At 35.6% G+C, this 72089-nt stretch overlaps 1 protein-coding gene across 1 annotated transcript; it reads left to right on the top strand.

Moving 5' to 3' along the window:
• Positions 1-17584: 17584 nt before the first annotated feature.
• On the top strand, positions 17585-64072 carry LOC149552009 (Phototropic-responsive NPH3 family protein). The gene is made up of 4 exons (XM_089787489.1): positions 17585-19027; positions 45738-45804; positions 61867-63048; positions 63201-64072. Exons 1-4 carry the CDS (start codon positions 18942-18944, stop codon positions 63732-63734), a joined length of 1869 nt encoding a protein of 622 aa, XP_089643615.1. The 5' UTR covers positions 17585-18941; the 3' UTR covers positions 63735-64072.
• The last annotated feature ends 8017 nt before the right edge of the window (positions 64073-72089 follow it).

The raw sequence follows: 72089 nt of genomic DNA, 5'->3' as shown, positions 1-72089 counted from the left end.
CTAGCAGAGATTGGGTCCCACCAGATTGTAAAGATTGCAAATTCTGAAAATTGAAATAACATGTTTTCATAAATAAATAATAAATTAAATAAATGCAAAGGGGTCGAGCGTGACTGACCTGAGGTGCGATAGGAAGAATGAACCGAGAAGTGCCTTATTAGAGAAAGAAAGTGAGATGAAATGATGATGGAAAGACAAGAAGATGGGATGGAATGAGGTGGAAAAGGAATGAATTTGTGCATGAGCACAAAATTTTTATTATGAAGGCCTTGAAAATAAATTCAAGGGGCTATAGGCGTCTGAGTGGAAGCCTCAGATGAAGTGGTTGCAGGAAGAGATGTTTCTGTTGTTGTGAACTGTTGAAGAAATTCTTCTCTGGTTGTTGGTTTATGATATAACTTCAGGCGATGCCCATTAACCAGGAGCTTGAATTTGACTGGATCAATCATTGATAGTTGAACTGCTCCATTGTTAAAAATTGTAATGATTTCATAGGGACCAAGCCATCGAGTTTGAAATTTTCCTTGGTGATGTTGATATCGTGAATCATACAAGAGTGCCCAATCACCAACAGAGAATTCTCTGTCTTTAATGAATTTATCATGTCATTTCTTTCTTTGACTTTGAATTAATTTTGTGTTATGAAGAGCTAATTTTCGCCATTCATCCAACTCATTGAGATGCAAAATGCGATTCTATTGTGCTACAGGAAGGGTAATATCAAGTTCTAAAGCTGTCCGCAGAGTTTTATGTTCAAATTCAATAGGCATGACAGTTATCTTCCCATATAGGAGTTGGAAAGGCGTAAACCCAATAGTGGATTTCCATGTTGTTCTGTACGCCCATAAGGCTTCAGGAAGTTTAGCTGCCCAATCTCTACGATGCAAAGACACTGTTTTAGTGAGAATATGTTCCAACTCTCTATTTGTTACCTCTACCTATCCATTGGCTTGTGGATGATACGGAGATGATTTTCCATGTCGAATTTTATATTCCTCCATGAGTGCTACTATCAGGTTGGATGTGAACTGAGGCCCTTGATCTGATTGTAATTCTCTTGGAACACCAAATCTGGTAAAGATACATTTGTACAAAAACTTTGCAACATTATTGTCACGGGGATGCTTCATGGGTTTTGCTTCAGCCCACTTAGTAACATAATCAGTACAAACCAATATGTAATTTTTCCCTTCTAATGGTGGTTCAATAGGGCCAACAAAATCAATTCCCCATTTATCAAATGGTTCTACTACTATATGTGGCTGCAGGGGCATTTCACCTATTTTTGTCAGTCTACCCATTCTTTGACATTTATCACATTTTTTTGTATACTGAGCCGCATCTTTGTGAAGTGTAGGCCAATAATAACCTGTATTCAGAATCTTTAATGCAGTCTTTTTGTTAGCAAAGTGTCCACCACAGGGCTCATCATGACAAGCACGAAGAACATCATATGTTTCATCCTCTCTGAGACATCGTCGTATTACTTGATCTGGTCTAATATAAAACATGAATCCTGAGATCCATGAGAAATTAAAACTCTTTTCTGCTAGCAATCGTTTTTCTTTTGCAGAAAAATTTGAAGGAGTTTTGCCAATAGTTAGATAGTTGGCAATGTCAGCATACCAAGGATTTTGCGTTGACAAAAGGAAGAGATGTTCATCAGGAAAGCTATCTTCTATGACTGTAGGATCATTAGGTGTTTGAAGATGAGACAAGAAATCATCCACAACATTTGCTTTACCTGGCTTGTAAATAATGGTGATGTCAAATTCTTGCATTAGTAACAACCATCGAGCTAATCGCCCAGAGATTGCTGGCTTGTTCATTAGATATTTGATAGCAGAGTGATCTATATGTACAAATATTTGGTATCCTGTAATGTAATGTCTAAATTTATTCAGAGCATAAATTATAGCAAGTAGTTCTTTCTCTGTCACCATGTAGTTATACTCAGCTCCTTGAAGATTTTTGCTGATATAGTAAATTGCATGTTCTACTAAATCTATCTTTTGGCCAAGTACCGCTCCAATGGCATGATCTCAAGTGTCTGTGTGTATATGAAAAGGTAACTCCCAATTTGGTCCTCGAAGCACTGGTGCTGTTGAGAGGACTTCCTTAAGTTGCAGGAAAACTTTTGTACACTCTGAATCCCATACAAACCTGCATCTTTTTGAAGCAATTTGTATAAGGGTTCTGCAATTTGACTGAAATCTTTGATAAAATGCCGATAATATCCCACATGTCCTAAAAAACTCCTAACTTCTTTCAATTTGGCTGGTACAACTAATGTATGTATGACTTTTATTTTTGTCAGATCTACTTCAATTCCTTTAGGAGAAATAAAGTGCCCCAAGACCACTCCTTCTTGCATCATCATAAAGCACTTTTCACTGTTTAAAGACAAATTGTAGTCTTTGCATCTTTGTAAAACCTTGTCCAAGTTTTCCTTGGCTTCTTCAAATGTTTTCCCGTATGTGGTGAAGTCATCCATATACACTTCCAAACAATCTGCAGATATGTCAGAAAAAATACTAATAACAACTCTTTAGAAGGTTGCGGGTGCATTGCACAAACCAAATGGTAGGACAGAATAAGAAAATGTTCCCCATGGACATGTGAATGTTGTCTTGTCCTGATCTTCTGATGCTATCTGGATTTGATTGTAACCACTAAACCCGTCTAAGAATGAAAAGTATTTCTTTCCTGCAAGATTGTCAAGCACTTGATTGACAAAAGGTAATGGAAAATGATCCTTCTTGGTAGCTGAATTAAGTTCTCTATAATCTATGCAGACTCACCATTTCCCCCCCTTTTTGGGAACAATAACTAATGGTGACACCCATTGGCTATCGGAAATAGGATATATGAAGCCAGCATTGAGTAACTTTTGCAATTCATTTTTGACAATATCCCTTAATGCTGGGTTTATCCTACGCTGACGTTGTCTCACAGGTTTATAATTCGGACTGATATAAATTCTATTGGTATAGGGTGCAGGATACAAACCTTTCATATCTGTATACTCCCAAGCAAAAGCATCCTGATGCTTTTGTAACAGCTGCAGGGTATCATGATGTTGTGCCTGAGATAAGGATTTGCTTATATTTAATTCTCTTCCTGGAAGGATTGTTGTTTTGACTACTTTTTCAGCCATTGAAATTTATGCAATTGGTTGTGAATCTATCTCATGTGGCAGGAGTGAATGCAGTTCATCAAATAAAGGCAGAATGCTTTCTAAGACATACTCTTGTGTAGAAGATGTCTCAAGTTGTGTTCCATACTCATTCAGTATAATAGAAGAAATGACATCATCTTCTTCTTTAATGTTTACAAATGAGTCCTATGAGATCATCATCAATTGTTGAATAAAATCTATGTCCATATCAGAGTCATCCATATTTGGCCAGACAACTTGATCATCCTGCAGCAAAGGTTGAGCAGGAGAATACAAGGTCAAATTTTTAGTGTTTGTTCCATCTGAAATAGTCATTTTCCCTGATTGACATGCAATATAAGCATCTGTTGTTGCTAACCATGGTCATCCTAAAATGATAGGGTAGCCTCCAGTACTTGTTTTTGGAGAGAGTACAACAAAATCAACTGGATACTCCCATGAATGTAATATGATAGTGACATCTTCTAGCATATCATCAGGAATGATGGTAGAACTATCTACTAATTGCAAGATTGTTGGCGTCTGCCTGAGACCAATGATACTTAATTTGGACACTACTTCCTTGGTCATTACATTGATGGATGCTCCTAGGTCTATTAAGACATTATGTACTTGTACTCCTTGAATGGTGAGGGTTACTACTGGGCTACCAGGGTTTGCATACTTAGGCATTTTGTAGTTATCAAGCATAAGCTCATAAAGTTGTCCAAGGACATGGATAGTCTTTGGGTCTTTCTTTTTCCTTCTTGGCTTTTTAACATAGGCTTCTCTAACCGCTTTTGAATATATAGGTACTTCCTTGATTGCATCAAGTAAGAGAATTTTTACCATCATTTGCTTGAGTTGCTCAAGCAAATCTAGTGCAGCTTGATTTTCACTTGGTAGTATTTTCTCTGTTAACCTACTAGGAAATGGTGGTGTTTTGGCTACAGGAGAAATAGTGGTGGCAGGTTCTTGAACTGACTCAGCACTTGTATCATCTATTTCTGTTATAATGGGCTGCTGAGGTGAGGCAAGCGTTGTTCCAGATCTTAGATGAATATCATTTAGGGTGATGGAATAACTTTGTTGCTGGGCTAAAGGTTTTGCACTATTAGGGTTAGGTGCAGATTGTGCAGGTAACTGTGGCTGTTTTGGAAGGGTTGTATTGGCTACAGGAGGCATTAAGGCTTGCTGTTGAGGAGGTTGAGTCAAAGCCGACTGTTGTTGATGCTACTGCCAATTCTGGGTTTGCTGCCAACCCTGTTGAGGTTGGTGCCAACCTTGGTTAAGCTGCTACCACCCTTGGTTGGTCTGCGGCCAACCTTGGTTAGGCTGCTGCCACCCTTGGTTCGTCTGCGGCCAACCTTGGTTAGGCTACTGCCAACCTTGGTTAGGCTACTGCCAACCTTGGTAAGGCTATTGCCAACCTTGGTAAAGTCGCTGCCAATGATTATAATTACCATGTTGTTGTTGCCATTGGCTATTACTACCGTAATTATGGAGTGGGTCTTGAGGAATACCTAATCTTGGAGCCCATGGCCTTCATTGAGCAACATAAAAGACTTCCCCATCTTCATCAATTGCCTTGAACTCAGTAGGCACATGCTGTGATTCTACGCTAGCAATAAGCTTACATCGGCAGTTGTGTTTCTTTTCTCTGCAATGGGGGCAATATTCTGCCAACATACTATCAACATCTTCCTTCTTCCTGTGTGCTTGCATGGTATCCAATTATGTAGCAACATCATTAATATTGTCTTGCTTGAAATCCGACAAGAGGTTTGACAATTCTGTCTTAGATACTTCTGCCCTAAGAGTCTTTTGGAGTAAATCCCTCAAACCTCATCCTTTTTTTGTTGTTGCTCTGGAATAGTTTAAACAAATATTTTGAATTTCAGCCCACGTCTTTTGTGTAATGTCACCTCCAGCCATTAAATCTAAAGCTTCCATACTCCTGTCATGTACTCCTTTCAGAAAGAGATGCTTTTGAGACTCCTTGTTCAGCTGATGTTGTGTGTTGCGTTGTAGGTTAAACATGAACCAAGCAACATAGTCCTCCAAAGTCTCATCTTTCTTTTGTGACATTTTAAAAATGTCATCTCCTTTCAAATCATGACCTCTGCAATATTCCTTATATTTATTAAGGAACAGGTTACTCATAGTTGGCCAATCTGTCACAACATTGGCACCTAAACTCATGAACCATCTCAAAGCGGCTTCTTTGAGAGTTGATGGAAACAATTTCAGCTTATGGGCATCAGTTGTGTAGTCATAACTTCGACAAAGGATGTCAAACTCAAAGAGAAAAGTTTCTGGATCTTCAGTAATAAGGCCATAGAATTTAGGTAGGGCGGCTGAGGGTATATTTTTCAAATTTTGATTACCCTGCTGAGGAGGAATTGGAAAGGGAAAGGTAGGTTGAGCTGCTGCCATTTGTAGATGTCCTAGTGGTGGCTGATAAATGACTAGAGCTAATGGATTATCTTGATATTCTGGCTCAGCAAAAAGATTATTCAAATGAAAAGATTCTTCAGATGTGGTTGGTGATTGTACTTGTTCTGGTACTTTTGCCAATATGTTCTCAAACAGTTCTTCTTCTCTTTCTTCTCTTTCTTCAGAGTCAGGATAAAAAGGATCTTCCTGATTGAAGTTGGGAAGAAATCTTCCAAGGTGATCTCTTCTTCTATGCATGCAAGAATGCTGAAAATGAAACTAAATGACTCAATAGTAAATACTAGACTGACACCATCCCCAGCAACGACGCCAAAAATATGTCTAATCAATATAACACCCTTTTAGTTGTAGGATTGGACATCCCTTACCACCAAAGTACTATGCTGATTTTCATTAAATGTCAATCCGGAAGCGTGAACTTGAGATGATGTCTGCAAAGTATATGCTCTAGTTTTCACTAAAAGTCACTACTACTTTGAATGCAATAACCGTTAAGGAAATCTAGTTTATCCAAAGGAAAGATGACTATCAAATACTTGGAAGCAAATTTTAATTATTTAGCCATACATCTATGCACCTACTGCTGCAGGAACAGTGATTGGTTCTATTTCCAGTGGCTGCAGAAACAACAGTTTTAACTTTAACTTAGAAAACTGAGTCTAACTCCTACTTACTAAAGTAAAATTCCACCTTCCACGTGGGCCCCCATGGAAGAATGAAGGAAAGACAAACTCAGATAAAAGTGTAGAAACTCAACAAAGGCATGTATTCATCAAATATGTAGTATTACAATAACTTAGGAAAAACAGTAAGATGTCTATCAACTGTCTGTCTGTTCACTACTTTACCTCATAGATATAGACGAGGTCTTATTTATAGGGAAGAACAACAAACTCCTAAAACTATGACTTCCTCATGAAGGAAAGTCAGTTACAACTTTAAGACTGCAAACATGCAATTGGAAAGACATTAATTCTCCCTTAAATTCCCCACAAATATAGAGATCATAAAAAATGCTAGATTTTCTCATTTATCTGTCTTCAAATAGCTTTCCATGAATCCAGGTATCGTGCTTTGCATGTTTAACTGATTACTTTGATACTTACTTCCTTCCTCGACTACTTTATCAGGTCTCGCTTGGTTATTCATTAAAACAGGTCCCCTCTAACTTTGTCGCCAAGTCTTCTAGCTGCAACGGTGTCATAACGCTTCTCCTTAATGTCATCAATGCCTTAACGCTATTCCTTCGTAGTTTGTTTAACTCCCACTCAGCTTATATCTTGCGATCAACATTTAATACACACAAGACTTCCCGCAAACATTTATTTTCATTTATTAGTTTATAAAGAAAAGGCATTAATTATTCAACTAACAGTTTTTGCAATCTCTTCAGCTGCAGGAAGATCTACCCATATCAAACATTCATGAAGAAAGACTTTTACCACAAAATGAACCCCTATTTAAATATAATTTTGATTATCATTTTATGCCCTATGTCCATACTTTATACATCAAAAATTCAAAACATTTATACTAAAGGATGATAAAGTTTAGTATGTTATAGACAAATGTTCACAAAAAGGGCTAATAAAACTTCTATTTCTTCATGTCATCAGTTTTTTTGATTGGCAGTTATTGCTCCTCTATAATTCTAACTCTACTTGGTTAGAGTTTGAACTCAATGTAGTTTCTCAGTTATGCTTAAACCATAAAAGCAAGTTTTGTAACCCTCTAAGGGTTAGTCTTTTATTTGATTCTATAGCATCGTGTTCTATGCTCTGCTACTGTAATTCCCCTTTGCCTGTGAATGAATATTTTTCTCTATTGTATCTTCTTCTTTTATTAATATATCTTGCAACATCTTTGGCCTTATATTGATGTATTGCTTTCATTTTTTAGTTATATCTTGTGTCTATTTGTCTTTGAATGATATAGAGTGAAGTTTATTCCTTATATCATTTCATTTATTTATGATCTATGCATGATTGTTGAGTCAAGGCTAAGATAGAATTTGTGTATCTGAGGATTATAGTGATGAACTATGCTTCCTTGGGTAGGGATAATATTGAACAATACTATTTGGTGTATCACCCCTCTTGGATTAGAATAGGTAGTTTTCTTTCACACATTCCTTCTCCCTTTTCCTCTCAAGAAATAGTTAGGTGCATTCTGATAGTAAGGAAGTCGACCTTCTCTAGAGACTCAATCTCTAATTGCAAAGTCCCACACTTTCGAAATTGTTTCCATGTTACACAAGGTTTCCTTTAGGTAAAAACTTTAGGCAAGGGTATAAACTTTTGTGTCAACAGTGACCTTATAGATTTTTTGCTATTTTGAGCTTAAGGTAGGTTATCATTATGCATGTTGGGAAGTGGCTTGCAATGGAGGCCAGAGCACTAAAGTGGATGCTTGGGTAACCCATTGTAGGTTGTTTTAATAAGTGATAATATTTCATTAAATGGGTTTAAAATGAACTTTAATGTAATATATTAATGAGGTCCTATATAATTAATTGTAAATTGGGAAAGCCTGTAAAGGCCTACCTAATTAATTGTTAGAATTGGGTATAAAGAAAAGATGCTTTCCTTGGCTATATAAGGTATCTTGAGTGGTGTGATTTTGATGTAATGTTCAGATGTTAAGGATGTAAACTTAATCAGAGGTGAGTAGAAGATTGAGTTGACACTAGTTTGGGAAATTCAAAGGAGCTATATTGGAGATTGAGTTGCAGTTTTGGTCATTTCACTCTTTAAATTTGTTACCATGAAGACTTGTTGCATATAGTTGCTAAAGCAATTTGAATAGTGGGTTCAATTGTCTTCCTTCACGCGCCTAACATGGCTAGAAGCTTATGACAAGGGTTAAAAGTCTCCTAGCAGGTACTAATAATGATTGTATTATAATTGGCTCCTAATAGGGTCACATCCTTTCACAAGGAACTTTAATATTAGTACATCATTTTGTGGGTTCCATCCCCACTAGGGTTTTCTCTTTGATCAAGGATTTCCCTTGTCAACAAATCTTTGTGTTATTGTGCATGTTTTATATCTTAGCATTTCTCACTTTTTTCATTATTGAAGTTGGATTTAAGTTTTAATTTAATCACAACTAATTCACCTCCCCTCTAAGTTGTGTTGGTGGACTTCACTTTCTAACAGGTAACTCTATTTAGTGTGAAACATATGGTGGAATATTTATTTTGGTTTGGTCTTATTTGGAATATGCTAAGTAGGTGTTGGTTCTAGTAGTTACTGTGTAATGCATTTCTCATATCCATTGGTACCAAAAGTCTCAAAGATGGTGTAGTGTGTAGGAATATGTGATGTGTATTGTATTGAGCGAGGTGGTCCATGGATCATTTCTTATCACCATGGAATGCTTCATTGTCACCTATTTCAAATCAGTTTAGGCTGATTTGATTGGTGATATCAAGCAACATAAGAGAGTGATGGTTTCTTTCATTGGAAAGTACACATGATACTTGTATGCAACTAATATGTGAATTGAATACAGATGTGTCAAAGGAAAATATATGTGTTGATGATTATGAGAGTTGATGAAATCAATAGAAAACTACTATACCATTTATGTATTATATTATTTTGGCGGTAGTAACTTTAATGGTGGATTTGATTTTCATTTCTTATTTTCCTTCTATAAGCATAGTTGTATTGTTGGTGTGCCTATTTGTATTATCAATCAATGATTTTTGTATTTATGGATAGTTAGCCTAATTAATGATGAGCCAATTAGTAGTACGTCAACACAAAGTGAGCCAAACTACAATGAGGAAATTATAAGTGAACCATTTGTATAAATCACCTTAATTGGTGTTCATTTCATGAGAATTATCTTCTCTGTATTTTTTTCCAATTTGGGGTTGCATATAAATTATGGTGCTTATTGTGTTGATGGTTTTGTGCTTTCACATTCATAATTGTTATAAGTTTATGAATGCTTTAAGTATTTACTAACCTAGTAAAAGTTAACAAAAGTGTTTTTGAATAATTAAGTCACCTTGTCTCTTAGTTATTTAACCTTTTCAACAAGGAATTGAGAAGAGAGCATATCCCCCTCCCCCCCCCAAAAATCACAACATGGACACTTGAGCCAAATTTGGGTCCCATTCTCCTAGGGCATGTCTCTGTATATGAGCAATGTTAGTATGCTAATAGAAACCAAATTTAAATAAAGCTTCTACAAACTAAACAAAATTCATAAACTTCAAGATAGACTAAGATGAGCTCTTAATTGAGAATATGAGCCATTAATGGACTCTCTCAATAAGAAGCTCTCTTGTTGAGTAGCTTTATCTAAATGGATAGGATGTATGCTCAATATGCTTTCAAAGGCTTCAATGGATGATTGTGGATTTTTGGTGTGGATAGATGGATTTAGTATGGATTTGGCTCTCAAAATAGCATTATAACTTTACTTCATGGATTGTGTTATTTTGCAAAGGGGAGGGATCCAATTTATAGGCAAGAGGCTTGAGGGATTGAGGGCTAAGATGCAAGGATGGGAAAAAGCTTATGGAAGGCTCAGATTGCATGAGAGGAGAGCACATGGATTGTGCTTCCTTATAGCCAATCAAGGAGTGACACATGTCACATGGTGAGAGGATGGAGGAAAGGGCAAGGATGAGTCAACAAAGGAGGCTCAAGAGATAAAATCTTCATAAAGACCCTCATAATGACTTGTAAGAGCAATAAAAGGGCTTGTAAGAGTCATTTATGACCTAGTGGACTTCATAAAGTTTTATGGTTGAGATATTTTGAGGGTGATGAGAGCAAATTCGACTTGGACTTGATTAGAAATGTTTTAAGCTTGTTTAGGCTTGTGCAAATGATTAGAGGATGGATTAGGATGGTTTAGGATTAGCTTAAGGATAGGCAAGTGGATGGCATTTGATGAGGGTGGGTGAAGGAAGAGATATTTGTTAACTTTGGCTTGGGTTAGTAAGTTTTAACCCATGTTTAGGGAATGTGACAAGGTTAGGAGGGGATTAGGATTAGGTTTAAAGACATCTTCTAGAAGAGTCTAGATTTTGGATGAGGATAAAGACTTTCTAGAATAGTCTAGAATTTCCTAGGATGAGGATGAAGACTTTCTAGAAGAGTCTAGAACTTCTTAAGGTGAGGATAAATTAGATTTTTAGGAAATAAATAAAGTTTTATTTATTTCAAGGGTTTGGGTTGAGGAGATATTTATTAAAACTTTTTTAATAAACATGAGGATTAATATTTAATTTTAATTAAATATTTTGAGTTGGGGTTAGGGGTAGGAAATGATGAGATTAGCCTTTAATCGAAATTAAAGAAGGATTAGAAGATTTTGGAAGAGGTTATTGGTCATAAGGAAATTGGCCAATTTTTGGGCAAAAAAATTTTTTTTTATTTATTTTAGGATTTTTGGTCAATTTATTAATTAAATAATTAATAAATAAGGAAATAATGTTTAAATAAGATTTAAACATTTTTGGGAGGGATTCCTTAATTAAATATTTTTAATTAAGATAAAGGGATTTAATGGCATAAAAATTAATTAATTAATTAAATAATTAATTAATTAATAAATGATGATGTCATCAGGACTTTTTCAGAAAATAAAAATACTTTATTTTTTAAAGGTTTTTAGGTGTCTACATTTTGCCCCTCTTTGATGTGATGCCGCAAGTGGCATGGCATCAAAGATAAGAAAATAAGATGCCCAAGGCTAGAGCAGAAGAGGAGAGAATGGACTGTGAGATGCCCCCCTCAAGAAGGCAGCGGGGAGAGAAAGCGAGGCTCGGTGGCTTCTTGAAAAACACAAGAATCTGGGATGAGCAAGGAGACTCAGATTGGCAAAGAGAAGGGGCTGAATTAGCTCAAACTCTCACTATGGGAGAATGATAAAGGAGAATCAGATGCACAAGAGGAAGCAAGCTTAAGACCTTAGGGAAGGTGGAGGATGAAGGAGCAAAGCGCTATAAAAAGGAATCCAGGATAGGGAGATGGATGAGGGGATTATAAAGCTGATGGAACAGGATTTCAAAGAGTTAGATTGGCGGAAGATGGGTTTCGGAGATCCCTAGGACTAGGATTGTGGATCTCGAAAGATGAGGCTTGGTGGGTTGATTTGGATTGGTGGATCCCTAAGACTAGGATTGTGGATCCCGAAAGCTAAGAGTGATGAGTGATTCAAAGAGATACTGATGCATCAGCTAGGGTAGGAGAGACAGATGCTGGATATGGGTGGGGGATAATGGAGATGAAGGAAAACCATTGAAGCTTTTTGAGCGGGGGGATACTTCAAAGAGAAGTACCACCATGTAGTTGAGCACTAGATTTGCTATAGGACTATTGGTTAATTGCCAAGGTTACCAAGAACATCAAGGCCTTTTCACCAACCGTCCAAAGGACTAACAAACTAACTCAAAACAAACACACAAGGATTGCCCCAGCATCACACATGAATCCTAGAGGAAGCAGCGTGGAAACGACACTGGAGAACCCACAAGCAGAAAAGAAAAACAAACGAAAGACCTGATCAAGACCTTACACTCTAATTGCCCCATTCGCAGCATACCATGATATGGAAGATCGTGGCAACCTTGAGGAGGGAACAAGGAGATTGCTTGGAAAAGATACTTCAAGACCCAAAAGGGGAGATTCCAAATCAAAAGAAAGTGAAAATCCAAAAGAGAGTTGTTTGCCAACGAGATGGGTAGGACGAGGTACTAACGGACCAAGATTAGACTTGAGGAAAGCTATATCCTGCAAGGACCTATCGGAGAGCACCTAAGTTGGTGGATCGGGATGAGTGGTGCGTCTGGCAAGCTGAACTAAGAAAGATAACACTTTGGTGACAGGAAATCTAGCTAAAAGATGCATTGGAATAGCTAACCAAGATGTGTGATGGGTGCAAGATGCTGATCAAGGACAAACTGACATGAACGCTGGATAGATACAATGGTACTAAGTTAAAGAGGATGTACAAGCTGATGGACCAAGATATGTTACAAATGTACAAGTTTGTTCATGTTTTGGTTTTTGTGAGATGGAAATGTTTGTGAAGGATGGGATGTCTATAATAGGTGATAGGTGGATAGGTAGATGGTTTGCGAAAAGCTTAAGGAAAATGGAATTTTGTGTGTGCACGTGATAGTATACAAGCTAGGATACAGGATTATTTATAGGCTAGAATATGGTACAAACCTTGGACAAGATTTGGATAGACAAGGTATGGTACAAGATTTACAAGGTATAATACAAGCTTTGGTACAAGATTTACAAGCTGTACAGGAGGTATTTACAAGCTTCATCAGATTTTGGATATTTGGTTGGAACACCAAGGGAACAAGCAAGTGTGTCTTATGGGATGGTGGGTAAATGGATGAGGGATAGGATAGTGATAGATAATGGATTAGTCTTTAGTACACAAGGCGCCTGAATTACCAGGTTTTCACCAAGGTACCTATCCAAGGTGCTTGAATTGCCAAGTTTTCACCATTGGACGCTTATTTCTCTTTACTATTTTTTTCTTTTGTATTTTTCCAAAGCTAGGTATACCAAGGATCTTCAAGCATAGAACTTCTTGAGATGAATGATGTTAGTAGGATCATTCAAGAGTTCTCCTTCTGGTGTAGATAGCTGATAAGCTCCAGAGCCAAAGGAAGCAGTGACAACATAAGGACCAAGCCATGTAGGTTCAAACTTGCCTTTCTTTTCTCGATCTACTTGGACTTTCATGTTTTCTTTGAGGACCATGTCACCTGGCTGAAAGTGTCGTGGAAGCACCTTCTTGTTGAAATTTCTTTTGAGACGAGTTTGATAGACTGTGAGATGATCATAGGCTTGTTGCCGCTTCTTGTCTAAGAGATCTAGCTGGGTGAGTCGAGCTACTCTATATTCTTCATCTGATATTTGCCCTTGCAAAGATATGCGCAAGGAGGGAAGTTCAACCTCTATAGGTAGTACCGCTTCGGCACCATAGACTAGGGAGTATGGAGTTGTGCCTGTGGATGTACGGAAGGAAGTTCGATAGGCCCATAAGGCTGGATTTATTTGTAGGTGCCAATCACGGCCGGAATCATTGACAACTTTCTTTAGAATTTTGAGGAGGGTTTTGTTAGTTGCCTCTGCCTGGCCGTTACCTTGTGGGAAATATGGGCTAGAAAAGCGGTGATGGATGCGGAGGGAAGTGCATAATTCTTCCATGTTGAGATTTTCAAAGTTACCTCCGTGGTCGGTGAAGATGGTGGATGGGATGCCGAAGCGGCAAACAATGTGGTACAAGATGAACTTGGAGACCTGAACTCCTGTAGCTGAGACTAGGGGGACTGCTTCCACCCATTTAGTGAAATAGTCTGTAGCTGTTATTATCCATTTATGTCCATCAGATGAGAGGGGTGTGATAGTTCCAACTATGTCAAGGCCCCAACAAGCGAAAGGCCAAGGTGGTGCAATAGGCTGTAGATCCTGTGCCGGAGCGTGCACAAGATTTGCATGCTGCTGACATGGGAGACACTTTCTGACAAAGTCACAAGAGTCTTCTTCAATGGTAGGCCAATAGTAGCCTGCTCTAAGGATTTGTCGCGCTAGGACAATACCACTCGTGTGGGCACCGCAAAGTCCAGAGTGTACTTCCTTTAACACCGTCGCGGCCTCATTTTGGTCTAAACATCGAGAGAGAGTATCGTGATAACCCCGACGATATAGGGTATTGGCTATGATAACATAGCGGGATGATTTTCGGATGAGGTTCTGGCGTTGGGTACGTGTGAGGTGAGGGGATATGATACCATCGTTAAGGTAAGCATGAATCTCATGGTACCAAGGGGATTGGGGACCAACCAAGATACAAACACGGTTTGAATCCTCATTCGCATAAGCGGGTGTGAGGAGCTGCTCCACTAAAAACTCATATTGTGTAGCTGCTTGGGGAATTTCCAAGAGCGAGCCTATAGTAGCCATAGCATCTGCTGCTTTGTTCTGTATTCGAGGCACTTGTGTAAACTGAAGCTTTGTAAATTGTTGGGTTAGCTGATCAACTAGCTCTTTGTAGGGTAATAGCTTTTCATCTTTGGTTTGATATTCATTTAGGGCTTGCTTGATGATGAGCTGAGAATCGCCAAAGATTTGTAGCTCAACAATGTTCAATTCTACAGCTATCTTTAATCCTGCTATGAGGGCCTCATATTCAGCTATATTGTTGGTGCTAGGGAATTGTAGCTTGAAGGCTTTTGGAATGTAATCTCCTTGAGGTGTGACCAACAATATTCCTGCCCCTGATCCATGAGATGTGTATGAGCCATCAAAATAAAGTTTCCATGGGGGTTGTTCTTCAATTAGACAGATATGCTCATCTGGAAATTCTGTGATCAATTTTTGGGCAAAAAAATTTTTTATTATTTATTTTAGGATTTTTGGTCAATTTATTAATTAAATAATTAATAAATAAGGAAATAATGTTTAAATAAGATTTAAACATTTTTGGGAGGGATTCCTTAATTAAATATTTTTAATTAAGATAAAGGGATTTAATGGCATAAAAATTAATTAATTAATTAAATAATTAATTAATTAATAAATGATGATGTCATCAGGACTTTTTCAGAAAATAAAAATACTTTATTTTTTAAAGGTTTTTAGGTGTCTACAGTCTCCAATGGCAACATGTATCAAGGATAAGTAGTCAATGATGACAAGTCATTGGGAGAATGAGCCCAAATTTGATATGAGTGCCAAGGATATAAGGTATCTGCAAGATTTTTTATTACAACTCATTTTAAGGTAAGCGCAGAACACAAGGGCCAAAAATAAGTATATAGGGTCTGAGTGAGGAAATAACCAATACGATTAGATTAAAAAGAGAGGAACACACTAGAAATAAGGGCTAACTCTAAGATGAAGCAAGATTGGAAGGAATGGAGGACCCATGTTTGAATTTAGATATCCTTTAAGTGTTATATGAGGTCCTACCATAGAAAATACAATTAAGTACATACAAAATGGTCCTCAAACTGAGCACAAGCTAGGTGCTTATAATTGAGGGGATTGGAACATCCAATGTATTAAAGTTCTATATATTTTTTCCCTAATCCAAAATAATATTAATTCCATCCAAACCCATCTCTCGTGAATATCTCTAAATAAGATTAGTTTGATTAGGGTCGAACACATTGGGTCTATTTGATTAAAAATGGAATATGTCACCTTTACTAGATGATATAAATATCACACTCATTTAAATTACCTAGTGCACCTTTGTCTCTAAAACCTTGGGAACACTATTAACCTCTATTAATCAAGGGCATACCTTGTTATTAAAAGTAGATTGCTAATTTACCATTGATGGAATTGTATGATCATTAAAGTATGACATTATTGTTGTTGCCACTAAGGTTAAAATCCCATTGCTATTGTTGTCATAGGCTTTGTACCTTCAACGATTCATTGTGCTCATTAGTTTGAACCTTAATATCAATGCTAAACATTCATGGTAGGGATAAGGTCACTCATTTACCCCTTCACCTAGTACATGGTTGCAATTTACCAACAAAAAAGAAGGGTTATTATTTCTTCTTGGAACCTTCAACCTAGAACTAAGTTGATATGGATCTGAGGTCTTTTGACACTTAAGGTCATGTATAACTTTATATGTGGACCAAGTTTCACCTTTTTAAATATATTTGTTGCTTTGCTAAATCACGCGTGACAATGAATTTAATAATTAAGTCTTTAAGCCTTAAATTTGTGTTTTAATTAACCCTAATTTACTTTTGGGTGATTAAAAGTTATATGTAATTTTCCTTCTCAATTTTGAGTTGATGTGATTTAAGTTCTTAGAGTGTGATGTCATCCATCTTTATTTTTATTGATTAGTAAGTGTCCTCTTATTATATGGTTGAAGAGATATACTATTGAAACAATTTTGTATTAGTTTGTATTCATGATTTTTTCATTGTAATTTTTTCTAATAAAATTAGATAATAAGCACTTTAATAGGAAGTAAGTTTCCTCTTCTACCATGTTCATTTAAATTAATCATCTTACAATTGTTTATTCACAAAATATTTAATGACTCATCCATCATTTCAATATTAGTTTAGGTGTGTCGACACTAAGTTTTGAGATCATGATACTATTTACTTTTCTTTTAAGTGGTCATGGAGTATGTTATAGCTTGACTAACTCCTCATGAAATAAACAATTAAAAATTTGCTAAGAATGAAATACACCAAAGAGGGACATTTTACTTGTCAAGTATACAGAGTATAATACTATTATAAGGAATAGTCTAACTTGAAATGACATTATCAATGCATTCATAATGTTGCAAAATAATCATAAATGTCTTGTAAATAATCTTTTAATGGTTACATATGATACACCATCACATACTTTGATAATATAATGTGTAAGTACAACAATTGGGTAGTCATATTAACTATACTAACCATATAGCTTATAAATCAATGTTAATTATTAATGATAATGATCAATCTACATTATATCTTTATTTTGATATTACACAAGGGAGAAACTTTTACCTCCATATAATTATGCATCTTAATCTCTTAGAGCTCAAACCTAATTATGGAACAACCCACTAAATCTCAAACATGGGTAGTTTGCATGAGAATGACCCCATCCTAATCTTGTCAAACAACACATCAATTATCTTAATCCTATAAAATTATAGGCACCTTGGGTTGGTATGACAAGATATAATCATTACATGTTATCCCATATTTTTTAATCTAATGTAATAATAAAATTTTTTTTTTTTAAAACTTAAACAAATCAATTACCTTAATCTTATAGATTTGTAAGTACCATAATTTGATATGACTAGATAGAGTCATTAAACTTTGTCCAATAATAGTATATATGTCTAATACAACCTTTTAAAAAGAAATTATCACTATTGAAGAACATTTTGCCATGCTTAATAATGATGAATGGCGAGTCTTCAAGTTAATTCCCCATATGATTGCAGAGCTAGCAAACAGATTAAACATGACAATATGGGGCAAGGAGGGCGAGTGTTCGAACCCCATAACTCAAATCCAAATTCTGTTCAGGGCCTGTAAAAGTTTGCCTGTGTCTCTATGAGGGGTTTTATCTTGTACGGAATTTTGTCTGGGGTTATCTAATATTCTTCTAATGCCGTTGCTTTTTCCGATATGAATTTTTAATTAATACCAGGAGAATAAGTTTTGACGACGGAGCTTTTCCTAACACGACAAATACAAGTCAATGTAGATTATATCTGCAGCATCCAATGGTGGGGATTAGCTTCGTCTTTCAAAGAATAAATTTCCAGAATTATGCAGTTTCCTGCCACCTGTTAACTGAGCAGACAAGGATCCAAAAAGGAAAAGGCAAAATACAAGTTATGGATTTTTACTCAGCATATAATGATAATGTACTGCAAAAGCCTTTCGCAATGGCTTTACGACCCAATATTTATTTATATAATAGGGTCCCTTGCTATCACATACATAAGACAAGCAGCATATTACGTTTGTACAAGGCCACCAAATTACATCGATCCAAATGCCCATTTTCATACTTTTTTACGAGATAAAATTTCACACTTTATCTGTGCACAGTGATGCAGGCAGAGAGAATAAAGGCCGGCCAATGGAAGTTTCTATGCACAACAGAATTGACAAGGGCGGGATGGAGAGCTGTAAAAGGACCAGTCAAGGCCAATGAACATTAAAGCAGTCGCAAACAAGAAAAGCTGGATCACCATTGATATGAACGTTGCGAAAGAAGATGAAATGAAAACATGTATAATAATTCTGCGGAAGCAGCCGTTACTGTATTTTGGTACAGTGATATGATGGTTGACAATATCTCTTTTTGTCTGCTATCATGTGTAGATAGCATGATAATACATCATCATTTCCAATTTTTGTTGGTAACCTCTGGCTTACACTAAAATCTAAATCTTGGGGTCCCCTGTGTTTCGTAATGTGGGAAATCTATGCATGTAATCATATGAATCGAACGTGGGCTGGTAGTGGACTCAATCACATCTTGTCTTGATTCTGGTCGTCTTTTCAAAGGCCCAGCCTCGTCGATTGAATGGTGCACAAGCAGAGTGGAGGAGGGGTCCCTAATCTCTCTTATACGGTCCCTTTATCCCTTCTCCTCCACAAATCTGACCCACAATCTTCCTCGGATCCTGTCTTTTATGGGCTTGCTAAGTGGAAAAAGTTTGGAAACTAAGTGTTCGACAAAATGTCTCATCGAGCTCTGAAGTCTGTCAGAGCTTTTCTGGAGTCTACAAACTATTAATAGACTGACGTTTGGGAGAGCTTTAGTTTTTGGTAATGGCCGGGAATGGGAAGACTGATAAGGCTCTCTTGCCGAAGCGGTCAAACCGCCCGAGCTTTTCGGGGAAGCGAGGCAGTGAATGGTAAAGCTACTTCCTCTATATTTTTCAAGATTATTATTATATCGATTGCTGAATTGAAATGGTAATGGTCTGTTCCCTGGGTGGCAGATATGTTTTTCAAGATTTTTAATGAAGCCTTTATTGGGCAATGTCATGTTCTCTCTGCGATGAGATGATTCTATACAACTATATGTTTGTTGTCATAACTTACTGATAGGTCCCGACATAAGTTTATTACACGAGCACAACTACAGTAATATAGTATGTTCGTATTTATCTGGAATCTTGATAGGCAGAAGCCATAGTATATTGGTTTGCTCATTTATTGAAACCCTTGTCAATCTTGCTCATGTTAAAAGCATTTCATTTTTTTGAACCCACATCTCCATTTTTTATCAACACGGAAGGATTCTGTGGACCTCAATATCTGCACGGTCTTGCCAAACAATTCAGATCGTTGTGATTTAGCTTTCTGATATTATAAATAGTTTTAACGCTTGCTTTTTAGTTTCTCGTCTCTTTGTAGTATCTAGCTAGTTATGTATCCAGCTATTTATGTGGGTACGGGGGTTGAGATATATTTGATACACAAAGATGTTTACTTACAACGCAATTGCAGAGTTCCACTGCTCCTCACAGTTTCCTTATATTAATTATTGTCCTATTGTACTGATTGACGGATCTTCTGTGATATACTTGATTCAGATGAGCTGTTTTAATTCAGCGTGATCAAAGGAGTAGAGAAAATTATTTGCAAACTTAACATATATAAACCTTGAATGTGCCTTGTGATCGCAAGGGCAGAGATAGAGAAAACTACTGGTAGCAAGTTTAGATGCACTAAAAACAAAAGGTGTTGAGGCATGGACTCGGGAACTTTGCAAACAATTTTTTGAGTATCATCCGGACTTGCGGGAAAAAGTTGGCAAATTTAAAAGTTTAGAAAAGGTAAAAGTTTCGATGGGAAACAATAAATAATATGCATTTCTTGTCGAATCAACTGCAAATACAGTCAAAACTAATCAATTCCATTTATTTTACATGTGCTCCGAGAAGTTTGTGATATTAAAAGTTGAACTTGAAACTTGAAAACTGAGATTAAAAAAAGAGCTGCATTTATATTCATAAAATTGATGGAAAATCCCTGGCTGTGGCATAATAAAAAAATTATAAAAATAAAATACCGAACTATTGTTGACAGTAGCATGCATCATTTGTCCCAACATTTTATTCACAATTTTTGATCGATTGTGTGCATCAAGTTGTCAAATAACCATTATCTCTACAATATTTTCCCCAACTTGTTGACCTCCAGTTGATGAGATTGTTTCTCCTTTAATTCTAGTGCTAAAGATCTTTCTCATGAGCAACCTGGTAAAGCCATTATTTTCCTTCTCAATTTACTCTCAGCAAACCACACCAATTATGGATCATACTTCTCTAGCTTGATGGGGATTACATTTGTTCACCCCTCTAGAGTTCTTTCTAATACACATATTACAAGCTCATTCAACCTTTTAATTGACAATTCTAGCCTTTTTTGACTATGTACTAAGACATGCTCCAGTAATATAATTCAACGCACTGTTTGCATGCTTGTTCTGGCACTCGACAACAACTCTATAAAGATTTAGCAATGTGGAGCCAAAAAATTTCACACCATATGTTTCTAATGATATGCTAAAATGAAATAAACTTTCAAGGGCAATAAAAAAAGCATAAGTTCAATATAGTAAACTAATAAACACAGTGTTTAAAGTTTGCTAGTTTAATCGTTTTTACAATTTTACGTGGCTTAGTCTTTTTCCTAGCTGTCTTAATGATATATTAATAAAAAGGTTGTTACAGGGTTTGTAGATCTCAGTTGAAGACAAAATCTTCACCTTGAACTATCTATTTGGTTATGTGCCCTCTATGAATGTGTAGAGGATACCCATAATCTTCTTGTGAACTTTGAGGCTCTCAAGGAACTGAAAGACTGTGTTTAGAATGTACGCACAAGCATGAAGCTATCAAGGTTTTTGTCATCTGATGGTCAATGATATCCCAGATGCGCTTTTACTTATTTTTCACATCGCCATAGAAAAGTTACATTTGCTTCTTGGTTTATTCAACATGTCGTAAAAGTTATGGCCCATTGCACTTTTTTCTCTATCAACTAAATGAATGAGAGAAATTGATTACTTCTTGATTTGTAAAAAGTTAAATATATAAAAAACAACCCAAGAATTAAGTCATAGGTATAAAAGTCCACTAGATTTTTTGTTTTTGAAATGACTTTCGTCTACAATCACTTTACTGGTCATGGAGTATGAAGATGTGTTCTATTGCATGAGAAAAATATTTGCTACAAAGAGTATTTTGATTGTAGTAAATATAGTTTTACCATTTGTCAATTACTTAGTGAAAAAATTCCAGTACTGAGTTTATAGATGCAAAATTCGCAAAGTTGCAGTCACAAGTATTTGGCAAGTTATGGGAGTAGTTGGGGAATCCAAATGCTGGTAAAACGGGCACATGTCGGGAAAAACAGGTGCTGCTCTAGGCCTCCATGAGGGGCACTACTCCTTGATCCTGCCAGGGACGTGGCCCTCAAATCTCCACTAGCCTCATTTGATACATTTTGTAACTGTTATTTGCATATAAATTATATTTTTTAATAGAAATTCAAGTATTTTTTAAGTTGCCTAGTTGGAAATTTATGTCTTGTGGAGTCCGAGTATGCAAACTATGGTAGTAATGGCTAAAAGTTTTTTATTGAGGTAAAAGAATAGGTAATAACAAACTTGAGTGTGCAAACTATGGTAGTAAAGACAAATATTTTTTAAGGGGGTCAAAATATCAGCTATACTTGGCTGGACCAGAACTTTGTTCTCTTTAAACTCTCTGATTAGGAGAACCCAAGTATAGCTACAGATTTATTTGCAAATATCATTGCTGTGAACAACAATTGGTTTCGCTCAATCCATTTTACCATTGTACTATAGCAAAATATTAATGTATGGGACTGGACATCATAAAAAATGTACACAGCCGCTTCTACATTAGTAGTTTACTTGTAGCAACCTTTTTTTCAACTGGCCACATAATTTGAGGTTCCAGCTTCATAAACCCTACCTCAAGTTGCATTCACAGGTATTCACTTGGAATTGCAAATTCTCAATTCACTGATCAAAATTAGCCACATTTTTCTCCTAGTTTACGCATTGCACTGAAATCCAGTTAATAATACTGGAATTTTTTACTAGCTTGCTATTGATTTTAGACTCATAAAAACAACTCTGGATTTGTTTTAGTTACTTTTTATTTGTATAGGGAGGCTTGGAAATATGTAAGAGACAAGTTAATTGTGCTAAAATTGAAATTACTTCCATTTAGATGTCATCTCTGCCTTTTGTTCCGTGGTCTGAGGGAGACAACATAGACTATAGGAGTTTAGTGGAAATATGTGGAACCCTCAAACTGTTGACATATAAGAATAAACATCCGAGTTTATCCTGACTGCTACTCGAATTTTGTTAAAGCTTTCAAAGAACTTTGCAATTGAAGTAAAGGTTTTGTGTTTCATAACTATTAACTGTACCATCTGGTAATGATTATCTTCTTGATTTAACAAGGCCTATGCATTATTTGTCATTTCAGTAACTGGAATTCTGATTAAATTATCTAAAGATAAATATAATTGAGGGCTTGTGATACACTAATATTGCAGTCATTCAACATCTTTTTTATGTGAAACTACTTACTCTGTGAGGATGCTAATTGTAAAATACTTTTGTGTATGACATCATTGATATGCAATGCAAGTTTTTAAGCTCCTTGGTTTAATCTTTTGAGAAGTACTTTGCCTATAAGTTGTAATTCAAGTTTCCCTTGCCAAACTCTTGCTGGGTGATATGGAGAAGTGTGGCTTCATATTTTCCCCTCAAAATCTGCTATTGTCGGTTCTTCTGTAGCAGTTGGATTGAGTTGCATCTTACAATATACTTTGATTGAAGCAATTGTCCTTAGATATTGGATGAAGTTGTATTATGCCATTTTCTATTTTGAATACATTGATTGATTGTGGCTTGGGGATAGGTTATTTTGCAACTCAGCTGCAGGTGATTGTTATATAGACTAGTATTTAAGATTGAGACAACCATGAACCTATGTTAACACCATGATTCTGTAGGAAAGAGATTTGGAATTGTAGGTCATGGCTTTTTTTATTTCCTTGTTTATACTTGTAGATTCAAAGCTGACAAAGTTTAGATGTAAAATAAGCAAACATTAAATTCATAGTGCTTGAAGAGTCAAGAGTTTATTTCACATTCATCACATGCAAGGTTCTCCTAGGCTCAACTTGTATGTGTGAAGCCCAGCAATTTCCCATGCAAGTTGTTTGTAAGACCATACCTGGCTTTAGGCAGTGTGTAACTTGCAAATTATAAGCACGGTTGTTTTTGGCCTGATAAACGCTTCAAATGTACGTTGGTTTAGCTGTTTCTCTTACAGCCACCATCAGGTCTCCTATTCAGGAGAGGATATACTATGTACTATTGCACCATGAATTAAAAAAACACCATTACAGGAGACAGGGCATGATGTATAAGTAATAATTAGAAGATGCATTACGTTTTTATGGCTATAATAATGAATTTTTCAATTTCCTGATTTTTGAAATTAATTAGTTGAAGTAATCCATATTATAAGCAAGTTCTCGTATAACCATATGTGGTTTAAGAAAGCATGTAACTTGCCATATGCTTATTTAGACTTCCCATATGCTTATTTAGACTTCCCAAAGGGACTTTGAGGCATACAGCACAATTGTTGGTCTCACAAACTTGAGCCAGCAAGTAGGTTCCGCTTTGGAAGGTGACGTTTAACTCTTTGTTGAAACTATTAGAGAATAGCTGGAAACAGGAGACAAAACAGAAGATGTGAAGGCCCAGAAGAGGCTGATGACTTTAGTATTGATAGAATCCATTATGAAATCATCCTTTAATTAAGTCATCATTGTGACTATAATGAACCAATTTTATTCTAATTCTCTCCTAAGGCCAGCATATATTTCATCAACAGAAAAAAATGTCTTCTAGGGAAGACTGCATAGCTGGTATCAGCAATCTTGCTAGTCTTGACGAAGTTCTTTGAATGGACTGTTTGACATTATGCAAAGGCACTTTCATCAGAATAATAGCATTGTCTGAAGGAAGACTTATTTGCTCTGTTGACGGAGCGTTTCTGTTTGGTTGGCTGAGTTGGTTTTCTTCAATTGTTTGGACCATTATGATTATATGACTGCATAAAATGATGAACAATGAATTCTGTAGTTGTATTATTATGGAAAATTTGACTGTTTAAATTTGTCTGTTTCATCCACATATGCTGCTACATCTCGAGTTATAAGATCTATGGTGTGATCTGATTTGTCAGGATGAGTGTGACTCAGGTTGAGGTAACCCATGGGCTGCTTACCTTGTGGCCCTTTAATTGTTATAAGAGAAGAACGACTAAGATAAGAAAGACTATTAGGAAAAATGCAAGTATTGCTATGCCATGCATGTCTTAATAAAGACTATAACCAAATTTGTTAAAGCCATACAAGCGTTTGCATTGAGACTGCTATGCAGGATGCGTTTCTTGAGCTGGAGTTCACTTTCTTATCTGCTTCACTGACTACAGAACTGCTGACCTGATTAAAGTGCTAGTTTTAAACATTAAAATAATTACAATGAAGATACATAACAAAGGCTCAGGTCTGAGAACTCAAGGGCCATTGGATAAATGGGGAGTCTTTTGAGGAGTGAGGTAACTTGTGCCAATTAATGGTGTGAGCCTCAGTTGAGGTAACTTATGGGCCATTAATTTGATTGAGTATTTTGACTAATGTATATGTGGTTGAAGTTATCTGTTAGAATATTTAAGTTTATTCCGAGTTGTACTTATAATAAGCCATTGATTCCTTATATTTCATTATTTTGTTGAAATCCTTCCTATTGGTTAACCTGTCCCCATTCGTGCTCAATGTTTGAATTTTTAAATTATTATAAGGGCTCAATGTTAGCAGTTGGGTGCTGTAATTTTAAAATTTAAATCAAAATTAAGCTCTAGTAATAAAAAAACTTGGAAGTCAAAGGCACATATGTAACAACATGACTATGAACAGTATGGTTGACTTGCATATTGGATGATTTCTAATACATCATTCACTATTTTAAGGTCCCTGTGTTCCATTAGGCTGTGTGATTTGTGGAGTGTGAATCTTATCAGGCATTTTGACCTGTGAAGTCCTCAAACCAGTGAGGAATTGAAATAATGAAGTCATCAGAGACCATGGGACATTTTTCTTTTGAAAACTTTGCTTCTTGAAATTCAGTGAAATTTGGTATCACTGTTAAATCCTTCATTGCCATTGGTTGTTGGGCTGGATGGTTGAGATGAGCTGGGCAGAGTCCACAATCAGGGCTATATCTATGTTAAAATGTTCATCTGCGATTCAGGGATGGCAATTTTTTTCCTGGAGTTTGGGGATGGTTATTAAAATAATATTTTGAAAAATTAATTACAAGAAAATGTATAAACAGTAAAAAAAATTACAATTTATCTATAATGTAAACAATGAGTAAAATAAGCTGATATTTGAAAAATAATTTTACTGCTATATGACATTTCGCATTAGAGATAATGGGTTTTAATACATCAAATCACCCCTATCTGCAGATTATTGATTGGAAATTGTACCATTGACCAAGATTCCACTGTTAGATGTTGTAGGATGTTCATAACTTTTAAGCACCGCCGATGCTTCAATTTTGGCCTTGCTTTAAACAATCTACAGCGAAATTCTGGCACTGTTTCCAAGAAGATAAAGTCTATTGCCATTCATTATCTTAAAAGAAGAGTGCTAGGCTAAACCATACTCATTAAACAAATAATAGAAGATGTGCCAATGCTAGCCAAATTTTGAGTAGACCATTTTATGATATCATTTAGGAGCTTTAACACGTTCCCAAGTAAGAGATTCGCTAAAGACCAGAATTTTACAAAGAGATCCATAAAAACGTAGCAGTGCCAGAGTACATGCAGTCATCTACTAAGATTGTTATATGTAGTTTCTAAATCATTTGACTGTAACTATAAAAGCATTCCTTGGAATTGGGATTCACTTGGCAAACAAGTAGAAATAGAACTAAATTAGCTTTAATGAAGAAATCGAGCTATTGAAATATTAAGAAAAACAGGGAACCTAGGTCTGGGGCTGGCAATTGCCGGCACTGAGTGAAACGAAGGCCTTTGAGCCCTCATGGATCTTTCTATGACATGCCATTTTTCATCAATTTATCACTTTTAACAAAGATTTGAACCTTTGTTTTGTTTTTAAAAGTTTTTTAATGTTTAATTGTATGTTTTTTCAAATGATTGTAGGGGATGTCATGTCCTTGCAAATGTTGTCCTGGGTATGGTCCCCACTTGTCACACCTGGGGTGTCCCCCTACTTTGAAATGTCTCAGAAACTATGGGGGATGTGTCCTCTGTTTATACTGCTGGTTATATACATCAAGGGCTGTTTTTATTAGAAATTGGTTTTGCAATCACCACTTCTTGTACATGCCCACCATATTTTCATTTACTTAGTGTGGTCTTTATGCAGATATTCCCATAACATGAATGCTGGTTCTTTTTTAAGCTGTTCTCTTTATATATTTGGGTAGGACCATATTCAGGGACTCACCGAGACTTGGCAAGTCCCGAAACTAGTGACCTTTGGTGAGTTTGGGGGACCTAGACGTGGACTCGGTCGAGTCTAGGTGAGACTTGTCAAGCCTTGGAGACTTGCCAAATCTGAGTTAGTTCCGATGCTTAGCCTCAACCAAATTGATTTGTTTTAAATACTCAAAACTTAATGCTTTTTTGGTTTATGACCCCAAAATATATTTAAAAATGTAACATTTAACTTCCCATCTTTGTCTTTTTCCCGCTTATGCTTTAAGTTACATTTCGTGTATATATTGTCAGGATGTTTGAGAGTGGTTTCAAATCTCTAGGAGGTACAATGTAAATTCTAAGTTCTAGAAGATTTAAATTTTTTCAGACTTAGTCAAATTTCAGTGATCAGCAGGCTCGAATCAGCATTCTCTCACTCTCTTTTTACTCACTTTATTTGCCTTGAATTTAGATCTATCTCTCTCCTTGCCACTCTTCCTCTATCCCCTCTCTCTATCTCACTCTCTTCTCTCTCCTCCAAGATCTAGACCTATCCCTTTACCCCTCTCTCATCTTCAGACCCCTCTGAGGGGTTTTTCCTTACCCTCGTATAGTTGTTGCCCCCCTAAATCCCCATCAAATTACAAGTCTAAATAAGTAAACTGCCAATGATGAATCGTGAGCATCAAAATCTACATAACACATACCCCTTGTTGCAAAATTCGTACTTTAAAATATATTAGGCTGCTACATAATCTAGGACCTACCTTAGATGCCTTCATAGGAAGGATGCATGCTCCTCTAACCAGTTAAGCCATAGAATTGTAGTTTTTGTTTGATATTTGTTTGGACCATTTGATGGCATGGATTTCTTAAGTGTTAGAATATGAAAAGATTGATAACCCAAAAAACTAGTGCAAAGAATAGATATCTAAACTATGAATGCAAATGATACAAAATCAAAATAGCAACATAGAGTTAGTCTCCAAGAGAGTAATGCAAATACTGGAAGCAAAATAGCATTAAGAGGATGCAAAAGAAATCGATCCCAAATACAAGCCAGGTAGCATGCTTATATAGATTAGGAAGAGGGAGGAGGTGGCAACACCGACCAATAAGGAGCAACCATCTATCGGACTAAAGATAGCAAAGTATCTTCCTAAGATAGCTAATGGATGCTCACATGTAGGAAGGTGACACCTTGCAACCACTTTCTAAATAAGACATGCTTTATTAACCTAAGCAAGATTATTAAAAGTGTAGGAAAAACCTAGCAATATAGGGAAAAATAAATAACCCACTAGGAAATTAAAAAACTACACTAACACCCTCCATAAGTGAAGCTTAGGTGGATGGAGAAATGGGTCTCGACAAGTTAGGCTTGATGAGGTACCCATGTACATAAAATTCCCCCAAAAGAGAGAGAAGAGACCCCCAAAAATAGTCAGGACTGCGAGTGAGAGGAAGAGGCCCCCCCAAAAGATGAAGCATCCCGAACCCCCAACAAAGCTCGCAAATGAAGGAACTTGCTCTCAGTGAAGGGTTTGGTGAATATATCAGCAACCTGCTCGGAAGTCAGACAATAGTGAAGGTCGATGACATGACCATGGATGAGCTCCCAGATGTAGTGCATGTGGATCTTCATGTGTTTGGTCTACTGATGATGGACCGGATTCCGTGAGATCTGAATGGCACTCTGGTTGTCACAAAATATGACTGATGGTCGTTTGATCTGGATACCAAACTCTGTGAGAAGATGTTGAAGCCAAATGGCCTCAGTGGTGGCATTCACAGCCCCTCGATACTCAGCCTCAGTAGAAGATAGAGCAATAGCAGACTGCTTCTTGCTCGACCAACAAACAGGACCGGAACCAAGTGAAAAGCTGTAACTTGAAGTAGACTTGCGATCCTGAGAATCACCTGCCCAATCTGAATTTGTGTAGCCCACCAAATCAAGCTCGATACCTGTTGCATAGTGAATACCATAACTGTGAGAACCCTGAATGTAGTGAAGGATCCGCTTGGCTGTTTTCCAGTGCAGCTCATGAGGCTCCTGCATGAATCAAGAGACCATGCCTACAACATATGAGATGCCAGGTCTCATATGAGTCAAATAAATGAGACTCCCAACAAGTTGGCGATACAAGGTTCCATTAACAAGTGGAGAAGAACATTGAGCCTCAAGTTTGACTCCAGAAAGGAAGGAAGTCAGAGCAGGCTTATAGTCAGCCATATGAAACCTCGAGAGTAAATCTAGAGCATACCTGGACTATGTGATTGTGATCTCGAAAGGAGACTGAAAGATCTCAATCTCGAGAAAGTAATGCAACAAGCCCAAGTCAGTCATCAACAAACTGTTCTAAAGGGCAACTTTGACAGCCTTAATGGTGGGTGAAGAACTTCCTATGATCAACAAGTCATCAACATACAAAACCAAAAATGGGAGTGAATCACCCTGTTGTAGAATGTAGACATTAGGATTAGAATGGCACCGACTGAACCCAACTGATAGAAGAAAGGAGTCCATCTTGGCATACCAGGCCCGAGGAGCCTGTTTGAGGTCATAGAGAGACTTCTGAAGACAACACACAAGTGAAGAATCCCGAGGGATACCCTGTGGTTGCTCCATGTAGATCTCCTCATAAAGGTTACCGTGAAGAAAAGCACTCTTCACATCCATCTGATGTACTTCCCAATGATTAGCTGCTACAATGGCAAGAACAAGTCGAATGGAATTCATTCGGGCAACTGGCGCAAAAGTCTTAGAGTAGTCAATTCGAGGAACCTAGGAGAATCCTTTGGCGACCAAGTGAGCCTTGTGTTTGTCAACTGACCCATCTGCTGCAGATTTTGTCTGATAGATCCACTTACATCGAACAAGTTTTCTTCCCTTAGGAAGAGGGACAAGATCCCAAGTGTGGTTCCTCATCAAGGAACTATACTCTTCCTGCATAGCTGTATCCCACTGAGGAATACCAGAAGCCTCATGAAAGGACTGTAGATTTGAGGCAGTAGCAATGAAGACATGTGAAGCATCCTGAAATTGTGAACGAGTCCGCCTGGTGTTTGATGGATCCCTAACCCAATCACTTGTAGACTGCAAGGTCTATCTAGCCCAAAGTGGACCGGAAGATGGAGAATCTTGAGGAGAATCATCAACCTGTGAATGATGACTAGGAGAGGAAGGAGGTGAGTCCTTTGAATCGCTCTCTGCATTAGGAGTGGAGGTAGAAGACTACTCAGGTGAATCTAACTCATTAGAAGATCTGTCATGTATTCCAAGTGACTCCAATGTCAAAGTAGGAGTTGGAGAAGTGATAGAAAGGGAGCTTGAAGGTCCCTCCTCAAATTGAACACTTCTCTCAATGAACATCTCATGTGTAGTAGGGTGGAGCAATCGATAACCCTTCACACCATCAGGATAACCTACAAATATGCAAGGTATGCTCTGCGGATCCAAGGCCTTGTGTTTCTCTACAGGAATGTGGGCCCATGCAGGAGAGCCAAAAAAACAAAAGTGCTTAACTGATGGTTTTCGACCATTCCAAGTTTCTAAAGGAGTAACTCCCTTAAAGGCTCAGTGAGGAACACGGTTTTGGATATAACAAGCACAGTTAATGGCCTTTGCCCAATATTGTGGTGCAAGAGATCTAGAGTGAGTCATATAATTTGCCATTTCCTTCCAGGATCTATTCTTCCATTCTGCAACACCGTTCTGCTGAGGATTGTATGGAATTGAATGTTGTAAATCAATCCCCTCTGAAGTGCAAAATCTTTCAAATCGATGGTTGACATACTCACCACCATTGTCTGTGCGCAAAACTTTGATGGCTTTCCCAGATTGCTTCTCTACAAAAGTTTTGAAGTCCTGAAAATGATCAAATACCTCTGACTTCTATTTGAGAAAGTACACCCAAGTATATCGAGAAAAGTTATCAATGAATGTGAGGACATATCGGGCCCTGCTGAAAGAAGGATGCTGAAATGGACCAGCCAAATCACTGTGAACTAACTCTAGTATCTGTGAAGCTCTCCATGTCTTACTTTTGTCAAACTTTTCCTTAGGATGCTTACCAAGAATGCAACCTTGGCAAACACCGCCTGAGAATTGAACTGAAGGCAACCCTGTGACCATGCTCTTCTTGTTGAGCTGATGGAAGTAGCAGAAGTTAAGATGGCCAAACCGCTCATGCCATAATTTACTCACATCATTAGAGTGAGTGAGCAAAATAGTCGAAGGAGGATCAGGAACAAAGTGAGAAAACAGATAGTCATGACTGATGATTTGCTCTCCCAACTGCAATTGTAGAATCATTGTGCAACTCACATATCTCCACTGAATCAGGAGTGAACTCAACCCGCTTGCCTGAACCTGTGTGAGTGATCTGGTATACCGATAAGAGATTAGTTGACAATGAGGGTACACAAAGAACATAATGAAATGTGCCATCCCCCACATCAACAGACCCTCTCCCACACATCTCAACAAGAGTGTCATCACCCATCAAAATAGAAGGCATAGTACATGGCTCCAAGGATGCAAGTTCTTCCTTAGATGAAGCCATGTGGTGCGAAGCACCTGAATCAAGAACCCAAGTGGATGGTGAGGAAGCAACTGCAACAAGGGCCTTGCCCTTTCCTTTCCCTTTGTTGTTTTCTTTTGCCTTGTTAGACCCTTCATTCGAACTTTGTTTAATAGACTCCGGAACGCTGATATTATTCTTCTCAAGAGTGTGTGTCAAGTGATCAATTTGTTTCTTCAAACATTTATGTTCATCATGATCAGGTCTTTTACAATAGGCACATTGGACTTTTTCTTTCTTAGGCTTATCGCCCTTGGAAGATGGTGTATCAATAGTTACTTTTGAAGCAACTGGTATTTGATCCTTCTTCTCCTTGCTATTCTTTTGTTTCTTATCCTTACTATTGTTGTTACTACTGTCCTTTTTGTTCTTTTGTGCCTTGGTTGGCAACCAAGGCATGTGACTTAGAGGACTTAAGAGTGCCCATTTGGATTAGCTTGTCCTGTTCTCGAGTGAGATTGATAGCAAAATCATCTAAAGATGGCATGGTGAATTGAGTACCAAGTGCACCCTTAGTAGCATAGAAGGTAGAGACAAACATAGAATATTCTGAACTCAGCTTAGAGAGAATACTAAGAATAAATTGTTCATCTTGCTTTTCAATTCCACATTGTTTTAACTACAACCTTAGTGACTTCAATTTAGTGAAGAAATTCTGGATTGTGTTGAAATTGCCTGGACTTAAACTAATTAGTTCATTTTCCAACATATGACCCCTCATTGAATCTTGTGTGCCAAATAGTGTTTCTAGCTTTAACCATATTTCATTTGGTGTATCCAAAGATTCAATGTGAAATAGCAAATCAGGACAAACAGACAAACACAATGTTCCATATGCCTATTCACATTTGTTAAACCGCTTAGGTTTATCTTCATCTTTATCAAGTTCGGTTTCAAGTCCCATAGTTATCCTATTTAATCCAGCTTTCCTTAAGTGAATTGTCATGTGTGATTTCCACTCAAAGTAATTGTATGGAGTTAGGATGGGAATATTTGTTTGATCCATGATGAAGAAATGCAGAGAAGAAATGCCAAAAAAAAATTAGCCTCGACAATGCCCCCCCTTTTTTACTCAATCGAAGAACCCCCCCCCCAAAGAAATATTATTTGGCACTTTATTTTAGTGCGTTTACAACTACCACTAGTAAGAAATACTAAGTGGTCTTGATTTCAATGCATTACAAAACCCTCATGAAGAGCATATGCTGGAAGTGAAACTTGGGCACAATAATCAAGGAAACAAATAGTACCACTGTGATCTACTCAAAAAATCATGCACTTTCAAAAAAAGAAAGGCCTCGATACGAGGTCGTATGAGAAAGTTATGATCCTCTGAAGTTTCCAAAACAAGAACTGTGCATAGTCACGGCCAAGAATCTGCAATTTCTGAAGAATTAATGCATGAAAATAAAAAAAACAACTCCACTAGTGGATAGAGCACAAAAAAAATAGCCAAGGTCACAACAAGAATCGTTGAAATCGGAGTTTGTATGAGCAAGAACGAGGCATTTGAAAACTGCGTTCAAATCCGCTTCTGCCAACAGAGAGGGGTACATCTGTAGCTTTCCGTGCTCGATTCTACAAAATATACAGCTTGCATGCAAAAATTAAAAGATACCTAGATAGTTTTTCGATGCTGCGAACAAAACCCAGAAAGCATTTTTCTTGCTGATGTACAGAAGATGTAGCTGTAGTGTAAATTAGATGCTTTTAACAATAAAAAATGGCTCCAAAAACCAAGAAACGACCCCAACAACCAAAAGATGACATGCAAATGTTGAATCAGCTTCCTAAGTCCATCAATGGCAAGCTGGAACCTGCAATACTAATTGAAAACTTCAAATATGCACGTTGGTTGTCAGATTTGAGATTGAAACCTCAGAGATTAAAAATGTTTTTGTCAAAATTTTTCTGATTCTCAAGATCATCCAAAGATGCAAGAGAAGAGCATACTTCGTTTTTCAAAAAACTACAATAAGATTTATTAGCCTTCCCAAATCTCTCAAATAAGGAAACTAAAATCTACTCTTGCACATAAAAAAACTCTGATACCATGTTAGAATCTGAAAAGATTGATAACCCAGAAAACTAGTGCAAAGAATAGATATCTAAACTATGAATGCAAATGATACAAAATCAAAATAGCAAAATAGAGTTAGTCTCCAAGAGAGTAATGCAAATGCTGGAAGCAAAATAGCATTAAGAGGATGCAAAAGAAATCGATCCCAAATACAAGCCAGGTAGCATGCTTATATAGACTAGGAAAAGGGAGGAGGTGGCAACACAGACCAATGAGGAGCAACCATCTATCAGACTAAAGATAGCAAAGTATCTTCCTAAAATAGCTAATGGATGCTCACATGTAGGAAGGTGACAACTTGCAACCACTTTCTAAATAAGACATGCTTTATTAACCTAAGCAAGATTATTAAAAGTGTAGGAAAAACCTAGCAATATAGGGAAAAATAAATAACCCGCTAGGAAATAAAAAGACTGCACTAACATTAAGCCATGAGTTTTGTATAGGTTTGACAATATTTATATATCTTAGTGTGCTATTTTCGTAAGCTGCAATTTGCATTTATACTCATGTAATTGATGTATACTTGTGTATGCAGTCGAATCAACTTCTATTTGATGATGTCAATGTGTCTCTAAGGTCTGTATAATAAAGGGTGCATGAAACAAGTTTTAAATCCTTAAAAATCTCTAAATTTCTTGGGTTTTCACGTTGTCTAGTCTACGACTTGGTTTTTTGCCGAGTCTCATGTTGAGTCACCCTTGCCAAGTCTGAGTCTCGGAACTATGGGTAGGATGATGCATAATGCATAAGGGCAAAAGTTTGAAAGTCCTTTATATAGCCCTGACTCTTGATAATCTGGTCAGCCTTTGTTTATAACTTACAAGAACTACCATTGCATTTACTTGTGTGATTTTGTCCATGTATCATACGATAGATTGTATTTCCAAGACTTTGTTTGAATTTTCGTTGGTAGTTTATGAGTCTCCTAACATTCCGATACATAATGTTCCTTACAACATAGAAGATTGGCCATAACTTTTAAATTAACAATTGTAATATTATCTTTATCTTCAAATTGACTAACAGTTAATTAGGTTTCTAAATGTTCCAACCATTCTTGAAGTGACCTCGCATCAATTTTACTCTTAAGAATATGGGATTTCTCAGTTCATCTAATCTTTTAATCGAGTTCTTTGGCCCAATTCATGTAGTTTGGCATTATTATATGAATTTCTCAATGCTGACAAGTTAGGATGTATCATCGATAGCCAAAATTAGAAAATAAGTTCTAGACACTTAAAATTGTCCCATTGCCTGCAAGCAACATATTATTAATTTTCGTCTTTATTAGTTAAATAATATTTGTTATTTGATTAATTTCTATCATTGTTCTTATTCCAAATTTAAATTCAACATTTCCCTCTATTTCTTACAAATTAACATTAAAATAATTTTAATTATTTAATTTACTACTTATTCCTCCAACATTAATTAAATAGTTATTATTATTATTTAATTAGTTGTTCCTCTCAACATTTAATTTGCTGATCTTAATTATTTAATTAAATCATTCTTCCTAATTAAATAATTATTCCAAATTATTTAATTTACTAACAATTCCTCTTATGATTAAAGGAACAATTAAATTTGTTTAATTATTCTCCATCCTTAAAAAAGGAATATTCTTCTTACATAAATGGAATATTATTTTATTTACTTATTCTACATGTCCCATTAAATAAATTTTTAATTATTTAATACTAATTAAATCTTCTTGTCTCACCTCCCTAATTGCCACTGACTATCAGTTTAACTTTCTAATGAATTCAGTTTGAGTGAGTCATCTATTTAGTCATCAGAACTTCCTTCAGTCAGCTATATTATGGTCTTTAATGAGCTCAATCAGTTTGTTTCTTACCCTCCACATGTTATGTCGATCAAGAGCATTGTGGCTTGAGAAGGCATCTTTGTATTACCCATTCTCTCATTTATGATGGTGGTTATTATCATAACAATTATATGTTTGGCTTCAAGAGGAGAAGATTCAGAATGCTATGAAGAATGTGGAGCCGGAGAAAGAGGATGAGGGGGATTAGGAGCAAAATCCAGATTCTGATGATAAAACAGAGGGTGTGATTGGTTCTTCCAAAAGTCTGTTAGGAAACCATGGGACAATTCTGAAGGAGATTGGCATCCTAAAACAACAAATGCAGTTTATTGGTAAGGAAGTTGAGCAGGTTAGCAATCTGGCCAGAGGAGAGCGTACCTTAGGACAACATATTGAACAACTCTCAGAGGTAATTGGAAATGCTGAAGAGGTTAAAAACCTTATGCACAAGATTCCACAGCTCGAAGTTAAAAATAGGGTGTTGGAGAAGGCTAATAGTGATAATCAGGGGAAGGTTACTACTAGACTGGAAGCCAAATTGAACAATATTGAAAAGATGATCAAGCAAATGGCTGACAATAATAGCAAATCTCTAAAGGCTATGGCAGATAATGTGAGCAATCTTCTGAAACAGTTTGAGCAAGACAAAGGACAGGATTCCCCTTTGGTGGTAGAGAACCAGGGTCCTAGTAAATGCACTCGGGCTCACTCTAAGAAGAATGAGGAAGTGAATAAGATGGAAGAGGTGAAGGCCACTGCAAATAATATGCACATTCTGGTAGACTAGGCTGCTGACCTGCTAAAGACTATCTAGCTGGTCGGGTGCTGGTCTTTTGCTATCTTTTTGCTGTCCTTAACAGCTCTGTTTTTGGTTGGCCTACTGTTTGCTCTTTTTGGAGGCCTGTTTTATGTTTATTTGTACTTTTATACTCTGTTGTTAGCTTTTTGCTTATCTTTTTAGACTTCTGGTATTTTGTTATAGGTTTTGGGTCCTTTAAAACCTGTTTTTACTTAACCAAAACAATTATATGTTTGGCCTCTTCATACTAAGTCTTCAGCATTGTGTTCAAGCCGTCTCTTATATTTCAGCGGGAGAGATTTCCTTAATATTTTATTTGCATCTTTATCATTGCCGAGTTGCTCGCATGGCACTAAAGAGATGGTGATGTGTCACACTTTGTGTTATTTGATGTGGTTCCTTATGGATGTCTGCTCTCATCATTGATGTCGTCTAGTTGAATGATAAGCCTTGCCTCTTCGTATGCCAATTTGGAGTCGCTTTGTATTCTAAGTGTTTTGATTCAAGAGTGGAGCCAATAGTTAATGTTGTGATAATTTGTCAATCGAGCTGTGGTCGGCGCAATCTTCTGTATGGACATTTTGAGAATTCTATGTTTGCAGTTTTACATTTTGATTAGTGGGATAAATCTCTGTGTTTGTTCAGTTCTAAGGACATTTTTGATTATTGTATATATTTGATCTGTATTGGATCAATATTAGAAGTGTTTACATTTTTGTATCTGAGAGATACATATAGTTTTCTTCATGATTAGCATGGTCTCAGGGATTAAATGTTTATTGATCGATTGATTAGAGAGTTCAATCATAAGCAAGATGTTTATTTTAATTATTTAAGGAACTCAATAAAGGATTAATTTTTGTGGCCTGGATTTTTCACCCTCAAGCGGAGGGTTTTCCCAGGATATATCTCCTATGCTCTTTGTTTTTGTGTTTTGGTTTCATTTTATTGCATTACATCAATTTCTCGCTCAAATTTTAAACATGGTATCAGAGCGGGTCTAAGGAAATGACCCAGAATAGTATCTTTAGGTTCTTGTATTACTCTTTGCTACTTTCAGTTTGTGTGTTTCAGCTCTTTACAATGGTGAATGGACTGAAAGTTGAAGATAGATTGGACGGATCTTCAAATTTCTCTTCATTGAAATTTAGAGTTCTAATTGCACTTGAAGAGAATGATCTTCTTAACTATGTGAATTCTGATGTAGTAAAACCTTCTGATGATGCTGAGAAAGCTCAATGGAGAAAGATTCAAATCATGGCAAGGAAGATTCTAATTGATTCTGTTAAGGATCACCTGGCCCCTATCATTTCTAAGTTAAACTCAGCCAAAGATATGTTTCAGACTTTGAAGGACCTATAGGGATTCAACAACCCTAGTAGAGCTCTAGCCTTGAGACATCTACTTTTACATGTTAAAATGCCAAGAGGTGAATCGGTTGTTTGCTTCTTTATGAAAATTACGTGGTCAAAGTATCAACTCAATGCTATTGGAGAATCCTTTGCAGACAATAATCTGGTTATGTTAGCCATGAATGAACTTCCCACTCTTGGGAATCCTTCATCCAAGGAATCAATAGAAGAGATGAACTTCCTAAGTTTGATCGATTTAGAGTTGATTGCATTCAGGAGGAATGTAGGCTAGAAGCTAGAGGTGCTGGACGTAAACCTTATCACGAAGATGATCATGCACTTGCTGCCCACACTTCTAAAGGGAAAGGGAAGAAAGGTAACTTCAGGTGGTTTAGAGATAAGAATTCTGATTTAGCTCCTAAATTCAAGAGAAAGAAAATGGATCTATCTAGGATTCAGTGTTTCAGATGTGACAAATTTGGTCACTTTGCTAGAGATTGTAACTCTAGACCTAAGCATCAAGTTGCTTCTATTAATGTTCAAAATGCATCTACCTTAGAGATTCAAGTGAAAATTCAGAGGGGTTCTTATTTATTTCATCCCTTTCTAGTAATGTACCTACTGACTTTGATACATGGGTTAGTGATAGTGGGGTCTCTCGTCATATTACAGGTTATCATAAGCATCTTTCTAACCTAAAAGAAAAAGACTCTCACTTGCAAGTTATCAATGGTGATGATGCTTGCTACTCTATGAAGGGTGCTGATTCTACTTCATTTCAGTTAGATTCAGGAGTTCCTCTTCATCTATGTGACATTCTATTTGTTCCTGGAATTAAGAGGAATCTGATTTACATTTATGCATTGAAAAATAAAGATTACAATGTGACTTTTTCTGGAGGAAAAGTTCTTGCATGGAACATGAACACAAGTATTAAGACAACACGTGAGACTAGTGTTTGTCATGACAACCTTCATAGACTTTCAACACATTCTATTCAAGTTCTTGCACACGATTCAACAAGTTCAAGTGAGCTGTTGGCACAAAAGGTTTGCTCATCTAAATTTGAGAACCTTTGTCTTCAATGGAGAAGGTGGTAGTTAGCCTTCCAAAGCTAAATCAAGATCATGAGAGCGTCTGCAAAGGGTGTGCTCTAGGTAAGAACATTAAAAATCCATTTCATAATAGTGAAACTAGAGCAAAGAATGTCTTGCAATTGATTCATTCCAATTTGTGTGGTCCTTCAGTTGCTTCCTTGAGTGGGTTTTGGTATTATTTTACTTTCATTGATGACTTCTCGTGTAAGTCATAGATTTACTTTCTTAAATCTAATGAGTCTAATGAGGTGTTGTCCATATTTAAAGAATTTAAAACTCTTTTTTGAAAATAAGAAGATAAATGTTTTGAGGTCTGATAATGCAGGTGAATATACTTCGGGTATATTTCAAATTTTCTGAATTGAAGCGAGGATTAAGAGGGAGTTTTGTATCCCCTATAATCCACAGCAAAATGGTGTAGCTGAAAGAAATAACAGATCTATAGTTGAGGCAGCGAAGACCATGGTTCATGATCAAGGTCTTCAAACATTCTAATTGGCAGAAGCTTGCAGAATAGCTGTGTATGTTCATAATCGTAGGGCACATTTAATCCTTGACAATGTGACACTAGAAGAAGCTTTCTTAGGATTTAAACCAGATATTAGTCATCTCAAATGTTTTGGATGTCCTATGTATATTCATGTTCCAAAAGATAAGAGAACAAAGTTAGAACCTTCAGGAAACAAAGACATTTTGGTTGGTTTTAGGGCCCATTTGGCAGCTGGAATTAGAGTGGAATAGGCATCAATAAATTCTAAAAATTTCTAGTCCTCCGTTTGGGTGCATCAGATTGGAATTCAGAATAGGAATACATATTCCAATTTTAAGCCAAAAACAAGCATTTTCTATTCCACCTAAATAGGTGGAATAGGAATACGTATTCGTATTCTTTTTTTTAATTTTTCAAATTATTCGTATTCTTTTTTTTTACTTTTCAAATTTGATGAAATGTTTGGATCCGTCACTGTCGCTGGAGATCAGAATGAGGAACTCGAGATCAATATTAGGGTAGAATGATGGTGCATTACCATTCCGCCATTTTTGGCTCAGTCGAGGCTGATTTGCAGATGAGATTGGCCGAATGAGGTGACAGAGAGACTGAAACGACATAAGAGGGCAGATCAGTAGAGAAGACAGCTTGGAAGATATTTTTGAGCTGGGTTCAGAAATGGGAGGCATGCCTTTTAAATAACTACTTTTTTTCATTTGAAGATTTATAACGAATTGAATGGATGTTGATGGTTAAGAAAAAAGAGTGGGATGATAGTTTAAAGAAATGGTGGAAGTTCTCAGTCTTGCATTTAATATTGCTTCATCATCTCATGCAGTGTAACTTCTTGAGAAAACAACTCTACGACTGAATCACTCTCCCCACGATAGATGGTTTAAGAGCTGCATGGACTGTAGTTGTGGCAGATTCACCGGAATCCATTCAACTCGGACTATTTCAACAGTGAAATTGCCTCTCTTGTTCGTGCTCCTTTGAGGAAAATGGTGGAAAGGCTGGGATCTCATTAGCCCAGATCGCAGCTGCAAATAGAAAATGCAAGAAAAATGTCCAAATAGTTGTGGAGTTTGCAAAAAATGGAGGAACATTGGACTGGGGTGTAGTGATTTTGGAATTATGGAATTAATGGCTTCTGATCTTGTTTATTATCCTAGATGGCTGCTATTTTCACAGTAGATGGAGCCACCATTTGCAGTATTTTTTATTTTGATTCATTGCACAAAATCACAAATTTAATCTTATTCTAATTTCTGTTTTGCACAATCAAACATAGGATAAACATATTCCCCATCAAATTTAGGGTGAACCAAACAGAGAATAGAAATACGTATTACCATTTTCTATTCCTGGAATAACAATTCCAGAATATGTATTCCTATTCCTGCAGCTAAATGGACATTATGTAAAAGCATACATAATTTATATTCCTGGTCAAAAGCATATTGAAATTACCAGAGATGTTTCTTTTGAAGATCTAGCTTGCAAAACATCTAAAGAATCTAATATGGAAATTGATAGAGAAGATTTTGAGCATTCTCAAGATATGGATGTGGCTGTTCTGGATTCCCCTTTAGAGATTTAGACGGAGGCTATGGAATCAGAAGATTCCGCCGATTGTGTTGGTCCTAGAGATATTACTGCTGGTCCAAGTAATGTTTCAGCCGATAGGAAGAGACCATTGTGGGCAAGGCATGCTATGCAAGAGGCTGAAAAATATGAAGCCCCACATGACACTTTCTGAGAAAGTAAAAGACCACATAAGTTTGCAAGATATGCTGCCTTAATGGGTCACATTATAGCATCCAAGCCTTCAAGTTTTGAGGAGGCTTCAAATTAGCAAGTGTGGAGTGATGCCATGATGAAGTATCAATCCATCATCAAGAATGATGTCAGAGGCATTGTTCCTAGGTCCATGGGTTTATTTTATTGTTTTCTCTAAATGGTTGTTTAAATAAAACATGTTGCTGATGGAAGTATAGAGAAATATAAAGCCCAATTTCTAGCTCGAGGGTTTTCCCAAAAGGAAGGTATAGAATATGAAGAAATCTTTCCTCTTGTAGCATGCTACACTTCTATTAGGACTACTATAGCTATTGCAGCAGTTAAGGGGTGGAAATTTCCTCAAATGGACGTGAATAGGGTAATCGAGGAAGAGGTTTATAATATATATTGAACAACCAGAGGGGTTTGTGTACACAATAAGGACTCACATGTATGCAGATTGAAAAAGGCTTTGTATGGCCTTAAAAAAACTCCATGTGCTTGGTATGAGAGAATTGATCATTACTAATTGAGCTTGGACTTTCTAAAGAATGATGCTGATCCAGACTTATAGTTTAAGGTAATTAATGATAAAGCCTTACTCTTAGTACTTAATGTCGATGATTTATTTCTCACTGGTAAAGATGATCTTATTTTTAAATGTAAGGAGTTAGCTTTTGAATTTGAGATGAAAGATCTTGTTCTTATGCACTACTTCCTTGGACTGAAGTGTGGCAAAGATCAGATGAGATCATTTTGAGTCAAGAGAAATATGTCATTGACATTCTGAAAAGGTTTGGTATGTTAGATTGTAAGTCCATGGTTATTCCTACGGAAGCAAATCTAAGAAAATTTCATGAGGTTGCAGCCACTTTAGATTTAGTTGATCCTACTATAGACAGACAATTAATTGGTTCATTAATGTATTTGGTTAATACTAAGCCTAATATATGTTATGCTATTTACACTCCAAGTCAGTTCATGTGTGAACCAAGACAAATTCATCTGATTGCAGCTAAGTACATATTGAGATATGTACGTGGCCATATGCATTGCACAAACTCATTTCGCCACCATATGGGTTTTGCAAGCTCACCTCACTATACAAGTTTTGCCAGCCATCATATGGGACTGACAAGGTCATCCTTACACCATATGAGTTTTGCCAACCATCGTACACAAGGCTTCTCTAGTTTCCACTGCCACATGAAGTTCTGCCACCGTATGAAATGTTCAAATTCTAGTTCCACTTTACAGATATGTGCTCATTACCACTGTATGAGTGTAGAAGGATCAAAGTTTTATTGCCATTGCATAGAAGCCTCCTCTACCCCTTGCCACCCTATGGTCCACACAATTTCTATTGTTTCAAACAGTGGCTGTGTATGTACTATGTATTATTGTGGTCATTCCAACTTGTCATCGTATAGAGTTTGATAGGGATTCCTGCGAGCACACGCCTACGACTTATAGGTGCTGCCACTATATGGAAGGTTGTCCCTCTTTAATGAAAGCCTCCAAGTGCTATCAAATCGATTCCAGATGTTTTCCTGCAGAAGGTTCATGTTGCCTTATGACCAAAGCATAACAGACTCAAAAATCAGTTACAAAAAGACAATCAAAAAGCATCTTCCAAGAAACAAATGATGATTATCAGTTTTGGAGACCCAAAATATATAGGAAACTATTGCAGCACTAGGCATAAAGAGGAAAAAGAGGATGGCAACAGGCAGTAGCTCAAAACTCAATATCTCAAGGCCATGAGTACAAAATGAGGAGAGAATTACAGTCGATTCTCTTACTTGGGAAGGGCTGAGTGGCATTGAGTCTTAAACCTGGTGGCATGAAACATATGAGAATAATGAAATGATGAAAGTATTGAGGCATGTGGCGTTCGACAAAGCAATTCAAATACCTATAACATCAAATAATTCAAATAGGTTCTAAATGCAATGGTGGTGTGCTACGATCTCCACACACACCAAACTACTATTCGTTATTGTGGCCAACCCCTACCATAATCTCCTTCCAGCCATTAGAGTTTACTTGAATATTTGGAATACCATGCAAAGGAGTAACAATGCCCAAGAAACCGTCCAAGAAGATGACCACTGATCAAAAGAAACACTTGCAGGAACGAGTATGTAGAAGTTATTGTTAGAGAAAGATTGGAATAGCATGTGGAATAATAGTAGTAATTGGTGCAGACCTTAAACATGTAATGAAAGCCCAAACCTATTGGGTTCCAAGTAGGGTAGATCAATTGTGATAAGGTGATATGGGTCACTTTCTAATATCCTCCAATATGAGGTCAAGGCAATGGGCTGCACATGGAGACCAAAAACTTTTTAGGTGCCTCTCCATCAAAAGTCTACATACAACAACATAACTTGTGGCATTTTCTGTTATCACTTGCACCACATTTTCTTCACCCATCTCATGTATGATTTTCTCAATAGCCTCACATAAGTATGTGACATTTTTCACATTTGAGGAATCATCAATGGACTAAAAAAGCATGTTGAATTTTGAAAATAAAACAAAATAATGACCAATGATCAATCAATACATCATAAATTAATCGCTTAATCAAAATTTAAATTATTCACTGCACCGAGGAAAGTTGAATGATCAATAACCTCCATAGGAAACAATAAAATTTACTAGTGCCTTATTCCTCCTATCAGTCTAACCATCTGTCATGATGGTACAACCCTTTTTTCTCCAAGACTCTCATTTGTACTTTAGCTGAACTTTTTTATCATCAGCCATTTCTAGCAAGAAGGGGTTATTTAACTCGGCATCAATAGAGTCTTTAAACCCCACTCCACAAATGGTTATGACATATATCATGCCTTGCCAGTAAGGAGACCTGTTACAAATAGATTAAGTAAGTATGTGTGGGGTCATTATAACAATTGATTATAGTTCTAAGTTAATCATTAGACAAAGCAAAGTTCAATTTCAAACCACGAATTTGAAAATTTTAAATTAAAGCAATCAATTAAATTTTTTTTACCTGGCTGCGATAAATGGAATGATGCAAAAGTACCAATGTCTGCAAATTGATTTTCTTGTAGCATCATGGACCTCCTTGTTGCAACCCATGCTTTCAAGTGAGGGCTATGCACTAGAGTAGTAGGTGGCACAAAAAGTTGTCCAATCTAGATTTTTAGATTCGAGGACCAAAGCTAAGGAATAAAAGTAGAAGCACTAGCACTAGAAGTACCAGTACGAAAGGGAGGTATGGAAGAACCCTCTCCATCATAACCTACATATGCAGATGTGGATGTGGGTGGATGGGAACCAAATATGAGATAACTCCTTCAATTATGTCAAAAACATTTTATATCTTGTGATTATGTATTTATTAATTATACATTATATATAATGTATATATATTTAACATGTCTATATGTGTATATTTTCTATAAAAAAAAGTGTATTTATTCAGTATTTGTGTAAAGTTTTGAATTCTCTCTATATTTTTTATACACATTTTCTGTATATTTATTCGATATATATGTAATACATAACCCACATAATTTTTTGTATATATTCTGTAAATTTGTATCAAATTATCTACATATCTATATAAATTCAATATACATGTAAATTCATAAATTCTGTATATAAATGTACATTTTCTGTATAAATCTATATGGAATACATATAATTTTGAAAGTTAATTTTTTCTTCTAGCCTTCTTCATTATTAAAAGAAAAGCAGGCATGCGGCTGTTTATTCATTCTATTATTTTTCTAGTGCAGTGTATTTCTTTTCATGTTCAATGTGAGAAAGGTTTCCGGTTTGAGAGTTCACCCTTTGGTATTTGCTGTTCCTATTTTCAGCAGTTTTTGTTTGTAGATTTGAACATCCAGAGATTATTGTTTTGATTGGAGTTTTCACGTTCGAATAGTTTAAAGGATGAATTTTCTGAGAGCATATTCTGCTTACTATGGTCCAAAAATTAACGTAATTTGGTGGGGACAGGTGCAGGACTTGTCAGAGAACCAATGCCATCAACTCCTGCATTTGCTAAATAGTCAACTGCCTTGTTAGCTTGTTTGAAAATGTATATTTGTGAAATGCTATCAAATGTTCTTTTTCCATATTTCTTGCTTCATTTAGGACTGAAGCAATCTTGCAATTGGTGTTGTACCTGTTAGCTATTAGATTCATGGCTGAATTTGATGACAAAATCCCACAGAAAACAACATGGTTAATCTCTGATGAGGCCACCACATCTTTTCTACTTGGACTATCTCTTGATACACAGTCAAAATCCAGTTTAAAATGGCTACATTATGTCCATTTACCAATGCCAATGATCACCTTGCAATTTACTACCACCCAAACATTTCATTGGGGCCTAATAAATTATATTGTTAGCTTTTTCTATATGAGCTATAACTTTTGAAGTCAGTTTAACTTCATACAAACTATGATTTTGGAAGGGGAGAAGACTAAGTTCCATACAAGTAAACGGACAAATTATGCTCAAAACTGCAAGGTAAATGATTAATGTAGAGATTCAAGAATGACAGATTGTAGCAAGCACCACTTTAAATTTCTGAAAACTATTCTAGACTTCTTTTTGAGTGTTTTGTAGCATCTCTTGTGTGTCAGTTAAAACTTTTATTATGTGCTAAATCTGAATGTGCTTAGATGCTTGGAAATTGCAATATTGCATGCTTTATACTTCCCTGTCACATTGATCATCTTCGGGTATAGAGTTTGTTTTATTTATTGTTCCATACTATCTGTATCACTTTTCTTTTTGTTTTTTTTAATATCTTGATTCTGAACTGATTTTTGTAGCAAAACACCATCTGTACCTGTCACACTGTAATAGCTTCAATGAGCATCTTTAGTAGTGGTTTTCTTTGTTGATGAAATTTGGTTCATATGCTTAACTAGATGCAACTTTTTCATTTTGCTTTAAAAAAAAAGTGTTTAGGTGCATTTTTGGTATCTTGGACATCTTCAAAGGTTTAAAAATGCTTATACACTGGCAATATATTACAGGATCTTTTCAGACGTCCCCAGTGATATTGTCATAGAGGTTGATGGTGTATGCTTTGCATTGCATAAGGTAAAATCTACATTGTCCCACTATAATGGAAATATTCCTGTTGTCTTGCTCCCCTTTCATGATACCAGAACTACTTGGATATTTACATTGTTTGCTTATTGTTCATATTGTATGAGACCTGCTTTTTGAAGTATCCATGTATACTAAATCAATTATATGATTCACAATGTTTTCATTTTGTGTCCGGATATTTTAGTTTGAAGTATTATTTGTATAATGCTTGAATACAATTCTTATGGCAATTATTAAAAGGAAATATTCACATGAATTAAGTGCTTATCAAGTAGCAGGTTAGTGCTGGTTTATTAAAGTGTAGTTATAGTAAATTTCATGAAAGCTTACAACCACCATAGTTATAAAAGAGTATGTAAGATAAAAATAAAGGAACATGCAGGCTGACACCAATTTCAGGAATAGTAGATCTTATGTAATCTTTCACCCTTTCAACTGACACAAACTCACTAGCAAGACTAATAAGACAGCCTAAGGCCATATACTGAAGTGATTAATAATCAATATATAAAATTAGCTCTTTGGGGCTAAAGATGGTGGCATGGAGCAAAACAGAAAAATTTAGTTACGATATACTACGTTCTATTGGACACGGAACAAAATAAGGTGTGATAAATATTGCAACATCTGAACAGGCAAAGATATGGCGAGATAATGCTCTTATATTTGTAATGAACAAGATTAGGACATATAGATGCTGGAGATCTAGAAGACTTAAGTAAGAATTCCTATGATTAGAGACTAAGAATCATCTTAGCCAATTTATTTAGCTGAATAAAATAATTGGACCCCCATTACAGAGGTAAAATATTAGCATATATGAAATCACAAGAAGAGTTGGTCATATTCGAGAACAGTTCAGTTTTGTAATGAAAATGGTTCATATCCTTTTTGTGTCATACTGCCTTTCTTAATTACAGCAATGTCATTGTGCAAATTTATCACTTAAGCACTGCTAATCTGGCATGCACCAAATGGTGTGGGTATTGGTGTTCAACATACAACTTGAAAGGAAATCTCATTTGACGAGTCAAACCAGGAGAAATCAATCAGGATGGCACCATGTTTCATATGCCATTTTGGATGGTGCATTCTAGGATTGCCATTCTAAATGGCAGTTTCTGATGTGAACCAATATGTGGGATTAAAGAAGGTTCACTGGTGGTTAAGGTCATTCCAAGATCATCACACTTTCTTTAGAACTTACGGTACCCATTTCATCTTTTGTCAGCTGGGAAACTGAGTCTAAAGTCACTGAAGGTTGTACTACCTAGCTTTGTAGGTAGATTTTCTGGCCTCGATGACTTCAAATGATTGATGATGATGATCATGCTAAAATTAAAAGCTCAAGAAAATAAATTAAAAAAGCTAAAACTTTGAATTGAACTTGAAACTTGACAAAATCTTGGAATATACAATTTGACTTTTGGAAAATAGTAATACATAAATAAAAATAAATAAATTTAAATGACATTTTAAAATATAGTTAAATCACATGAAAATATTATAATCTTCCATAGCTAGGAATATTGTTCAAATCCACAACTATGGAAAAAATTTGAAATGTTTTTGGGGAAAAAAAATTTATTGCTAGTTGGAGATTACTTAGGGAAAACAAATGTTGCAACACGTTGGCAAGTTTTTCCAGGGACTTGCCAAACATTTTTGCTCGGAGTTTATGATTATCTTGCAGGTTTGTAAAACTATATCAAAAGCACCTTGATTGGAGGCCAGCTAAAAACTTCGAACTGGCTAAATTGTGATAGCCCAAAAAATAACTTGTATTTGGAGTACAGACCCAGTAAAATTTCTGGCAAATAAAAATAAAAATAGAACTATGAAGAAGTATTTAGAATAACAATAAAATTTCTGGAGTTTTGAAAAGCTTATCTATACAATCATACATTATATAGATTGTTATGAAAAATAACAATAAAATTTCTAGAGTTTTGAATAGTGCATGACAACTATGAAGAATGAATTTAGTGATTTTCAGTTTCTCATCAAATATAGATCAACAATTGCATGTCATATACTTCATATGCTGAAATTTAAAATTATTGTATAACTACAATACAACTACAATTCCTTTCCCCTCATAGTGGTGGTCATCCTTGAACTGTAAGGTAAATTTGCATCATCCTCTTTAGAAATGAATGAATCATGATGTATGCGATATCCAAGTGCTTCTACTTTTTCTGCTATAGCTACTTCCTTTTCGAATTAAGTTAGAGCTTTGTTAGAAAACATGACATCCACATGCTTGGCAATCCAATGTGAAGATGGATCAATGCCATCTGAGTCAATGACACCATGAGACTCCCCTTTTGAAGCATGTATTTTATGAATAAAAGGTCATCAAAGCACATTTGGGCCAATTTGTTTCTCTTCTTTGTGCAAATACCCTTAAACAAGCTACAATTATGCTCATTCCTAGAAGCATTATAGGGTTGGCACAAAACATTAATAGCCAACCTTTCAAGTAGCATAATCTTCCCACCACAAATCTTTGAATAAGACATTTGTAGTATTAAGTAAATCATTGTAACGTTAAGCTAAATTGCATTTATCAAATAATTGTGCAACTAAAGGACTCAAATTTTTTCCTGGGCTACTAGATTTTTTAAAGGTGAAGAAACAAGCTCCCACTATGTAGCCTTGTATACCTTCAGCTCATTTAGAATTTAAATGGCAAGGCTTTTGTCAAGTTGTAACGTCCCTTCTCCAAAGAGAAAACAATAAACTCGTAATATTAAGCTATCACAAAAATTAAATACCAGATAATAATTGTAAAAGCCATTGATAATACATAATAATTATGTACTATGATTAATATCTACAATTAGATAAGTTAAAATTAATATTTAAATTTATCTATTGACAAAACATAAATAGTACTAATAAAATTAAATAAGTAATATAGAGATATTAAATAAAGAAATAAATGAATAATATTTATTGTGAATAAAAATAAAAATAATAAAAATATTTTAACTATAATCTATTATTAAATGATGATCCATACCATAATTATTATGTTTAGATTGTTGGGTGGATATTTTGCAACTGACAGTTTTGTGAAAATCCAATCGCAAAATAGGTAGACCAGTCACAAGATATGAGACCATGAGACCAAGTCTCTCCTACATTAAAGGGAAGGCTCCCCCTTCTCATTGTTCCTTGGGTCAACTCAAGGTAAGCAAGAAGTTGAGAGATTTTGTAAGGGTTGTTACCAATATTCTTTCCTCTTAACTTTTAGGAAAAAATTCACTTACCCACGTAGCGAGTAATGGCCAATATGAAATCTCTAACTACACTTCTATCTAGTAGCTAGAAATGGTGATACCCATAAACCAACATCAACTGAAAGGCTGATTGAAAGCGTATCGGTTAGGCTCTAAGTCCTATTTGTTTAATTTATAAGAAAAATCACTACCATTGGGGCGCAAAGACTTCCAGAAGTAGTTGATTTCTATTTTATAAGAAAAACCTCTACCATTGGGGCACAAAGACTTCTAGATGTAGGGGAATTCTAACTTTTTTTTTGTAAATTTGAGATGGTAACACAAGCTATAGTCAAAGCTTCTAGTCTATGTATTACTATAACCGCTCCTAGTCAAAGCTTCAGCTCCGATTGCTTCTTTAACTAACCATGCTCTATTATTAACACACAATAATAACATGAATCAAAGACAATAAGCACAAATTACAGTCGAAGCTTCTAATTTGCTTTATCACAATTGCTTCCAGTCAAAGCTTCGAATCCAATTGCTTCTTTTATTCACTTTTCTTCTAAATTTGTACTACACAATCAAAGTTATGCTTGCACAAGTGTGGCAGAGCTTTCTTGCATAGAACAAAAGCTAGATTTTACAATGAGAGGGCACTCCTTTATATAGGCAAAGTAGTTGAGAAAAAGATGGAGGAAAAAGTGGGAGCAACTCAAACAACTTTGACCGAGTCTAACTGAAAGAGAAATGATTGGATTACATGTCATTACACATGCAATTCGTATTACATATAATTACACATTTTCATGCAAAACATCCTCTTCAATTACAAACATGAAAGAAGACGAAGAAGAAAGATGGAAGAGAATTGAAACAATCCTAGGGATTGTTTTGAAGGACCTTGTACTTGGCGATGCAATCTCAGATGATAACAGGATCGGGAGTTCCTATATTCTAGGGATTGTTCTGAAGGACCTTGTACTTGGTGATGCAATCCTGGATGATAACATGATCGGGAGTTCCTGTATTTTGTGTCACTGCATTCACCTTGATAATCATGGTGTTACGTCTTTTGATAACCTCTGAGTCTCTTTGATGAATTATCTGTTGTCATTTGAAATCTTGATGGGATCAAGCTTTTTCTCATTCAAGTTGTCGTGAACTCTCCTTTGTAGATTGACACATTCTGGAGTCTTCGACACTTTAAAGACCTTCTCGATGGTGTTTGGATTTAAACTTGAAACAACTTTCCATTAGCACCTTTAGCTCTTTTTTTTTTTTGAAACAACGTGCTTGGCGCATTCCCACATGAACTCAGTTTCTCGGACAACTATTGGGAAAATGGAGACCAAATGAATTATCGCTTTTTTGATTCAAAGCACGCCTTCTTGATTGGATGTCTTCATTCTTTATAGAAATTCTGGCATATCTTGACCAGCTGTAACATGAAAGTTTCAATGGGATTGAATCCATCATTGGAAGATATGGATTTTGACTCCATGAGAATATTGGCAAAATGGATGTCTAAGGAACAGTATATTCAAAGTATTGATTAGATACTCATGTAACATATGTAATGAATTGGATGTGATATGGAAAGTACACGTGGAGGGCTAAAATGGGACTTAGGAAGATGGATGACATGTGAGCAATAATGGATTTTTGTGGGTATGGCCAAGAATGCAAGCTAGGATGCATATGGATGTGTGCAAATGATAATGTTTGACTTTAAAAGTGTGACCTTTAGTAAAAAACGGGTTCTCAAGATGCAATTACATGTAAAGTGATTTACATGTAGTTATGACTTGACGCAAACATGGAATTAGGTTCAAAAGATGAGATTACATGTAAGTGGGTTTGGAAAATAGGTTTATATGTAAATGCATATGAATGAGGATGGAAGATGAGATTACATGTAATTGTGGATGGAGAATGAGATTATATTTAATTGCATGTGGAGAATGAGATGCAGTGTCATGACATGGAAAGTGGAATTATATGTAATTGCTCTTGAAGTGTAATTGCATATAACAGGAATGGATGCAATGTGCCTTGGCATGTAATGATGAAAATGGAATGAAATGATGCACTTGCATGAAGAGGTGGAAGGTGGAGTGAAGTGAAACGTGCTCAAGTTCTTGGGAAAGAACTCGCAATTTCTTCCAAAAGAAGAAAAACGAGAAAGCAAGCAAACAAACAACGAAAACAAGCACAAAACAAACACATGCCTTTGGTTTTAAACTCATAAACATGTCAAGAAACAAGTTGCTTTCAATTGCAATTTGGAATTTGGAATTTGGGGAAATTCCAAACACTTAAAAATGAATGTTTTTATCCTATTTAAAGAGAATTTGCACTTTACATGGTATACATTTGGACAAATGTGCAATAACATGCCATAATATGCATGGAAATAGCAAGATAAGCTTGAATTGATGAGCAAGTTTGAAAATGTCCACTTGGAGGTTATGAGCCAAAATAGCAAGATTTATAGATTTTGAAGACCAATTCTTCCTCAAATCTGAATTTTCAAACAACTTTTTGACTTCTTCTGATCTTGCATTCAACAAATATTAATGAGCAATGAAGAGTCAAATTTGACATGAGAATGCCAAAAGCGTGGTCTCCAAAGGCAATGCCATGCATTAAAACTCAAAAACAACCCCTATTGATCCGAAGGTATGGGTTGAAAATGCCTTTTTTTTGAGTATTTTGAACAAAAACGTGCCCTTTTCATGCAAAAATCTGGGCCGTTATTGCAAAAACGTGGCTCACAAATGCATATAAATTGATCATTTTTGACTTGTGAATGCAAAAATGACTTCCCCAAATGCTAATAGATGGATCCAAATGCAAAAATGTGGCTTCAAAATGCATAAAAGCGGATTAAAAACCCAATTTCTCGGCGTTTTTAACAAAAACGTGATTCATAAAAGGTATGAAATGAAGATTTTTTGACATCTAATGGCAAAAACGTGCTCTTCAATAGTATATTTATGGATCAAAACCTCAAAACGACTTCTATTTGAGCCAAAAAGTGATCAAAACTGCCCCAAATCTGGGTGTCTTTAACAAAACCGTGGCTAAAAATGCAAAAATATGAGTCATTTTTGTCTTAGATATGCAAAATCATGACCCCCAAATGCACATATATATATATTAAAACTAAAAAATACCCCTCTTGTTATGGATTTCAAGCCATTATATTGGCAGATCTAAGCATTTTTGATGAAAACCGTGTTCTTGGAGGAAGAAAACATCAATTTTTTGCCCTGGAATCTTCAAAAACGGGTTTTTGGGATGCAAATGCATGTGTTATGAGTAAAATGTACTTTAAAGATTCATATAGATGTTTTAAAAACATGTATTGAGCTTCTTTTTACCAAAACACACCTTTTGGGTGCATAGACATGTTTTTAAAATATGCATTTTGGTCAAAAACGGGTTTCCAAGATGCATATGCATGTTGTTTTTAAGCAAAACACACCTTTTTGGTGCCATTACATATTTTTGCAATATGCATCTCTCCCCTTTTAGGTGTCATTGCATATTTTAGCAATATGCATTTGCATCTTTTTTATGCATGTACATGCATTTTCATTCAAAATCTCACCTTTTAGATGCAATAATATATTTTGAATTAAAATGTGCTTGTAGACATGTTTTGCACAACTGAAGTGATGAATTAAGCACATGTCAATTTAATTTTTGATGAAATATTACTTGAATTGGTCGTAAATAACATTTACACTATCATATTTAAAATATAATGTGCAAATATCATTTTAAAAGTAATATTTACTAGAACATTTGATTTTAAAATAAAAAATTAAATCAAACTATATCATTAATATAGTCACTTAAGTGAAAAATCAAAAAACAACTCAACTTAAAAATATAACATAAAGTGCACTATAGTTACTTTAAGTGAAAAATCAAAATGATAAAGTAACTTAAAAACATAACATAAAATGAATTCATGTTATATTTTTCAAAAAGTGAATGTCAACTAAAAAATATAACATGATATTTTAAATTTGTGCAGTTGCACTGAAAAGGCCCATTTTTTGGGCACTAAATTGGTCATATTTTTTGATTGCCAACTTTGATTAAGCTTTAAGATAGATCAAATCGAAAGGAAAACCAAAAGCAATGACTTGAACAAAACCAAAGGACTAAAAACCAACAAACACACTCAAAAACGAGAAAAAGGGCTTTGAAGGCCTCAAAAATCAAGCATAGGCTCGACAAACAGGAAAACGAAAAAGACTTGACAAAAGCCTTCAGTAAAATGATTCATTATATTAATTGGAGTTGATTGATTGATCAAGATTCAATACTAACCAATTAAATAACAAACTAAACTTACAAAAATGCGAAACTAAGTTGAAAAAGTTTCGTACTGTTACTTGCATTTTGTGGTGACAAAATCCAGGACAATACATATATTATAATTACAAAAGAAATCAAATAAGAAGCCTAGTCGGCTAAAGCAAGGTCCATGAATCAATCTCCTCCGTTGAGGGGAAGGAATGGTTCGAGAATACAAACAAGGAGTTAAGTGATGAATATCCAAACTCTAATAAGATTTAACTAATAAAACATTAATATTTGACCCATCGATATTTCATTGCAACTTGGCGATTAGAAAACAAGAACTCAGCTACGAATCATCTACTCATCATATTAACATATGACTCAGCAATGAAAACAGATGATTGTCGTATATACTTCCATCAAAGAGGATATGCAGCGATTGGGTGACAGCCGCAAAGCTGTAATGAATCAGCGGACAACTTGTCAATAAGTGGCAGTGACTATAAAGAAGATGAAGGAGAAATCCTTGTTTAAGGAAGTGATAGAATTTATCAACAATGATGATCATATTATATTGTTAGCATTTGAGAAACTCGACTAGGAAGAAATATTAATGCAATTTGTGAGAGAGAAATTTCTAACTCTCCAGGAAGAGTGTATTATGTTAAGCGGCTACTATAACTTCAATCTCAAAATATTATTATCAGCATTAAGAAATCCTTTATATAAATAACTAATGTTTTACTACGCTGACATTTTTTATCAGTTGCAAGGGGATAGATCGATAAGGACAAGGAACTATTAATTGAGATTAGTAAATCAGCAGATACATGATTAAACAAGTATTAGATGGTATATGGCTGTTCAATGAGAAGATGTGATTTGTGTATAAGTCAATTACAAAACTAAATGGTATAATTAGTAAGTATAATAATGAGGTATCATTTAAGAAGAAAGGTGTATATTCAGAGATAAGAAGTGTGATTTCTTCATCTAACTAGATACATGTGGAAGTAAGAAGCAGTCATTCATGAAAACAGGAAATCTACAAGAGTCATTGGGATCAGACAAGGGAATCAACGGCTGGTATCAAGGAAACAAAGAAAGGAATAATAGTGCAATCTAGACAGAAGGAATATTTATCAAATATTGTCAGCAAGAGGAAAGAGACATCGGGGAATTCACATGCATTAATTGATTAGTATCCCAGCCACAACAAATATGTTCCACTATTGTCATTAGAATAAGTATTCACCAAATATTCGTCTTTGCAACATTGTTCCCTATATAGATTGTCAGACGAGTATAGAAAAGACAAATTATTATGAAGGATTTTACTACGTATAGTTGTGTAAATCAGATCATTGATCATTTACTTAACTACTCAACCAGACCCATCCACATTATTCCTTTGCATAACACTAAGTAGATACGTTGACTGATTAATCCATTAGTATCATAAATATTATACAATATTCGTCCATTTCATATATCGGATCCAGAACTTTGGCTTTCAAGCAAGATCCTTATACATTGCTGGGTTATATAAAGATATTTTATTTAGGCCACCTTATAAGTGGTTACTCTCTCCATTACAAGAAATTAGCACTCTCTAAAACCATTTGAGTATAAGACTAATAAGAAGAGGTCGTTAGCAATTAAATTTATAAGAATATCATCCCAAATTCTAAGTGATTACCATAGGGGACATTACACAAGTTTCATCCTCTCTATGCATGTTGTGAGGCTCATCATGACTTCATTAGCCTTAAGGGAATTGTAAAAGAAATATTTGGAGTTTAAATAGTACCTCATGGCACGCATTGCTAGTAGAGTTAATTGATTATCAAATATTTGCCAAATGACTTCAGAATTTCATTGCTTTCCACCATAATAATGTTAGCAGATACTTATTGGCCTTGCCCATGGACCCATAGAGACAAACCATTAGCACTTACCTCTCGACCTAATTTAAAAAAAAAAAAAAATTGATATAAATTAAAAAAAATCAGAAAAACATTGAATAAACAATTCATGGATGACCATAAGTTTGTAATGTACCATATCTCTTTTGCTCTCTTGGGGAACACATCATCAAAGATTATTGTCATGACCTTTCCTTCCGCCCTCTTATAATGTGGAGACTTCCTTACAAACTTTATCTTGAGAGAAGGTGGTGTCTCAGCAATGCATTGCAACGCGATGAAGTTTGTGGTGAATTTGTGACTTCTGATTGCATAAGATAATTTAGCGAAGTGCCTAAGTTTCTGTGGTAGATAAAATTTGTGATATTTCTTGCCTCTTCAATCATACCTTATGCTTACAAACTTTTTCTTGAGAGAAGGTGGTGTCTCAGCAATGCATTGCAATGTGATGAAGTTTGTGGTGAATTCGTGACTTCTGATTGCACAAGATAATTTAGCTTAGCGCCTAAGTTTCTGTGGTAGATAAATTTTGTTATTTTTCTTGCCTCTTCAATCATACCTTATGTCTACCCAATATTCTCAATGTCCTTTTAACATTAAATCAATGCAATGGGCAGAACAAGGGCTCCTAAAAACCCTCAAAATCTAGAATCTTTATTTTAACTCCTATGAAATTGAAACCACTTTTCAAACATCTTGAAAGTATTACATAAAATGTAACTTAAAGTATAAGAAACTTTTACTTAAATGTTACATTTTATGTACCGTCCTAGAGTTGAAATCAGGTTGACAAGGCTTGAAAGACTATAAAGTCCCCGTAATAAAGTAAAATGAAATAATAAGATTTTGTATTGGGGGTCCCTATTGATTCATGTATATCTTGGGCCCATCTTTTATTTTTGATTGTAGGTGTTTGTTGCCGTGTCAACACTTGTTGTGCACCTTTGGAGTTGCCATCCAATTGGGTGTTTATGATTGGCATGTAGGATGTTTTGCGTATGCGAGTTGAATTATTTTGTTGTTCTGCAAATTCCAATTGGAGTTCTATTTGTTTTGCCATTTCAGACGTGAAAGACCTTCCCTATTTGGCTAGTGTAGTTTCGGTAAGATTCATCCCTCACCCTATTCTGCTTGTTTTCTCTTGGCTTCAGGTTTGGCAAATCTGGAGCAATATCATGTTGAATCAAAGGTTCTCTTGGCATTGAATTTATATTATTGTTGGGAATTCTTATTTTGTATTCACATGTATCAAAGTATCAACGTACGCAGGAAGGAATAATAAGGCTGTATGACCCAATTCGCTCATTACCTTGCTGGCCGTACCTGTACGACATCACCACCTCATCCCTCTGTACATCACCTACTTCCATACGCCCTTGCTAACTCACAAACACTGTCATTTAGATTGACACCATATGATTAATTGTATGCGCCATCCTTGACTGTACGTCAATCAACTCGTACAACTTTCCCTCCCATACGGTACAAACACTGTATAGACTTCTAGTGCACCATACGGGCTGCCTGCAGGTCCCTCCACCATATGCCATCACTACCCCCCTTGTACAAAAACTGTGACATCATTCTCTCCCTTCCTACTGAACATGCTCCCTCACACACAACCATTCTATACGAAGAACAAAACTTGACTCCGTACGACTTCCCTCAACATTTGGTTATTGTACGACCTCACAAGTAACACAATTGGAGGTCAAAGAGACCAGTTTCATATTGCCTTCATTGTCCATTAGTGATTGTGGAACATTACAAAGACATCTAAGAACCCTAATAAGTCAACCCAAAAGCATAAGTGATACACCCAACTCCCAAAATTGATTGGAAAACTAAACTAGGCAGAGACACTGCAAAGTAAATGTCGATTGATGTGGTGCAAATGGTGATTGGTGTAGACATCGATTCTTTACTGCCAAACTTTTGAGACAAAAAAGTCTCATACCAATGAGTCAGAGATGTCAATTTGTAGTGGAAAGACGTTTTTTTGCATAGATGCTAAAAGAAAGCAGCAACGCCGATTCATGAAACTTGGCAAAATACAAAGGCATGAATGCCAAAACCTAAGTCGACACCAATGTACTGCTAGAAAACATCTAACTCCCTACCAGGGACTACCATATAGCATAAATCAAGGCCATATTCACTCAATTGCATCAATAAATACATCATCAATAAGAATAAAGGAAAGTAAGCTAGATACCAAGAACATCAGTGCATAAACATGTGCATATGCATATATCAATGATACTATTAGAGTTAAATCTCTCTATTTTTGTTTCTCTTCCATAGATTTACTTCTATTTCCAACGGTCACTCCTCTTCAATGTTTCCATATTCTCTCTCTGTTCAATATGGAAACTTCCTCTTTCTCTCTTTAGACTGTTTCTATTTCTCTCTTTGTTCATTATAGAAACATTCTTGTGTATACTTTTATATATAGATCATTTATGATCACTGTTAAATAACACATTCATTATTTTACCATAATAGATATAAGAATAAAGGGTATACGATGAGTTTTCAATGCTCCAAATCCCTGTTGTGGGAGGAAGTCCGTTTCCAGTACACTAGTCCCCAATAGTGGTAAAGTGCAATGCCACCTTACCATGTGAAACCCTTAGGGTCACCCCACTGTGCTCACAAAGATAGTAACCTGACCACAAACACAAGATAACCTCACACACCAAAGAAGGCTAACACATACACCAAATAGATGCATGAATCAAAGACAATACAAAGGTTTGAGTATAAACACAATGCAAGTACATGAAGCAAGTAAGTCAAGGCCACTACTCAGAGTGCAAGATAGATACACATCCATCTTAGGTTAACACCCTCAGATGAATAGGTTAACATATAGCTCTATTTTCCTTTCCTAGTATTTTATCTAAATTCATTAGTATGAAGTTATCATTTGTTAAGAAAACCCTTTCTTGTGTATGGTGTCAACCACTTGTGGGTTGGGGGTCTATGTAAGGAGCCACTCCACTCTACTACCCAAAAACTAGGCTCATCTCGTTCTATAATGAGGCACAAACCGACAATGCAAGAAGGCAAAAGCCATAAAAGACTCTCAAAGTCATAAACCACAGACATGGTATAATGGGGCTAAATCGGTCTTAAACCAATAGTGCGGCTCCTCGGGATCTTGTCATAACACACTCAGTGTGCTTGTGATGTGGTCTCAATCACCTCTATCACATACTATAGGTGCAATCTCAAATCAAGCATTGAGTCAAAATCTACACGAAGGAAAAAAACTAACACTAGTGCTCATGACACATTCAACTGATTACTTTGCCGATATGGATTCATCCACAAATACAAAAATCATGAAGTAAAACCATAAGATGGTTGCAAGCACGGAGGACAATCCAATGAACATGCTGAACATGCCAAATGACAAATTGGGTGGCACACAAAACTAGGCGAACACAAAAACACCCAAAAATCAAATGTCAAAGAAATTGACAAAATTATAACCCATGTGCCCTTAGGCACCTAACATCACATTTCTCTAATAAAATTCTATTTCTCGGCACTTCATGGAAATTGGATTTGCATAACAACGTTAAAATCCCAAACACAAAGTGGGAAAATGCATTTAAACACACACACCCAACTGGGTGGAGAAATAAAGCAAAAATGCAGGGGAATGCTAATTCTCAGCCCACTCAATTCATGCAACTAAAATCATGCATTAAGATGAAGTATAACTAAAATGGAGAGATGCCCTACCTCACCCAAAGTGGTGAAAACCCAAAATAGAGAGCAACAATTTAAAGCTTGATGAAAATGGATGAGATCTTCGATAAAGCAGATCAAGCTTGACATGAATTTAACAAGCTGCTTCTTGTGAAGATCCAATGCCCGAATCAAATGCAACGAGCAAAAGAGTGATTTTTGCCAATCAAGTTTGAAGTAAAATCCAAATTCTCATAAAACAACAATCTGAGGAGTGAGTGAAAATAACTCACTTTTCAACATAAACGCTCTTTTCCATAGTGAGTTTAAAAATAGGTCACTTAAATATTTTAAGTGAACTATTCAATTTCCTCAAAATTCAATAAATCAATTCCAAATAATTGGAATCCAACTGTAGAAAATTAGCCGTTAGATAAAATATTAAATTCCCCAAACACCAAAATCAGCATTTAATTAAAGTTTAAACCTTTCCGCAACAATTGTAGAGCTGTAAATGCATAGACATGCCCACGGGCCTAACAGATTATGCAAAATGAGTCCGCATTTACTGATATGTACCGGAGGGAATAATATAGTAATTGCAGATACACTGTCCATACAGGGATGATATTGGCCCAAATATGAAAGGTTGGTGAAACTATCTCCTGTGCCACTGCCAGGGATATAGACACACTTAAATCCTGCAGCTAAGGAAGAATGTGTTTCGGTACCTGTTCACTGAAACATGCAACATCCAGTGTAGTTTCTCACAGTATAAATAGCCAAAGCACATGATAACAATAGAAATGCCTAACAAAACACTGACACTAGTGATGCGATCAACCATAAAGAATGTTGCAACACTGGTTGTCCCATTTTCTATTCTTCAGCGTACATGTAATTTAAATAAATATTGTATTTAAATTAAACATTTCATTTAAACACAAGGCATTAAAATAGATTATTTTATGACAATGTGAGCATAAATCAATGAAAGTAAATAGCTGGAATATCCAACAGCATATAAGGCACAATACATCATGAAATCCAATAAAATCATCCTGATAATAAAACCAATAGTCTTAAATGCAAAATACACCAGATATCATCATAAGGCATCATATCACACCAAGAGCATCATCTGCAGATATGATCAACTGTGAACAACAACACAACCTAACCATCTATCACAACTAAGATACTAGTAACCAAAATAATAAGATGTCATCGGATGCATCTCATCATGCAGATAATTGCAACATCAAATAAGAGTGTATCTCAGATCAAAATAATGATGGCATAGAATGCAATCACATGAGGCACTTCCACAGAAGAATTGTGTTTTTCTTTAAAGAATCAGATTTCTTGAAAGGTTGGTTGAACTTTGGACTTCTCTTGTTACCGACTCCTACAAAGAACACATGCTTTTAATATTCTGGAAATGGGATGGAGTGGCCAGAAGCCTGTTGAAAACATTTCTTGTGGACTCACCAAATTATAAAATGCAAAGGAAAACATTTTCTGCCATTCTCTATGCATTTCAGTTTTGGGAATGCTTTCAAGGTCAGCAATACAGCCCCAGTCCCTCTCCCCCTTTCTTACATATTTGTTTAATGGTTTGGAGTACACCTTTTGTGGACCTTGTGCATCGAATTAGACTTTCAGCCTTGTGCTAGGATCTGAAAATTAAAAATTCCCAGCCCTCTGTCATGCTCTAGTAAGCTGGGTTTCTGGTCTTTATGTGATTTACTTTTAATTAATATAATATTATATGGTACTTTGACTGAAGAACATGTCGATAGAATGTTTAATCAGTAAATCAGTTTCCAAAGTTAAGTATAACAAGACAAAAGGTTTTTTTTTGGCCTCCATGCTCCACATAATAGAGTATCATGTTCTTCATATTTACCATTCTAAGACACAATTAAGAGGAATGCAGATCTTGGTCCTGAAACATTGTAGAATAAGGAGGGTTGAGCACAGTATAAAATGGATTTCAAAAAAATAAATTTCTAGCTCAACTTGGACGGCAGAGGCCTGAGCTCTAAAGGTGGATGGCAAATGGATATAAACCACTTTAAAAGTTATTCTTCTATAGTTTTTTCTTTCTTTAAATTGACTGGTTCAATTGTTTAGGTACAGCTGCCAATGATTGAAAAGCTAACCCTACCTATTGTGGCCTTTGAATGAAAATGTGCCTACCATGCAGAGTGTTCTAACTTATCTTGAATGTAAATGTTCCTATTGGCACAATAATGCTTGCCAGTCAGTCACATAAAAATGTCATAATTACTGTTGCTTAAAGAGTTGAGATCAATGTTAGGGGGTTTGAAATGATGCTGCAAATTTTTTCCTTAATCATTCAGCAGGCTATGTGTAAGAAATGTATTCATTAGATTTCTATCATTATAATTATTTTCAACATGTTCACACTTAACGTCTCTTGGAGAGTTGCAACAACAAAGAAATCCTTGTGCTAAGTTTCTAACTTGTAATATATTCCCTTGGGATCTTCCTTGTCTGATGTTTCCTATGGTATCCCAAAGTAGGTGGGTAAGAAAGTTAGTAGCAGAGATCAATGAATGTAAATGTTCTCACTGGCACAATAGTGCCCGTGTCAGTAAATCAGATAATAAAATACTTTAGTCCTGAATGTTAGATCAATTTCAGCATATTTGTAATGGTGTTGCAAAATTTTACCTTGACCATCCAGCATGCTGTATGTGTTATACACATTTTGATTTTCATCATTATTTATTATCATCATTTTCGCAATATGCTTGCATTTTACTTCTAGAGGACTGTAACAACAAAAATGAAATCCTTGTATTCTAAACTAATTTGGAATTTATGTCCTTTGGGTCTTTCTGTGTCTGAAGTTTCCTCTAGTATCACGAAGTGGGCGAATAAGAAAGCTAGTAGCAGATCGCAGAGATTCAGACATCTCCAAGCTGGAGTTTCCTGGTTTACCAGGTGGAGCTGAGACATTTGAACTAACTGCAAAGTTTTGTTATGGCATCAATTTTGAAATCACTACAGCAAATGTGGCTTCCCTTTTTTGTGCTGCGGAATACCTTGAAATGACAATAGAATATGCCGAAGAGAATCTGGTTTCTCGAACTGAAGCATATATGGAAGAAGTCGTCAGCCAAAGCCTTGAAAAATCTTTGGAAGTTTTACAAAATTGTGAGAATCTGCTTCCTTTGGCAGAAGAGCTGAAAATTGTGAGCATATGCATTGATGCAATTGCTTCAAAGGCCTGTAGGGAACAAATGGCATCTAGTTTTTCACGGTTGGATTACAGCAGTTCAGGTCGGCTTCATAGTAATGGCCAGCCAAAGAACTCTGGGGATTGGTGGGTTGAAGATCTCTCTGTTCTTCGTATTGACTTGTATCAGAGAGTTATAGTAGCCATGAAATCAAGAGGTGTGCGTCATGAGAGTATTGGGGCATCCCTCATGCATTATGCTCAGCATTCTCTGAAAGGATTATGTAAGAAGCAAAGTGTGTGGGATGCAACTACAAGGTCAAAACTAAATGCTGCTACAGCCATGGAGCATGAACAACGAATACTAGTAGAGACTATTGTGAGCCTCTTGCCCGCAGAGAAGAGTTCAATTCCAATAAGCTTTCTTTTTGGGCTGCTGCGGACTGCTATAATGCTTGATACAACTGTGGCTTGCAGGCTTGATCTTGAGAGAAGGATTGGTCTACAACTGGATTTTGCAACGCTGGATGATCTTCTTATTCCATCCTTCTTACATACTGGGGATACACTTTTTGATGTGGACATAATTCATCGGATACTGATAAACTTTTTGCAGCAAGATGACAATGACGATCAGATGGACTCTCATTCCGCTTATGAATCTGATGGTCTCAGTTCCCCATCACAGACTGCAATCATAAAAGTTGCAAAGCTAATAGATGGATACCTTGCAGAAATAGCACCAGATGCAAATCTTAAGCTTTCAAAGTTCATTGCCATTGCAGAAATTTTGCCCGATTATGCTCGTGTGGTGGATGACGGATTATATAGAGCCATTGACATCTACTTAAAGGTAATGCTTATGTTGCTCAGCTGGCAACTTATGCCTTGGCCTTTTAGTTTTTATTTAATCTTACATGATTGGGAACAGTTGACATATCATTTGAATTGTGCTTTTGTATTGGTGAATATTTAGTTTATGCAGATCTGACTGTTTTATCTCAGGCACATCCAGGATTGTCAGATATGGAACGCAAGAGACTCTGCAAGATTATTGACTGCCAAAAGCTTTCCCAAGAAGCATGTGCACATGCTGCGCAGAATGAGCGTCTTCCTGTCCAACTAGTAGTTCAAGTGCTTTACTTTGAACAGTTAAGGCTGCGAAATGCATTAGCTGGCTCTAATGGAGATGGAGAACCAACAATGGTATATCAATCTCAACGAATAAGCAGTGGTGTGCTCAGTGCTGCTATGTCTCCCAGAGATAATTATGCATCTTTAAGACGTGAAAACAGGGAACTCAAACTTGAGATAGCTCGAATGCGAATGAGATTGAACGACCTTGAGAAAGAACATGTTTGTATGAAACAAGACATGGAAAAGTCTGGATCTAACAAGTTTATGTACTCATTCTCAAAGAGATTGGGTAAAATACAGCTCTTTTCTCGTAGCAATTCAAAACATCAGAGTACACCTTCAAAGCAATCACAAGTGCATGATTCTTTTCATTCAAGGAGAAAGCGCCATTCACTATCCTAATCTGTAAATGTTTTCTCTGTTATGCTTGATATCTTTCTTAGCACCTTTTATAAAAGTATAGATCAACTCCTTTGGAGAACATGATAGTCAAAACCTTAAAGACTTCTACAACTTACATGGCTAACAGGACTTAGGGACAGCTATCTGCTTATGTTGTCAAATCACATTTTGATAACTTGTATATTATAAAGGGTCATTTGTTCGGACCTACCAAAATAGATTGCTGGAACTGTAGATTAGAATATTGCTTTCATATAAGTTTTGAAAGAATAGGCTACATTTTTTGTCATGTGCATACCCATAAAATGCAATTTATATGACTATTACATGAGATGAAATATCTTGGTCCTCATTTTTCTAAATTATAGTTTAGTGCATTATTTAAGGTAAGACACCTGCAAGTTCTGTTTCACAAACCATATAAAGCTGTATGATACCATTGCATATTGTATTGAATTGCATTGGACCACTTCTCTATTGTGCATGCTACATGCTATATCATGTTGAGCCCATTTCTAGTTTACAAGGGTGATTTTCATTTCATGTGCAAATAAGCAGCAAATATGACATTGAGCCACTAGGCTAGCATTGAGTTTATTCAAAAGTTCAAACAAATTTGAGCTTAAAGCTAGGCATGCCTATTATTTGTTTGCACTTTGTTGTTCCATATGTCTGTTGATATAAATTCCGTATCTTACAGTTCACGCTGAAGAGAATAAAGCATGCATAGTTAAATTTAAATATAGTGCTAAAAATGTACTTCAAAATTCTCTAAATAGCTTTGGTTTCAGCACTTTTGATCTGTATATAGAACTGAGATAATTGAAATTGTACATAATCTTATCTGTGTTTACTGCAAATATTGTTTAGCCTTTGCATCTAAGCTTTCTTTTTCCTCTAAATTATAACTTTTTTGTCTCAGCTATCCAGATTGTTGATATGAGCAACCATTGTTAGTCTTGAAAATCTCATCTTTTTCAACGTTTTTGCCTGTAGTCTGATGGTTTCATTGTACAGGCTCAAATTGTTCATCCGCATTTGTGCTAATTCACACCGTGTTTTGATTGCTATGCACTCAAATGCACACTTCTTCCAAGAGTGAATTCTAATGGTAATCTCTTTGAGTTCATGAGCTCTAGCTTTGAAATCCCTTCACCATTAGTGCATATGCAATTGCATGTGGCCAGTAGCATAGGACGTTTGTAGAAAATTCAGAATACAAATACATAATATTCAGTAACACATGATTTGAGAAACGTTTTCAAAATATACAGGCTGTATAAAGCAGTGCCTTTTTCTTGTTGGTAATTTTATGGGTTGATTTGTTAGATAGATTTTTTTTTGTTGAAAGAACCCTCTGCCGATGGACGTTTGTAGAAAATTCAGAATACAAATACATAATATTCAGTAACACGTGATTTGAGAAACAAGGTTAAGTTTTCAAAATATACAGGCTGTATAAAGCAGTGTCTTTTTCTTGTTGGTAGTTTTATGGGTTGATTTGTTAGATTGATTTTTTTTTGTTCAAAGAACCCTCTGCCGATTGAACAGATTTTTTTGTTGTTCAAAGAACCCTCTGCCGATTGAACATCGTTCTGATTTTTTGCAGTTGTTATTAGCAATTTCTTTCAATTATTTGTTGCCCATCTTTTAGAAACTATTGTCAGAGGTAGTATCAGTAAATCCCATAAATATATAATATTATTTTGTGGAGTTACTATTTTGCAATTATTAAACATCTCTAATACCTTGAATTTGCCTTACGTTGTTGACTTTTATTTTTTGAGTTGCATTTGAACTCTATTTGCACCAGTCAGCTCAGCCAACAATCTGTCTGCAATTCTATTATTAGTCACCTTTCTGTTAATGAAGAATGATTCCAAATAAAACTATGGAGGTCAATGTATTGTCTAGTTGCATACAGGGGTGCAGTATTTGATTGTAAAATTACCTTCTTCCAAAATCCCCTCACACAATTCAAATATTCTTGGCTTCGTGCAATATTATATATTGGACTGTTCACGAATGCAGTCGTGGAAAATTTATCACCTACCTAATAGTCTGCCCAAATATATTAAACAATTCTCCAGTTCGATTTATTTGTTTGGTATACATGCATTTATCGTTGATTCACATGTTCATGGTGCCCAAGTACCATAGGTGACCCAATTAGGGATGTTTATTTAGACCTTGTTAAAATTAATATTTTTATGCTACCTGGACAAAATATTGTTCAAGATTTATAATTCTTTAAATTATGTTTATGAAAGAAAACATTGAGGTTTTTAATGTTTTAGTAAATTTCAATTTTTTTATAATTCTTGAAATTATGTTTATGAAAGAAAACATAGAGGTTTCTAATGTTCAAGTAAATTTCAAAAATTATCTAGCTAAAAGGCTTCAAACTTCTTGCCTCCTGGAAGACCCTACTAGCTGGCTCCGCTAGAGTGGTGTTTCTTCTAATTATAGATTCCAAAGACAATTTTCAGAATCAAAATAATCATAATTATAGTTTAGGATTAATTAGAGAATATTACCTTACAATCATGGCTTGTTAGAAGCCATGGAATTGATGTCTCTGATTTTTTTCCAAGGCATATCCTTGTTAAGGGTATGTAAACAAGTGCAAAGATGTCAAACGGATCTCTCTCTCTCTCTCTCTCTATATATATATATATATATATATATATATTTCTATTTACATATGTTTATGTCCAATTCACATACTCTCCATGTCTACCTCTCTATCCCTATCTTTACATCTTTCTTACTCATGCACGTAGACACCCCTCCTTTCTTCCTTCCTATTGCTATCTTATCTCACCCCTCTATCCTTCATCTCTCTATATCTGAATTCCATTTCCACTATGTATCTTTGATTTGCTTTATCCATCTGATGCCTTGTAAATCTTTATTTTTAAAATATTTTTATCCCACCTCTCCTCTCTCCTCTAACTATTTATGTCCCTATTGCTCCCTTCCTCTCTTTCTATCCCTTCATGACTATTCTCCACTTTGCTCTCTCTCTCTCTCTCTCTCTCTCACACATTCATCTTACTCACTCTCTCCTTATCCTTCATATAAATATCTATCACTCTAACTATTATTTCCTATACAAAATGGACAACCTACCTATTTGAAATAAATAATTCAAAAATGTCTCTATCTCATCATTTCTATCTCTTCCTCTCCATCTTACTCTATATAACTATACCTCTCCTTTTTATATCCATGTGTCTCTTTTTAATACTCCTATACTTTCCTTTATGTTTTTCTTCTACACACATACACTCATTTCTCCCTCCCTATCTCTATTTATCTTACCCCTCTCTTTACCATTTACCTCTCATTACATATATTCTATTTTTTCTATTTATCTTTGATAATCTCTATGTATCTATCTATATACTTATATAAACCTCATATGTATTTATTATTGTCTCTCTTCTTTTCTCCACTTCTTCCCCTTCATATTTATCTCCCTAATACACACATTTTCTTTCGCTATTTTTCCTTACCTATTTTTTAAATTCTCAATATCAATCTTTTCATCTCTCTATCTCTATTCTATCTTCATTTTATTGATCTTAATCACTCTCCTTGGCCTCTCTCCCCTTGTCCCTCTCAATATCTCCTTACCCATTTTATTATCATTTCTTATAAGAAATGGACAACCTAGTCTTTTAAAATGCACTCAATATATTGTCTTTATTGTAAAATATTTAAAAATATAAACACCTACAAATCTATTTGATTGATATAAGTTAGGTTAGTTGACAAATGAATTGAATATTTACTTTGTAAAAATGCTTCATCGTATTCCCTCACCATATTAAGGGTTGGTTGGTTTGAATTTAAAATTTATTATAGTTTCAATATGTTTGACTAAGATTTGTACATCTACAATTTTGATATTGATTATTTTGACCTTAAATCTTAGTTCATCCCATTCACAAATATAAAAATATAAGATACTTTTAAATTAAAATAATTATACAAAAGTAAGGATCAAAGTTATATCCAATATTATTGGCAATAAGTACCTCTAAATTTTAATACTCTCAATGCAATGCTGAGATTGAAAAACAAATCTTAAAAGTTCTTTCATTTGATAAAACAAAGCTTGCTAACCAAAATATACAAGGATGACTTAAATTTGTAATCAGACTTTGAATTAACTACATGACTACTTGGAGTTAATCAATATCTTATTTATATATAACATATAATATGTCTTGTGACTTGAGGGCCCCATCTCCAAAAATAGCTCCATTTGTTAATATCCGTTGTCTTGTTTGTGTTATTAGCCATTGTATTTTCATCTTCATTCTTCTCTTCTTCAAAGGTCATTACTTGATCAATCATGCGATTAACTTGTGAAAGTGGTAGGTTCGAAGCTTATAGGAGTGGTGGGAACAATGAGAAGAATGGGTAGCTGGGTGCATCCTTATAAGTACCCAATATTGATATATTCCTGTAAATAAATTAAAATTAGTAATTTTTAGTTTTTCATGACAAATGCATGATATCAAAATTAAATAAAAAATATTAAATATATATTACACATATATTTTTGTTGTACTATAAGTAATCCATATTGACATATTCTTCTAGTAAAATTAAAATAATTAAGTTTTTAAAACAATTGAAATTGTATCATTCCATGCAATCTAGGATAGATTCTTCCACCTAAAATTACTTCAAATGATTATAGTAGAAACTCATATCATAAAAATACCCAAACTAAAGTATAAATTAATTACAAAAATTGAATCCCTATCACTAATTTTTCAAAATCTTATTTTTAAATCCCTAATTTAGTAAAGAAGATAATATGCGAAATAATTTGAACTTATTAATGATCAACTAATTCTAACTCTTTATAGTATATTTTTTTTTACGCTAATGTTAATGGAACAAAATGTTGGCCGTGTAAAGTTTATAGATAGTTTGGCACTTACCAAAACAAAATATAGTTTTGTTTTTTCATTGCACTTATTTTATTTTCACTGTATGATGAAAGTTAGCCATGCTATAATAACAATAAATTATTAATCAGAGCAATCATAGTTAACAATAAGAGTGTATGTTCCTTACAGATTTTCACTACTCTCACTTCTTGTGAGTTCCACTCCTTCCTCCTACCTTCTTTTTTCTAGTTAAGTTGTCATAAGTGGCAGCAGAATTTTCTGATCCCTTTGGTAATGTATGTTGGCAAATATAATTGAAACAAATTTGTTATGTTGTCATTGATGTTAAACCTACTAGAGAGATATTTACTAACAACGTAGATTGCCATATTAGTTGATTGATGAAGAGGATTTGAAAAGAGAGATAACTAGATGAACTAGTGAAGTTGTTGAGTGAAGTAGAGCAAGTATGTTGGACTTACAATGAGAACTTGATTAGTTAGACTTTGACAAGATAATGTATTTTTTAATCTTTATATGAAGTAAAAAAGATAATTGAGTTGATGTATAGAAGAGAAGACTAGAAGTTGAGTATAACACTAAGCTTAGCTAAGTGACAATTTTACTAGGCTAATGAAGCAGAAGATTAAGGAACTTAAGAGTTGGCTGAGTAAAAAAATTAGCTGAGTGATAGTTATGGCTGAGAAAGAAGAAGAAGAAAATATAGTAGCAACCGAGCATAACGAAGACAAAGCGAGATAGAAAAATAGTGACCGAGCTAGACAATATTGACCGAGCAGAAGAATGCAGTAATGACCGAGTGTCAACAAATAATAGTTTGTGAAATAATTGAGTTTGATGCTGACAGTTGAATTTTTTGATTAGTCAAAGCACGTGGATGATAAGGATTGATGAGATGGAGTATTAAATGCACTGATTGAGTTTGTTATGCAATCAAAGGCAAGGATTTAAAGAGAAGTTTCTAGAAGTATCAAGAAAGAAGTAGAATGACAAAATCATGGATAGATTCATTGAATCTGGCCTAACCCTAAGATCTGCAATGATGTTTAAGTGGAAAAAGATCATAGCTACCTATTTGAGGTGGCATAACAAATGTTTCTAAGGTTGGTTCATTTTGATTACATTAAAAAAGGTTTTAAAGGACCCGAAACCTTTAACAAAGTATCAAAGTAACAAGAACATAAAAGTCCAAAGAACAGAGGGCCTCAAAGCCAAAAGAAACCAGACATAATAAGCCAAAAAATAAGAGGCTAGAATACAACTATGCATGAAAATCAGTGAAGAACATAGTAGCAGAGGAAAAGTGAGAAGATTGGTGAAGTGTGATTCCTTGAAGGGTCTCCTAGAAGTTTAGAGAAGGAGATGATAATGAACTCCAATCAATGAACCACAAATGAGTCGAATGGAGATTTGGATTTGCAAAGTGAGTTGTATTTGAACAGATCAAACCTAGCTATTACTTTCTAACCATCATGGTAGTCAAAATCCTTTAATCAAGGTTGATCTAATAGTCATTTTGTAAATCCTTTAATCAAGGTGACATTCTAATGAAATAATTGAAATTCCTCTAACTAGGCCACTGCTAACAAGGTGATTAAATTCAATTCTTTAACAGGATCACACCTAACAGTGTGTTTTGTAAATTTTAATAGGGTTGGCTCTTAACCGAGTTCATTTCAAAAGAGTGAAAAAGTGGTAGCATGTTACTTGGTGTTTTTTTCCCAAATTGGGTTTCCATGTTAAATCCTGGTGTCAAATTGATGCAGGAGCATCCTAGGTTGCATGGTTATCTTGCATGATTATCAAGTTACTTAGTTACTGCCAAGTTGCAATGTCTTGCATTGTCGAGTTTTCTATGTTTGCCAAACTCACAGTTGCTTTTGAGTTATCTCGTGGTTGCCGAGTTCTTTGGTTGCCGAGTTTCTTTGGTTACCAAGTATTGCTAATTAATCTGAGTCGCAACATTTTTTTGGATTCTTCATTTTCTGAGTTGTTTGTGTGGGGTTTCTTGTTGGATTTGACCTTTGCATTTAATTTAGTGATAGATATCTGCTCTGAGTTGACTTGTGGCTTACTCTAGCATTTAATATGAGAGTTTATTTTGTTGTAATTGCAATGGGCTGACTTGTGGCGAGGCATGTATTTAAAGAGGTCATTGGTAGAGTCTTAGGTATGGAATTTAGATAGTAGAAGGGTAGTAGGAGTAGAAGCAAGCTAAAATGCGAAGTTTGTTCATTGAAGTTTGAATTTGATTGTAATGTTGGCCGTAACCCAGAATGCCTTACAGATGGACATGTATATGATATCTTTGATGAATATATGAAAGGATTTGTTCTTCTATCTTCCAAGTTTGCTATTATTTGGTATTTGTTTTCCACTGTGTTTAGTCTTGTAGGTGGTTTGAGTACCTGGGTGTGCCTTTGGCCTTGGTTATTTCATCCTTCCCTATGTCAAGTGGTATTAGAGAAGAGGTTCTTCCTTGTGGAGATTGGATCGTGTAGAACCCTAAGTGAATTGGGTTGTAAGGTTGTAGATCTATGGATTTGGCCTATAACTTGCAAAGGGTTACGATCTAGCAAGAACCTAATTGTAAAGATGGTGTGAGGTAGAGGAAATGATGATAATGCTGTGTTGGATACATTAAGACAAATTGCAACTAGATTAGATGCTGTAGAGACAACCTAGAGAAGAGGAGCACATCTTGATGATGTGAGTGATAATGAAGTAGCAACAACAAACCTTGATCCAGAGCCTGAAGAAGATCAAGATGAAGCAAGATTATTGAGAGTGTTGTCTAGAGAAAATTCAAAGCCTACTATTGAAGTTGTTCCTTATGATGGGAAATTGGATACCAATGATGTGTTGGATTGGATCTCTAAAATGAAGAAGTTCTTTGAGTATGAAAACAGTCTTGATAATAGGATGGGGAAGATTGTAGTTACAAGGTTGAAAGGACATGCCTCACTATGGTGGGAGCATTTGCAAACTGATAGAAAAAAGAGAGGAAAGGAGAAGATCAAGACTTGGGCAAAGATGGTGAACAAGGTAAAGAACAAGTTTCTTCTTGCTGATTACCAAGTTAGCTTGTTGAGAAAGATACAAAATTTGAGACAAAGAGACATGACTGTGAAGGAGTATACCAAAGAATTGTTAGAGTAAGTTATTTATTACTCTAGTTGCTTTAGCTCTCTTAGGTGCATATAATTAATATTTTACATTAATTATAATGCGCAAACCTAGTTTTTTCTTTTTTAGGGTTTTGTTCACCTTTAAAGGTTGAACCTTTGTACTTTTCATTTTTCAAGAACTTAGAATACATTTTCGCTCTCAGATTGTTGAGAACTTCTAAGCTCTACTTTTTTCATTTTCTGGTTTCTCTTGATTGCAGGATATTTGCATGTAGGTGTTCTTGAAGATCCATGAA

This window comes from Cupressus sempervirens, chromosome 6, assembly GCF_028749045.1.
Source record: "Cupressus sempervirens isolate cs-2001-9-10 chromosome 6, ASM2874904v1, whole genome shotgun sequence".
NCBI lineage: Eukaryota > Viridiplantae > Streptophyta > Pinopsida > Cupressales > Cupressaceae > Cupressus > Cupressus sempervirens.
Note: the sequence above shows the minus strand (reverse complement) of the source record. Positions and strands in the feature narration are given on the sequence as shown.

Bases quoted from the DNA above. Each gene is read 5' to 3' on its own strand.
- LOC149552009 (XM_089787489.1), top strand. From the start codon at position 18,942: ATGGCCGGGAATGGGAAGACTGATAAGGCTCTCTTGCCGAAGCGGTCA. The intron at 19,028-45,737 runs GTAAAGCTACTT...AATATATTACAG, and splicing joins GGGAAGCGAGGCAGTGAATG to GATCTTTTCAGACGTCCCCA. The intron at 63,049-63,200 runs GTAATGCTTATG...GTTTTATCTCAG, and splicing joins CCATTGACATCTACTTAAAG to GCACATCCAGGATTGTCAGA.